General features: G+C 45.2%; 2 protein-coding genes across 2 annotated transcripts; one reads left to right on the top strand and one right to left on the bottom strand.

Moving 5' to 3' along the window:
* Positions 1 to 40,508: 40,508 nt before the first annotated feature.
* On the bottom strand, positions 40,509 to 47,988 carry LOC119450896 (60S ribosomal protein L27a). The gene is made up of 5 exons (XM_037714372.2): positions 47,903 to 47,988; positions 47,572 to 47,635; positions 47,427 to 47,502; positions 43,607 to 43,781; positions 40,509 to 40,671 (listed from the first exon to the last, which is right to left on the bottom strand). The coding sequence occupies exons 1-5, from the start codon at positions 47,903 to 47,905 to the stop codon at positions 40,543 to 40,545; spliced, it is 447 nt and encodes a 148-aa protein (XP_037570300.1). The 5' UTR covers positions 47,906 to 47,988; the 3' UTR covers positions 40,509 to 40,542.
* Positions 47,989 to 48,207: 219 nt separating this feature from the next.
* Positions 48,208 to 68,685, top strand: LOC119450894 (uncharacterized). The gene is made up of 5 exons (XM_037714370.2): positions 48,208 to 48,510; positions 49,844 to 50,090; positions 55,599 to 55,786; positions 64,943 to 65,028; positions 67,489 to 68,685. Exons 1-5 carry the CDS (start codon positions 48,328 to 48,330, stop codon positions 67,739 to 67,741), a joined length of 957 nt encoding a protein of 318 aa, XP_037570298.1. The 5' UTR covers positions 48,208 to 48,327; the 3' UTR covers positions 67,742 to 68,685.
* Positions 68,686 to 72,089: the final 3,404 nt, after the last annotated feature.

Below are 72,089 nucleotides of genomic sequence, written 5' to 3'. Positions count from 1 at the left end.
AGAGCATGCAAGATGCGGTGGGACGAAACATCTCACCGGATGTGAAGCGAATGTTGAGCAACTGAGCAGTTCCTTGGCACAGTTGTGGTCTGGCGAGCAACATAAAATACCTCCCTTTTTGCCGAACTGGCGGACCTCAGTGATCTGTCGATAGTGAGTTGACGCCTTCTCCAACTCCACCTGAATAGTCTTCGGGTTTTTCATGTTAATTATACCCCCGTCGGTAGGCACCATGGCCACGGGAACGTTGCCGGTTCCACTGCGGAGAAAAACTCAAGCGGTAGCTCCTGGGGAGCCACCGAGGCTGACCACGGGGAAGCCCCGAGGCCAGGTGATGAGACAGACATGAAGCAAGGCTGAATAACTCAAAAACACATAAGAATTCTTCAAACGGAAATAAAAATAGTAACGTAAGATCAAGGTGAACAAAGAAAATACCACCCGATACTTGACCCAAGCCCCCAAAGCAGGAGATGCAATTACAGGGATCAAATGCCAGAGGAGCAGTGACCTGACCGCACTGTCAGGAAGCAGCACTTCCTTGCTTCCGAACCACTTTGCGAACCACTTCCCACTTTGTGAGCGCCTGAGCCCAAGTTCACTTCATCTTCACAACATATATAATATATACATACAGGGTGTCCCAGCTATCACGCAGCACGATTTAAAAAAAAGGGGGAACGTCGTTACGCGAAGCCAACCTAGTGCGTATTGTTTGCAGTACAGTGGAGTAACAGCCAGTAATTTTTTCGTTACTGAGATTTATTTAATTAATTGTAATGAATTATCTAACTCGAGAAGTACTGTCCTAATTATCAAAGTATCAATGAGAAAGTTATAGAGCAACATGAAAAACTCCCGATACCAGTACCCAGGATCATTGCCAGGGGGGGGGGGGGGGGGGCAGTTTGCCAATACCATCTAAACAGCACTAATTTCGATTTCTTCACGGGAAATTGTCAAAAAATGCGCTCTTTGCAAGTGTGCAGACGATTGCACGTCTTACATCTTAGTTGCAGCACTCAAATGCGCAAGGAAAGAAAGGGGGTTAAACAAAAGGGGGGGTTAAGTCGGCCTCAGGAGGGGGTTACAACCCCCGAATCCCCCCCCCCCCCCCGTCGGTGCGCCACTGCCCGATACAGCTTTCTGTTGCTCAATACGTGCTACATAAATGTGTTTTTCCGAGTGTGAAAGAAGCCCGCGAATACACGCAGAATTGCCGCATGACTGGCCGCTCGAGGCACTTTGCACTGAAAGACAAGCAGGGTAACGTCATTTCGATGACATAGTGAAAGCAGCAGATGAATTATATACTGACCTGTACAGTTACCAGAGCAGCCAAGCTATTTTCATTTGAAGTAGTGAACAGGATACAGAGGCTCTTTCTATAACTAGCGATGAAGTTAGAAGGGCCTTGAAAGACATGAGCAGGGGAAAAGCTGCTGGAGAACATGGAATAACAGTCGATTTAATCAAAGATGGAGGAGACATCATGCTTGAAAAGCTTGCGGCCCTTTATACACAATGCCTCATGACCAAGTTTACGAGAGAGCCGGTAGAATGACATACTAATGCATAAGAGGGGAGACGTTAAGGAATTAAAGAATTATAAATCCATTAGCTTACTTTCAGCATTATATAAAATATTCACCAAGATATTTTGCAATAGAATCAGGGCAGCACTTCACTTCAGTCAATTAAGAGGAAAGGCTGGCTCCCGGAAGGGATATTCTACGATGGATCATATCCATCTCATCAATCAGGTAATCGAGAAATCTGCAGAGTACAATCAACCTATTTATATGGCTTTCATACATTTCATACATTATGAAGAGGTATTTTATTCAGTAGAGATACCAGCAGTCATAGAGGCATTGTGTAATCAAGGAGTGCAGGAGACATACGTGAATATATTGGTATCTACAAAGCTTCCACAGCTACATCGGTTCTCCACAAGAAAAGTAGAAAGTTACCTATCAAGAAAGGGGTCAGGCAAGGAAACACAATCTATCCAATGCTATTCACTGCATGCTTAGAAGAAGTATTCAAGCTCTTAGGCTGGGAAGGCTTCAATAACAATGGCGACTAATTACAACAAATGATTGAGGACCTTAACCGAGAAAATTTAAGAGTGGGGTTGAACATTAATATTCAGAAGACAAAGATAATGTTCAATAGCCTTGCAAGGGAACAAGAATTCAGAATCACCTGTTAGTCTCTAGAGTCTGTAAAGGAGTATGTTTATCTAGGTCAATTACTCACAGAAGACCCTGATCATGAGAAGGAAATTTACAGAATAAAATTCATATGGCAGGCATTGCCAAATCCTAACTGGGAGCTTACCACTGTCGTTGAAAAGAAAAGTGTACAGTCATTGCACTCTACCGGTGCAGAAACTTGGATGTTAACAAAGAAGCTCGGGAACAAGTTAAGGACCGCACAAAGAGCAATGAAACGAAAAACTTTAGACCTAACATTAAGAGACAGGAAGAGAGCGGTGTGAATCAGAGAGCAAAAGGGGATAGCCGATATTCTAATTGACATTAACAGAAAGAAATGGAGCTGGGCCGGCCACCAAACACGTAGGATGGATAACCGGTGGACCATTAGAGTTACAGAATGGATACCAAGAGCAGGGAAGTGCATTCGAGGACGGTAGAAAACTAGGTGGGGTGATGAAGTTAGGAAATTTGCAGGCGTAAGTTGTTCTTTCTGGGGGTTTATGTGCCAAAACCAGTTCTGATTATGAGGCACACTATATGAATTTTGACCACCTGGGGTTCTTTAACGTGCACTACAACGCAAGCACATGAGCGTTTTTGCATTTCGCCTTCATCTAAATGCAGAAAACTACAGGTGGGGTGATGAAGTTAGGAAATTTACAGGCACAAGTAAGAATCAGCTAGCGCAAGATGGGGGTAATTGTAGATTGCAGGCCTTCATCCTGCAGTGCACATAAATATAGGCTGGTGATATATACATACATACGTACGTACGTGTGTGTGTGTGTGTGTGTGTGTGTGTGTGTGTGTGTGTGTGTGTGTGTGTGTGTGTGTGTGTGTGTGTGTGTGTGTGTGTGTGATGCGAGCAGGAGGTTGCGGACGGAGACAAACATGGTCGCCCGAACACTGCCTTTAATCTTCGTCTTTCTTCACCACTATTGCACCACACCGTCCTTGTGCGGCCCGTCACACGCTTCCCCTCCCCCTAAGAGAGTTGCAGGTACAGGGGCGTATGATGCCGTCTTAATTTCCTCACATGAACGATGCCAGTCTCGGAGTCCGGTGACGTCCAGAAGAGCTCAGGTGGCCGAGGCTGGCTGTTGCACTCCGGACAACATATGCATGCCCTGATGAATAAAGGTTTGGACACACGGCAGCCGTGGGAACTCGGATGTCGTTGCGACTTGCAGACACACGGTGTCTCCTGCTCGACCATTCGGTGGACTGGGTCGTTGCAGCGATGTCTCTGTTGGTCCGTTATAAAGGGAAAGTGCCCGTGTCTCTTTCGTCGTCATGCACAGCGTTGTCTCAGTAATTCGTGGGGTGAGAGCAGTCCTGATAGGTGGTGCTTAAGGTGCGTTCGGCGACGTTCCTTTCTTGCAAAACACCGTATTCATTGAATTGGCCTTGGATTGAGTAGGCTTGGGTGTTGATGTCTTTCTTGTTGTCGCATCTGTGCAAATTTCGGTGACGGTCTGTCGCCTTCTGTTTCGAAGTCGTGGTTGTTGCCGTTGTTCTTGAAGTTGGTGGTGACTATGTTATTGCGACATTTGTTGAGGGAGCGCTTCTATCGAAATATGCCTTTGATTTCTTTCGCAAATTAAAGTGGGGATCAATTGGTAGCTGGTACACTGCTCCTTTTTGTGAGACTTGTCTGGTGGCGAGGCCAGTTTGTCAGGATTCTCAGTAGACTCTTCTGAGGCTGCTGGGACTTCATTCAGAATGGACGCTTCTGTAATTTGACAGTGTGCGTTGCTGCTTGGCGCGTGCGAAGCTTCTGAAGTGGCAGCGGCTTGCTGAAGTGTAGTATGCAGAAGAAGGCTTGAGAGTCGCGAAGCAGCTTGATCTCTAGATTTAAGTGACCCCAAATTGCTTTCGCCTTGAAAGGTACGTGCTTTGGTGCTGGTGCTTGTATTGTGATTTCATCTTGGCAGTAAGCAAGTTGGCTGCATTTCACCAGAAGAACTGATTTTCTGTATCTTGTCGATCCGTGTTGTTGATACAGAAGTTTGTGTCCATGCAGTTTCGAATTCCTGGTGATTGATCGCTGGAGGATGTCGCAGCAGATGTGGCTTGACCATGTTCTTCAAGAGAAGGGTCGTCTGTCTTAGATGTCTTGACATCGTGCTCAATCGTGTAAGGCAGTCGCTGCTGAGAAGAGTCAAGTGACTTGAAAGTGCACACTGGCTCGTGCACTCGAGACAAGTGATGGAATCCGTCAGAAGCTGCAACGACGACATCAGTGCTGCAGCGTGAGGAAAACGTGCATAGTGTTGACTGATGTACGGAGGTCAAACATGCGGTCGGAACAGCTTTGAGTGTCCCCACTAGTTGAAAACCTGTGGGGCGACTGCCCCCCAATACTGCCCCCCCCCCCCCGGTCCTGGAGTCCTTGGTTAGAGACCATTCCACACACAGGGAAGCGGCAACGAATATCCGCAGATGTTGTTCACAACACCGACGTCAACGGAACCGCAGCGTTCCCCGCGTAGAAAGATCGACGGCTCAAATCCAGCCTCCACTACTTCCTCGTCTGAGGAGTGATAAATAAACACGTGCCTCAAAGCCTTCATTTTCTGCAAAAGTGCAAGGTGACTCGTCAGCGGCCTTGAACAGATCGGAGGCTCAGTGGCCCTCGTTACCATCAAGGCCTGCAGAAACACCTTTATGGACCGCTCCTTCACGCAATGAAGAGAATTAAAAGACGGATGATACTGACGTCAAGAGTATCAACTGCAATATCGTGCTAACTTGGGCTAGTTGGTACATGTCTAAAGAAAATGAGTAACAACGCTGAACAACGGGATGTGACTGAGACAGACGAAGCGCTGATCTGTGCCAAACATGACTGACCGAACGTGACTAATCCAGCGCTTCGTCTGTTTCAGTCATGTCCTGTTATTCAGCGCTGTTATTTTTCTTCAGTCAAGAGTATGTTGCAAAATTTGATGGTCTCAATGCGCAGGATTCGTTTCGGCCTAAATACCCCGGCTAACTAAGGCTGCCACACAGCTACTTGAAGTGTCGGAACCGCTTCTGGTTATTCTTGACTAAGCAAGTATGGGATTATGTTTGAAGAATGGATAGCTAGGCCATTCGCTTGTTATGCAATGGAATGCTCGAGGTATGCGTGGTCATTTCTCGGATTTCCAACAGCGGGTATTTAAGTACCAATTTCGGATTTCCAGTTATTTTTATCTGTGAGCCAAATATGGATTCTTCTTATCGTATTTCTGGATATGTCCAGATATGGTCTCGTAACGACCAAGCCTCAAGCAAAGTATTAGTTTGTATACATCACGATCTGGTATACTAATTCAGACATGACGTCCCATCGCATATTACTAATGACTGCATATGCCTTCCCATAAAGCACAAATGGTGCACATTCAAAGTAATTCGAGGTTACATCTATCCAAAAGCGAGGATAGATTGCTCGCACCTGATGTCTGTGCTGCAAACATCACAAGGTCCGCATATTGTGATTGGTGACTTTAACGCACGCCATCCCCTGTGGGGTAGCACTATGATGAATTCTCGTGGCAAAGACATGGCCGACTTTATGTGTAGTCAGGGACTAAATGTGCTCAATGGTGGGTCTCCTATATTTATTTTAACGTTTGTATCCAGTAGCCTTCTGTCTTCAGCATGCAGGTCGATGGACGTAGAGACCAATGGAAGTGACCACCTCCTAACTTACGTTTAGTTTAGCGGGTTCCGCTACTCAGCCTCACGCTGTTTCCGTCAAATAGAGTGAATTTTATTTAAGATGTCTGTCGATACCGACTGTCAGCGCATAACATCTCCATCTGAAAAAGGGGACATCCATTGCTTCTACCCTGCAGGACAAAACCAGACATGTTATCGTACCAATCGAGGAACAGATCAGCGGTCGACACATAATATGAGGCCCTTCGTGCAATCCGTCGCCACGCGGAATGGTAGTACAGAAGAACAAAATCGCCGTACCTTTCGAACAGTCGCCGAGCTCAACAACATGTTCTTTGACATCTCGACAAGCTTGACAGATAGCGTTGGAGGAAATTCTTTGTATCCCTAGACCCAAGACAACCTCTATCTGGTCGGTCATACGAAGTCTCCAGGCAACTTCACAACAACGAAACGACACCCATTCAGTGCTGTGGCTCTACATCAAAGCCGGACCGAATTGGAGGTAGCAAAGGACTACTGTAAACTTATTGCGTACAAGTCTAATGCAGTGACTTCATCTCTTGCCACCATTGCGCCCCCATCACCTGGTGAGCGACCCGAAGTACCTTTTACGAAGCAAGAGCTTGATGCTGCAATTTCTGTTTCCCGACGCTCATTGGCACCAGGGCCTGACGGAATCACGTGTATGCTGCCCTCTGCCATCTTGGCACAGAAGCATGAGGTAACCTTTTATCTTCTTATAATATTACGTGGGAGTCAGGAAACGTTCCAGATAGTTGGAAATGCAACCGCACAGTAGCATTGCTTAAACCGGGGAAGTGCCCTAGCGAGCTTTCCTCCTACAAGGCTGATCACCTTAGCCAGTTGTGTAGGCAAAGTAATGGAAATAATGGTCTTGTCAAGAATGCAGTGGTTCCTAAAGAGCAATAATTGCTTTCCTGATTATATGAATGGATTCAGAAGAGGCCGTTTTCCCATTGCCTTTGTTGTCGACTTAGTCTCCACTGCTAAACAGGAAAGAAGCCGCCGGTTAGTTGGAGCTGTTTTCCTGGATATTAAGGATACTCGGGTTGTCTAATTACTAAGGGTGGTAATTAGACAAGCAAGCATAAAAGTCCGGCTAACTTAATTTTCCACCAACGAAGTCAGATGACTGATCCCTATCTTGAAGCCCATCATCTAAATAGTTCAGAGTGATCAAAGTTACGCTTATTTACCCAGATATTTACGTATGCCTCCTGTACTCCTTGATTACACAATGCCTCTACGACTGCTGGTGCATATCCCTACTGAATCAAATGCCTTTTCATAATCTATGAAAGCCACATTGACCCTTTTCGCGGAGCAGTTTGTTTTAGAGAAACGAGATGGCGCTCATGGCAGCGCGCCATACCTCTCCTCAGCGACCGCGCACGAATACGACACCATTACCGCTTCTACCTTGCTTCTGTGCGATCAGCTGTCGGTAATACGACTGAGTTATCGCTGACGCTCTGTGCTCCATTCACTCTGGTTTGAATCATGTGGATTGAAGACATGTGCAATAGTTGGCTGCAAAAATAGTGACTGACATGTTAAGGAATAGAATGAATCTGTGTGGCCAAGTTCATGGACCGCTGCTGCAACTGTCCGAACGTGTTACCGGCACTTATTGATGTATGGCTTTCCTTGAGGATACAGAAATTCGCTCATCCACCAGCCTTGTATCGCTAACCTTCAAAGAAAGGGCTTCATCCCCAGAACGTCGGAAAAAGTGAGTACCACTCGTTAAACAATGACAAAGGGAGTAGCACTGCTTCCTGTCATAGTAAGTTTCGCACACGTTATCTATACACATCTGTCCCAAATGGCAGGAAAACTTACGCCCACTATATCGCCGACGTATCAAGAATAAGTGAATGGGCGCACACTTGAATATATGCGCACTGTATACGCACAATAAATGACGGACTACATCTACGGCGCACGAATGGTCGAAGCTGAATGTTTTGTGACAGTTCACAAGAGTAAGCGAGTTACTAGCTGTAATATATATTTGCTACAAGGTATTACAATGTAAAAAACAGCTACGTTTCAAGCCTTGTGCGTTGCAAGAACAAATCTATCGGAACTGAGCACACCCGCGAGCGATTAGGCAGAAAATAATCAGATAGTGGCCGCACCGAGAAACTTCACCGAGTCAGAAAATGACAAGCTACTGCTTCAAAATATTTGCCGAATAAAGAACAAAGAGCAAAACACACTAATCCTGACTGAATTCATAAAGGGAAAGCTTGGAATAAATATTTAGCCCCACTTTTAGAACAAGCACCACATAGGCTGCTTGCGCCGTTTGGACATAGCTTAATCAGCTCCAAAAGCGCTTTTGCATGTTCTCTGAAGCTGTGATCAAAGCTTTGTGTCGTCCACCTAGTCACCGTCTACGATATCTCCGAAAACAGAGGTTTTCTAAGCCGCGCCATCGTCATACACTACCATTGTAAACAAAGAGGCAACGGAGGCAGTTGAGGCAAGCAATGGATGCATCACCACGTGATCAAACATGGCAGCGCCCACGGGATCGCCGCGAAAAGGGTCAATAGAGGGGTTTATCGTACTCCGCAGATTTCTCAATTACCTGATTGATGACATGGATGTGATCCATTGTAGAATATCCCTTCCCAAAGCCAGCCTGTTCTCTTGGTTGATTAAAGTCAAGTGTTACCCTGATTCTATTGCAAATTATCTAGGTGGGTATTTTATACAGTACTGAAAGCAGGCTAATGGGCCTATAATTTTTCATTTCTCTAAACGGCTCCCTTCTTATGGATTAGTATAATCGTGGCATTCTGCCAGTTCTCTGGTACACTTGAAGTCGTGAGGCATTGCATATAAAGGAATGTAGAAGTGTTAGGTAGGGTAAAGTGCAGTGGCCATAGGTTAGCGAGGTCTAGGATTTCTCTCAATTTGAAGAGAGAAAGAGTAAAAAACCTAGATGCAGTCAGGGTAAAAGCACACCAATTCATGCTGGTGCTCGCAAACAAATGTGCAGCTTTAGAACAGAAAGCTGAAGATAACATAGAGGCAATGAGTGAAGCTGTAAGTAGGCTGATCTCAGAAGCAGCAATTCAAGTGGGAGGTAAGGCACCAAGACAACCAGTAGGTAAGCTCTCCCCAAGTAACAAAGTACCTAATAAAGAAACGACAAAGCATGAAAGTGTCAAACTCAAGAGATCAGATAGAATTTGCAGAACTGTCAAAACCGATCAACAAGAAGAAAGCAAGGAATATTCGAAATTATAACGTGGGAAAGATTGAGGAAGCCGTAAAATATGAACGCAGCATCAAATCAGTGAGAAGAAAACTTGGCATAGGACAAGGCAAGATGTATGCACTGAAAGATAAGCAGGGTAATATCATCAGCGCTGAAAAAGGCCAATAACTGGAAGCACTTGTGGATGGATAATTGTCAGATTAAGGCCAGAAAGACAAATGAGAGCCGCGTTTGTCGCATTGCTGATGAGTCTGACCTATCTGTTTTCAACTAACTCTCTCTATCGGAACCCTTATATGTCATTACCATCCACCATGGATTCTTACCTGTCAACATCTGCACTGAATAAGTTCATGTCGCGAGACTACCACTCAATCATTCACTTCAATGCTAGAAGTCTCCGCAAGCACTTCGATGATTATCAGAACTTTTTTTCAACACTTACCAACACCTTTTCAATAATATGTGTGTCTGAAACCTGGCTAAGTAATGATGACAAGGACCTATTCTGTTTCAACTCATACGTTTCTGAGTATTCTCACAGAGAGACGAGTAACCACGGTGGTGCAGCTATATTTGTTTCATCTAACATTCCATACAAACGCCAGCATGACTTGGAGTTAAATATTACTAACTGTGAATCAGTATTTGTTGAATTTGACTCACCCGTCTTCGGTATAGACAACAGGAACTTAGTGTTTGGCTGCATTTATCGCTCACCCTGTTCTTTAGTTACTGATTTCTGTAGTGCCCTCGATCGAACCATGGAAAAGATATCGTGCGCTAACTGCAACGGTATAATCATGGGCGATATCAACATTAACCTCTTGGATACCACTTCATCTAATTCTTCTAGATATTCAAGCAACTTTCATAGTTTTGGGTATGAATGCTTAATTACTCTCCCTACTCGCTGTCCTAACAATGTCGATGGCACCTTGATTGACCACGCATTATCGAACTTAACAGACCCACCGGAAGCAGGCATCGTTAACACCGACTTTACCGATCACTACCCTATCGTTCTACGCTTTCGCAATCACTCAACCTTTGGAAACACTTCATATTACAGAATTGTACTTGACAAAGAAATCTTCCTTACTAGTCTAACTAAAACTGATTGGTCGGAAGTTGTATCAACTAATGACCCCCAAACAGCTTTTTCACAGTTTATGTCGACACTTTCATCGCTTTTCAACTCCCATTCTCATAAACAAAAATGCCGAAAAAAGGTAGCATCACCGCAAAACCCATGGCTTACAGATAGCCTTCTGAAAGCAATGCGGTCTCGTGAAAATTTGTACAAAAAAAACAAAAAAACAACCTTTTAATACTAAACTACTTGCCCGTTACAAAAAATTTTCTAACTCACTTTCAGCTCAGCTGAGAATTGCAAAGAGGAATTATAACGAACTTAAAATTGCAGAATGTGGTAATAACAGTAGGAAAAAGTGGGAAATAGTTAACACCTTTTTAAATCGTAACACCCAGAACGTCATTTCGAAAATCATTCACAATAACAGGGAATACAGTAACCCGCTTGATATTGCTAATGCCTTTTGTGATGCTTTTTTCAATACCACTTCTGATTCCGCTTCATGCTGTAACATGTCCTTTAACCGCCTACCTCATTCATTTTTCCTTTTCCCAACTACGCCTGATGAAGTAATCTCAATAATTAGGACCCTTAAAGCCACTAGCACTGGACTCGATAATATTAACGCTTACCATATTAAAATGATTGCACAACATATTGGTAACGTTCTCTCTGCTATCATTAACCTCATATTTAAAACCGGTGTCTTCCCACGTGAACTTAAACGCGGTCGAGTCATTCCTGTTTTCAAAAAAGGTGATCGCAGGCTCATGCAGAATTATAGACCTATTTGTGTTCTTCCATTTTTTAATAAGGTTATTGAAAAAATTATCGAAAAGCGTCTAACAAAGTATTTAAATAAATTTAGTATTCTTTCCCCCCATCAATTTGGCTTTCGTTCTGGTTTTTCAACTAATCTAGCACTCATAGCTCTTACTGATTACCTTAAAAAAGCAATTGATGAAGGTAAATTTGCAGCCTCCATATTTGTTGACCTATCTAAGGCCTTCGACACTATTGATCACACAATTCTTTGCACTAAGCTCGAAGCCATTGGAATAACAGGTCCGCCACTACTTCTAATCCGCAGTTACTTACAAGATAGAAAACAAGTCGTTAACATTTCTGGGTACTACTCTAAAGAAGCTACTACTAATATAGGTGTACCGCAGGGGTCCATATTAGGTCCCCTACTTTTTCTAATTTATATTAATGATCTGCCTAGTTGCCTCTCCTCTTCAAAGTTCATTCTGTACGCTGATGACACTACTATATTTTAATTCTAACAATTGTGTAAAAACACTAACAAGTAAACTAAACGAAGATCTTCTGTCAATCTCCGCGTGGTGTGAACATAATAAACTGGAGATTAACCATAATAAGACCAATTTTGTCGTCTTTACATCGCATCAGAGATCGCCTGAGCACCTTCAATCCATTTCCATCAACAATCACCTAATCACTGCAGTTCATCATTGCTCCTATTTAGGTGTGGAATTTGATCGCCACCTTAAATTTCACCTTCACATAGCTAACGTAAAAAAGAAAATGGCATATGGAATACGCGTTCTAATTAAAGCACGGCCATATTTCTCATTTTCTACTCTGATGTCGCTGTATTATCCTTTTGTTCATTCTCATATAAACTATAACATTAAATCATGGGGAAACACTTATAGCAGTCACCTAATGTCACTTCAAGTCATTCAAAATCGAGCTATTCGTCTAATAACATTTTCATCTCGTAGCATTAACGCTAGTGAGTTATTACACGCTCATAATATTTTGAATGTGACTGATCTTGTTAAATACAACCTGGCCATTTTCATTTTTATGGCAATAAACAATAATATTCCAGTAACCATCATACCACCGACGTCTCTTATGAATACAAATAATACTAGATTTGCAGAGAATATGAACTTTATTTTACCCAGCGTTCGCACCAACTACGGCAAGCAGTCATTACACTTTTCAGCTTTATCTCTCTGGAACACATTACCATTTCCTTTAAAATTGTTAAAATCTCACAGGTTTCATACAGAACTTAAGCGCTTTCTTTTAGCTTTATCCGACTCTCATTTTTTAGTGTAGTTTTTTTTTTCTTTTCTAACTTTTTTTTAAAACTTTAATCGTGTTTCTCTATTTCCTGCATTCTTTTCATCTTCTTGGAAATGGACCCTTTGTAGTTCTCCCTATTATTGTCTAAACTGCAGCCTTGTTCTTATGCATTAAACTGCTGCATTTATTATTATTTTTTTTTCATTTATGCCTTGTCTTTTAAAACCTGTATTATCGTAAACTTTACATGTTGCCATTGTTTGTATTAATAATTCTTGTCATCATGCATAGGAGGTCCCATTTCAGTTTTTAACTACGGGACCTCCTTCTGTATATACTTACCATGTAATTAAACCCGTTTTTGTATTGAATAAACTGATTCTGATTCGATGACATAGTAAAAGCAGCAGAAGAATTCTTTACTGACCCATACAGTACCCAGAGCAGCCAAGCTACTTTCATTCGAAGTGGTCGTGAACAGGATACCGAGGCTCCTTCTATAACTAGCGATGAAGTTAGAAGGGCCTTGCAAGACATGACCAGGGGAAAAGCTGCTGGAGAAGATGGAATAACAGTCAATTTAGTCAAAGATGTAGGATATACCATGCTTGAAAAGCTTGCGGGCAATGCCTCATGACTTCAAGTGTACCAGAGAGCTGGAAGAATGCCAACATTATACTAATTCAAAAGAATGGAGACATTAGACAATTGAAGAATTATAGACCATTAGCTTGCTTTCAGTATTGTTTAAAATATTCACCAAGAAAATTTCCAATAAAATCTGCTCAACACTTCACTTCAGTCCACCAAGAGATGGATTCAGGAAGGGATACTCTATCCATCCATCCATCCATATCCATGTCATCAATCAGGTAATCGAAAAATCTGCGGAGTACAATCAAACTCACTATAAGGCTTTCATAGATTAGGAAAAAACATTTGATTCAGTAGAGATAGCAGCAGTCATAAAGGCACTGCGTAATCAAGGAGTTCAGGAGGCATACATAAATATCTTGGGAAATATCTACAAAGATTCCACAGCTACCTTGCCTCTCCACAAGAAAAGTAGAAAGTTACCTATCAAGAAAGGGGTCAGGCAAGAAGACACAATTTCTCCAATGCTATTCACTGCATGCTTAGAAGTATTCAAGCTCTCAGACTGAGAAGGCTTAGGAGTGAAGATGAACAGTGAATATCTCGGCAACCTTCGATTTGCAGATGACATTGTCCTATTCAGCAACAATGGGGACGAATTACAACAAATGATTGAAAACCTTAACCAAGACAGTGTAAGAGTAGGGTTGAAGATTAATATGCAGAAGGCAAAGATAATGTTCAATAGCCTGGCAAGGGAACAAGAATTCAGGATCTCCATTCAGCCTCTAGAGTCTGTAAAGGAGTACGTTTATCTAGGTCAATTACTCACAGGGGATCATGATCATCAGAATAAAATTTACGGATGAATAAAATTGGGTTGGAGTGCATACAGCAGGCATTCCCAAATACTGACTCGGGGCTTACCACTGCCGTTGAAAAGAAAAGTGTGCAATCAGTGCATTCTACCGGCGCTAACATAAGGGGCAGAAACTTGGAGGTTAACAAAGAAGCTCGAGAACAAGTTACGGACTATACAGAGCAATGGAACAAAAAATGTTAGGCCTAACGTTAAGAGACAGGAAGGGGCGGTGTGGATCAGACAGCAAACGGAGATAGCCAATATTCTAATTGACATTAAGAGAAAAAACGGAGCTGGGCAGGCCAGGTAATGCATAGGATGGATAACTGGTCGACCATTAGAGTTACAGAATGGATGCCAAGAGAAGTGAAGCGCAGTTTAGGACGGCAGAAAACTAGACGGGGTGATGAAGTTAGGAAATTTGCAGGCACAAGTTGGAGTCAGCTAGCGCAAGACAGGGGTAACTAGACATCGCAGGCAGAGGCCTTTGCTTTGCAGTGGACATAAATATAGGCTGATGATGATCTGACGCCTTCAATAAATTTTTCGCTAGTGTCTTCACCACTAACGATGAAAAGCAGCCACAATTTGAGCTGCACCAGGAGCTCCCAGTTGCAGAGAAGCTGCGGTTGACATATGAAGGAACATTAAGCTTACTGCTTTACCTGAATACAAATAAATCAACAGGCCCAGATGAGATACCAAATTTGTTTTTAAAGAGGTACGCTGAATGGACTGCCAAGTGTCTTTTTATCATTTTCACAAAGTCACTCCGGACAGGTATACTTCCAGAAGAGTAGAAAATCAGTAAAGTTATACTAATATTTGAGGATGAAAACATTACCTCCACAGCCAATTAAAGGACTATTGCACTGACATCAGCTTGGTGCAAGGTGGTGGAACACATCAAATTTCTAAACACATTCGATATCTCAGAACAAAACTATCAGCAGCCATCAACATGATTGTGTGAGGATTTACCAATGGTAACACAATTATTAGAAAGTATGCACGAATTTTGTGATGTCGTCGATAGACCTGATATTTCTTGACTTCAAAAGGGCTTTCGACAAGGTAAATGATATGAAAACGTTAATTGAAGTCTATTCTGGGAAATACAAGTGTATTTAAGTGGTTGCAGGACTTTCTTAATGACTACAGACAATTTGTCAGTATTGATGAGAATAAGTCACAAGATTGTGATGTAAGGTCAGGGGTGCCACAGGGATCAGTCCTTGGGCCTGTGTTGTTCCTGGTATACATTAACGACCCTATTGAATAATCTTCTATTCAGGCAAGGTTATTCGCAGACTGCGTTATGTATACTGATGTGAAATTGATTAATGATCAAATACTGTTAAATAACTTCCTAGGAAATGTACACCAGTGGTACAATACCTGGCAGATGTCTCTCAACCCAGTAAAGACAGTATGTATGACGATCACACACTAGCATGAACCACTGACATTCACATTACAAGGTGAACCATTTCATTGAGTAACGGAGTAAAAGTACCTAGGAATTTTAATAACATCTGACCTTAGTTAGACACCACACATTAAAAAAGTAGTACGGACAGCCAACCAGAGATTAGGCTATTTTTACATGACCTTAAACGTGCTTGCCCAGCCACAAAATTAGCTGCCTACAACGTGCTCGTGTGCCCAATATTAGATTACGCATGTGAGGTGGGAGACCCGTATTCAAAATATTCAGACTCAAAACTGGGGCAAGAGCAAAGACGTGCATTACGGTTTCTTTTTTCCCCATATCAGCGGCAAGACACTTCAACTCCACTCTATGTGATGCAAATCTCCATCTACTTACTGCAAGGAGAAAAGAAAAACGGTTTAGCCTTTTCTACTCGATCATTAATGACCTACTACTTGTTAAGTCCCTCTATATATAAATCAACGACCCGTATTGTACAAAATAAACATAGCAGACACATTAAGAAGAACATTAACACAAAGGAATGTGCTGGTCTAGGCTGGTTGGAACATCATTAGGACGGGAACAAACAGCGCTTGGACGGGACGAGGTGAGTACGACAGACAAGCCACTGGACTAACAACTACTGGTTTATTGCGAGGAATGCAATAATGCTTAATGCACCGAGTGCACCGGCTCACTCAGGCTGGGTATCCTATTGCTCTGCTGACGGCTATTTCAGAAAGGCTTTTTTGGTGATCCTGACAAGGGAAAGGACAGGACGTCATGCACAGGACAAAGGACCTCATGCCTATGTCCATGAGGTCTCGCATAAGTTAAGGAAGGTCGCAGGTAAAATAAGCATACACTTTTTGTTCAGCGCAAGGGACAAGCTCTCGGCGCTATGCCACGAAGTCAACAAGGAAGGCCCCAGAAAAGTAATCTGTGAGAAAAAACACAGAACACCTTAAATTGACTGTGCATATGCAGTTGTTTATAGGATTCCGCTCAAGTGCGAACACTGCTACATTGGCCAAACAGGTCGATGTTTGAATGAAGCTGAGAGAGCATGCGTACTCACTGAAAGGGTCTGTACTCAGTCATTTAGCCCAGCAATGCAAAGAATGTGGCTGCCAACCTAGCTTTGATAAATGCCCGGTAGATATACAGAGCATGGAAACTCCTGCGTCAGTGTACCCTCTGTATCTCTGCATGGCTGTGAGATGAACTATATATTTGTTAAAAACGTGACATCCTGCTATAACGACACACGTGATGATTTCATTCCTATCCCGGCGCAGATACCATCATAGGCGCCGACTACAGGGGGGCTCCGGGGCTCGCCCCCCCCCCCCCCCCCCCCCGCGCCTCAGAAATGTCATTACCGGAGTTCTGTTACCCACATAATTTGAGGATTCTCTTGCGTTGCCTCCACATTTTCACTTTTGTTGTAGCTTAAAGCTTACGGCACTATTGTTGGCACGGACGTGCACGGCTTTTAATTTATACTTTCGCTTTATTTCTGCAAACCCTGACAATAGAAAGACAAGCGCATTAGAAGCACCGGCGGCAGCTACCTCACCCGTGTTTTCTCACTTTAACATTTGTTTTAAATTTTCGCTGAGAACACCACGCACAGACACAATATATTTAAATACATACAAAGGACAAAGTTTACTATATTTTTTAAAGAGAAGGAGCTAGTCAACTAAATGGATAGCCTATAGCTAGAGAATAAATATGTTGATGTATGTTCCCCTCACTTCAAATTACTTTGCGTGCTTTTTTGACCCTGAAAAAAACCTGCAGACTTCAGTGACCCCTTCGGCAGTCTTCTATCAATGGCGTGTGAAAAGCACATGAGTGATATGTGTCTCAATATTGATTCTCTTTCCAGTAGGCAATGCTAACTACTGGCTACAAAATAAGTAAAAAAAAAGCTCTTCTAATTATTTACAACATTTACATATTAGGGATGTAAACATCGCCTCTTGCATGCAGAGGCCATAAATACGGGGTGTTTCAACAAACACTTTCAAAAAAATTTAAAGGTTGCCTGTGGCAGATTGCACAATTCTAGTTCATGAGCTGGTCTACAGAGAAGAGGTGGACATTACTTGCACAAAAAATTTAAATGCATAATCGAATTAAAAAATCACGAATTAGGCTTTTAACATTAACTTATGGCCCATGTTGCAATTTACAAATTCTAGCCGTGGAATTCGCAAGGTGGATGCACTAGGAACTAATTCTCAGGATGGCACCAGTTTCGAGATATTAATTCCCGAACATTGCAGAGAAAGGCATTGGCGTTCCAGTTACTTTTGCGCTTACCTGCCATGGTTGTTTACTGGCTATGGCGTTGGACTGCTAAGCATGAGGTTGCAGGATCAAATCACGGCCACGGCGGCTGAATTTCGATGGGGCGAAATGCTAGAACACCCGTATACTTAGATTTAGTTGCACGTTAAAGAACCCCAGGTGATCTAAATTATTCCAGAGTCCTCCACTACAGCGTGCCTCATAATCAGATCGTGGTTTTGGCACGTAAAATCCCATAATTTGTTCTTTTCATACTTATGTGATTTGATGCATAAAACGACATTTTGTTGAGAGAGTGACTGGCACGCCAATGTATTTCTCCGCAAAGTTAGAGAATGATTATATCGACACTGGTGTCAGCCTGAGATTTATTTCAAAGCGGATCCGCACTCCACGGCTAGAATTTTTAAATTGCAACATGGGCCATAAGGTAATTAGTTAAAAGCCTAATTCGTTAATTTTGTTAATTAGTCAATTATGCATTTCAATTTTTTGTGCAAGTAATGCCCGCCTCTTCGAGTAGACGAGCTCATGAAGTAGAATTGTACTATCTGCCTCAGGCCACCTTTAAAAATTTTGGAAACTGTTCGCTGAAACACCTTGTATATAGAATTCACTCAGGAACCGAAATTATGCCAAGCCGGATTCACTCAAAATCAGAATAAATAGAAGTCTAGAAGTCATGCGCAGCAGCGCTTATACGTGGACTCAAAGTACTAAAAAAATTAAAAAAGAGTGTAGTTTGGCCGGGAAGGTGAAGCAGTATTAGTGACAGCGAAGTAGAAGACAATTACACGAAGGAAGATTCTTACCGTGTGAAACAATGTAAAGATCGCACCCGTGTAAGGACCGCACCCATAACTTGACAGCCAATATTAAAAAAAAAAAAACATCCTACCGAGAAGCAATCGTGTCCCGTGCGCTAATTCTGATGGGGCTCAACAGCGAATTGTCGGGCGCAGCATACTTTTGCGCGTCGCTACTGGATGTCGAGAGGAGGCAATTGTGGAGGTTTACGGCAGATTTCACACTCGTAGTTGGAAAAGGGAGGTCAAATGGTCCGGTCCCATGAAATGCTCGTCAAAATCGCGACAGAAAAGTGTGGCCCTTACACGAGTCTACTTTAGTTATAGTGGCCATATAAATTGTAGTAAACATTCACCTAAAATTGAAATAGTAAGCATAGTGGACATAGTAAGCACGGACCATGTAAATCTGTAAATACGTCACTGGATGACCTCGAGTACTCGCTTTCACAACACAAGCATTGTGAAGAATGCCGGCAGCGGAGGCCAACGGTTCGCAACTCTGAAAATTAGATTCATCATCATTATCTGCCTATTTTTATGTCCACTACTGACGGCCTCTGTGAGTGATCTGCGATGACCACTGTTTCTTAACTCTGCAACACTAGGGGCGCAGAAAGACAGACCGGCAAGGAAGACAGCGCGCATGAAGTTAGCAGCCATCCTTGGTTGCCCTTTATCATTGCACCCACCAATGATTACCAACAATTAGATATGGCAAGCGGGCCCCATAAGCGTCAGCCGTGCACAGTCATTCACAGTTACGGCAGGGCTAGAGGAGAAGATGCGTTCTCTCCTTCCAATTCGCGTTGGATTACGTGACCTACAACTAACCCGAATATTGAGCACGTGGGAAATAATGCCCATCAAGCCGCCATCCTTTTCGGCTTTGCCTGAAGTGTAGATATAAGTGCTTTCGCCATAAAGCTAGAAATCGAGAATTGTTAGCAGAGGTGTGTGTGTGGGGGGGGGGGGGGGCATGTTTCGGAAAGCTCGTCGAGTCCCAGCCCCCCCCCCCCCCCGGAAAAAGGAAAACTTTCCACCTATGGATAGTACCATGTTTATGTTGATCATCTGCTCTGAGCCTGTGCTTTGTATATGTATTGTATTCCCTGCAATAAACCAGGGGTTGTGTTAGTTCAGCGCCGTGTCTGTCGTACACAATTCGTCCCGTCCATGCACTGTTTGTTCCCATCCTGAAGTTTTCACAAAGATTGCTACAAATGCTCATTTTTGCCTTTCGACAGCACGTGACTGGAATTCATCATCATCATCAGCCTATTCATGTCCACTGTAGGATGAAGGCCTCTCCCTGTGATCTCCACCTAACCCTGTCTTGCACTAGATGATTCCAACTAGCGCCTGCAAATTCCCTAACTTCATCACCCCAACTAGCTTTCTGACATCCTCGACTGCGCTTCCCTTCTCTTGGTGACTGGAGTTGTCTTCCTGCAAACATTGTAAAAGAAAGAACACGTGAATAGTTTTCTGCACTTGTGTATTTTCAATTATAGGGCATATATTGTAGCCCTGCTGTATTTAGATCTTTCACTTCACTGTTTTATCAGTGAAAGCCCGCGTCATCTTCGGGCTGATTTATGCGCATCATTTCACACTGATCCGCAATGTTCACACGATGGCGTGTTAAAGACCTACACCCATCTTAGGCTCCAGTATTACTGGCCTGGCATGTACAAGTTCGTTCGCAAGTACGTCCGCTGCTGCCTCGACTGCCAGCGCCGAAAGTCGGTCCCTACTTCCACTGCCGCACCCTTGCAGCCGCTTCCTTGCCCATCCCGTCCTTTTGATCGGGTCGGAATCGACCTTTACGGCCTGCTTCCTTCTACTGGTGCTGGCAACCGCCGGATTATCGTTGCAGTGGATCACCTCACACGCTATGCAGAAACCGCTGCACTTCCATCTGCAACTGCCCAAGATGTTGCATCCTGCATACTGCGGAATTTTGTTCTTCGTCACGGAGCCCCTCGGGAACTTCTCAGTGATCGAGGCTGCGCATTTCTATCTAAAGTCGTGACGTCACTTCTGAGGAGTGTCACATCATCCACAGGACCACTAGCGCATACCATCCACAGACGAACGGGCTGACGGAGCGTTTCAACCGTACTCTTGGCGACATGCTCGCCATGTATGTCGCGTCCGACCATTCCAACTGGGACGCTGTGCTTCCGTTCGTCACATTCGCCTATAATACTGCCACTCAAGCTACCACTGGTTTTTCTCCGTTTTTCCTACTGTACGGCCGTGAACCTTCCTGCACCATCGATACCATGCTACCCTACCAGCCTAATTCATCAGAATGTGTTTGTGAATCTCAAGCTGTGCAGCATGCTGAAGAATGCAGACAACTCGCCCGTTGTCTTACCACCGCAGATCAGACACAACAGGAGCTTCGTCGTGGTGGCTCTGTTCCCCCAAGCTTCCCTTCCGATTCGTTGGTTTGGCTGTGGGTTCCACCTGTAGCTCCCGGCCTTTCTTCTAAGCTGCTCCCAAGATATCATGGACCTTACCGTGTAATTGCACAAACTTCCCCCATAAATTATGTCGTTGAGCCTGTGTCACCGTTTTCTGATCAGCGCCGTCGCGGTCGCAAAACTGTTCACGTAGATCGGCTCAAGCCCTTCTACGATCTCTCTATGTTACCGTATGCTTAGATCGCCAGGATGGCGTCTTTTTCTCCGGGGGACAAATGTAAGGAAGAAGAAGTGCCGGTTAGCCAGGTGCATCTCCGGTGTATGAAATACGACGAAGAAGTGCCGGTCAGTCAGGCGCATCACCAGCGCTTTTACGCACGGGGCTTGTCCTGACTGCTCGCAGGGTTCTGACTGTCGCACCGAGTTCGACCTCTCAATCCTGTCAATAAACACCCTGACAACTGTATGTTATTGTACCTTTGTTTCCACTCCTGTCTCGCTGCTGAGGTGGACTGACAGTATCTGTAAATAAAATAAAATAATACAGCTGAGCAGACTCTTGTAGATAACTTCTGGGGCACAGCAGGACAAAGGACCTCATGCGAGCACAACCGTTATACCCTATGTCCATGAGGTCTAGCATAAATTAAAGAAGGTCACAGGTAAAATAGACGTACGCAATTATGTGTAACGCTGCTAGCGAACGAAGGAAGCAGTGACCCGAGTTGGTGTGAAAGAAGCTCATTAAAGAGCGGTACATACCAAGTGTCGCATACCCAGTGAGCCAAGTTGGTGCAACAGTTGGTTTCAAATCTGGTACCCACAGCACAGAAACTCAATGTTCTACCCACTGGACTACCCAGTGAATTAATGTGTGTGGTTTAGTGGTGCAAGAGCCAGCACCAAAGAGTGCCATGCCAGTGTTTGTTCACAGTGAAGTGATGAATTCTGAGAAGTAGATGTGCCGGGGCTGTAAAGGGGCCTAAAATAGTCACTGTAAAGTGCGTAAAATCAACATTTAGTAAGATAATGGCAATGACTAGTGACGTGTACTATGAACATAAAAATGCATTGCTAAAGAATTATATATAAAAAATATGTAAGATATAAAAATTGGCAAGAAGCACTTATACCTGAACAGAGCCCTTGAAACACAAGGACCTGGAGGTATGTGCTATACAGAACTACTATCACAGCGGCATCCTCTGGAGAGAGGATGCGCTACGACCTTATTGGGCTAATAACATGTAAAACAACTTCGTTCAAGAAACCTAGGACTGCTTTAGTGTTAAACAGTGGTTCTTCATCAAGAAACATAATGGGATGAAGAGGGACATGATATCGGTACGCTTGCAGAAAATATTTCTTTCTCTCTGTTTCGGCTTTCCGACACTCCAGAAGGGCGTGGAGGACGGTTAGCCTCTCACCACGTTTACCACACGTTGGTGGTTCATTGCCAGTCAGCAAAAAACTGTGGGTGCCATATCTATGTCCTATTCTGAGCCGACAGAATAAGACATCAGTTCGCCGTGTTTTCATTGCGGAGGGCCAGAAACCTATCTGTGGCTTTATCAAGTGAAGCTTATTATTTCTTTCAGCGTCCCACAAGCATGGGACGTTGAGTTTCTTTCGCAGGAAAGGCTTCAAATCTGTTGCAGGAACAGCAGTTGTAGGATTAATAGCCTGAGATGTAACTGATGTGGCCATTTGATCTACTCGAACATTACCCTCAATGCCTCTACGGCCCGGCACCCAGCATATAATTACATGCTGGTTAGATATATACGCTTTGCATAGAGTGGAATAGAGCTCAATGAGTACAGGATTTCTGTTTACTGAGTGACTTCAAGACTTTCACGACACTTTGGGAGTCTGTAAATATGATAGTCCTTTGAAGTTTCGATTTCTTTATATGCTTTTTACAGCTGACAAAAGTGCACAGGCCTCAGCCGTAAAGATACTTGTTTCCGGGTGGAGTACAATGGATTCCGAGAAGGATGGGCCGACGGCTGCATAAGACACCCCGGCATGTGATTTAGAGGCGTCTGTGTAATCTGCGCACGAGTACTTGGACTGAAGTTCTAGGAAATGCATTTTAATATGTGCCTCTGGCACGTGTTTCGTGACCTCTATAAATGGTGTGTCACAATCTATGAGCTGCCACAGCCACAGAGGTAACAGTTCCGCTGGAGCCATAGGGCACTGTTCAAGAACTGGAACACCCATTTCCTCACTGAGGTTCCTCACACGCAAAGAGAACGGCTTTCTCGCTGCCGGTCGGTTATGGAAGAGTGTGGCAGCAGTCACGTCATTTATTGTTGAATAAGAAGGATGTTCAGTGTTCACTGTACGCTCAGAAAATGTGAAACTAGTATATGAACGCTGCAGATGGAGTGACCACTGATTCAATTCTACATAGAGGCTCTGGATCGGACTTGTTTGGAAAGCACCGGTCGCAAGGCGGATACCCAGATGGTGAACAGGGTCTAGTATTTTTAATCCACTTGGCATTGTGGAATTATAAATTATAGCTCCGTAATCAAGGCCCGAGCGAAGAAGGCTTTTATACAAGTTAAGCAGACACTTTCGATCGCTACCCCAAGTCGTACGCGACAGAAGCTTTAAAAGGTTCATTGTCTTCAGGCATTTTGCCCCGAGATACTTAATATGAGGAATAAATGTCAGCTTGGAATCTAAAATGATTCCTAGAAACTTAGGCTCACAGAGAGCACATCTCCTTTGATTTGTATACTTGGGACAGGCGTTATGCCTCTCTTGTTTGTAAAGAGCACGCAAGTGCTCTTCTGGGCATTTACTTTAAAACCATTTTTATCTGCCCATTCGGACAATTTGTTTATTCCCAGCTGCACTTGTCATTCACAGATGGCATTACTGCATGACTTGAAGGCTATCTGCACATCGTCGACATAAACAGAATAAAACATCGTGCGTGGCATGACTGTGTGCAGGGAATTCAATTTTACAATAAATAGTGTGCAACTAAGCACGCCTCCCTGTGGCACACCGGTCTCTTGGGTGAATGACTTAGACAAAGCGTTACCTACTCTTACGCGGAATGTGCAATTAGATAGGTAACTTTCGATTGTGTTTAACATGTTTCCACGGACACACATCACCGAAAGATCTCGGAGGATTCCATAGCGCCATGTCGTATCGTAAGGCTTTTCTAGGTCGAGAAATACTGAGAGGTAGAATTGCTTATGTATAAAGGCATCTCTAATATAAGACTCAATACGAACAAGGTGGTCTGTTGTGGACATACCTTCCCTGAAACCACATTAAAAGGGGTCTAGGATTTTGCCACTTTCAAGCACACAGATCAAGCGCCGGTTTATCATTTTTTTCAAATAATTTGCAAATACAGCTTGTCAATGCTATTGGCCTATAACAACTGGCTAATGATGGGTCCTTGCCTTGTTTATGTATAGGGATGATCACACTTTCCTTCCACGAAGATGGAATGTAGCCAGCCGCCCACATGGCATTGAAAAGACTTAATAGTGTTTTTAGAGTTTCAGGGTGTAGGTGCTTAATCATTTCGTACTACAGTCCCTATATAAGAAAAGTACCGCCATCCTTTGATAAACGCCGCTTCTCTCTCTCCTGTATCTCCGATTGGACGATGATAGCGCGCGCTTTTCACTTCTTTATATTTTCTTTTTTTCTGCCTCAGAGCCATGTTGAAAGTCCTCTGCGCAGCCGCAGTCGCAAGCGGCGGCGGCGGCGGCGCGCGCCCGGCCTGAAAGCGTCAACGTGGACTTTCTAGGTGCGCCACCGTCGACTAGGCTTTCGCAAGCAAAAAGTAAAGAAAAAAGCAAGCACTTTAGGAGAGGAGGCGGCGGAGGAAAGAGTAGATAGCGGTACTTTTCTTATATAGGGACTTTAATTTCGTACAAGATATGATCGCCACCTGGTGCGGAGTTGAGAACACACAACACCTTTGGATTATATTTATGTGGGAGTTCTTTAAAGTCATCGAGATTGTGGAGGAGACCTGCGACATTCCATTGTAATAATTGCGTATCCATGTTGAATGTGGTTTTTTTGCTGTGTGTTTGAGAAAGATGAGTTAATTCACAGGGCCCTTTACGGGCGCCGTGATGCGGTGTTTTTCATGTCTGGAGTGGTCGAGAGATTTTCGCCGCTCCTTAGGCGCTGGCGGCATCGTCTGGCCGCTTGTGTCCATTGCCTCTTGTGGGGCGCTGGACACGTGCTCTTGCGAGCAGTTCGTTTGACGCGAGTGCATTGTCTCGAGGGACGAGGACCTGGAAGCCACCAGCCCGGAGGTTGATGGCCCCTTGTTCTGAGATGGAGGAGCAGCGCTAGCTGCAGCCACCGAGGGGGCAGCTGGCGTTGCTGGTGGCTTACTGCGTGTGGGCCGAACAGCCACCGGAAACCGTTGTGTCGCTGCCCCCTGACACGCCACATCGGCAAAGGTGTTCTTGGGCAGATATGAAACACACCTACAAGCCTCCTTGAATGATATATTCTTTTACCTTGATTGTAACAATTTCTTTTTCCCTTTTTCATGATGAACAGGACCGCGAGTAAGTATGCGGCGTGCTCCCCATCACAGTTCACACAGTGCAGAGAGTTTACATGATTCAGAGAGATGCTCGGTCGCACTGCATTTCGCAGAAGTCTGACAGCCTCGGCAGTTCTGAGAACTGTGGCCGAATCTTTGGCACTTGAAGCATCGGAGAGGGTTTGGCACGTATGGCTTGACACGTATTTTAATGTACCCGGCCTCAATGGTCTCGGGTAGAACACGAGAACCAAAAGTAAGAATTATGTGTTTGTCTTTAGCTCCTTACCTCATCTTGATTCGTTTTACAGTCAAAACATTTTGTTTTTTGAATCCTTCCAAAAGTTAATCTTTGGTGAGCTCCAACGGGTCGTCATTAGAAATAACACCGCGGGTGGTGTTCATGGTGCGGTGTGGGGTCACAGTCACAGGAAGGTCTCCAAACGACACTAGATTCTGTAGTTCATCATGCTGTTTCTGATCGCGGAGTTCCAGAAGGAGGTCACCGCTGGCCATCTTCGTCGCCTTGTAACCTGGTCCTAGAGTCTCTGTCACAGTCTTTGCAACAATAAAGGGTGAGACCACTGTCATGGTCTTTTCAGTTTTCTCACTATGTACCACGTGGTAGCATGGAAAGTTCGCAATTTTTTGGCCATAAATTGAAATACTTCGATGCGCCCTCGTTTCGGGCGGCGATCAGCAAGTGCAGGAAAGGAGCTATCCATATATGTGGAATGTGTTTCGGCGGTGGCGCCAACCACCCACTATGGAGCCCAACAAGGGGACGCTGCAGAAACTGTAAAGGACAGGTCCTGCAAACGCCAACTATATGCCACTCCTATAACTATAACTGCCTTGATGCTCATGTTGTTGCTTGTGTCCAGTGACACAGAACAGAACCCTGGGCCGAAGGTTAACGAAATGTTGCAGGTCATTATTGATACACAGGAAGAAAGCGACTGCATGATAGGACACATATGAGAGGAAATTGCTGCTGTAATACTAAAACTCATAAGTTACAAGGTATTCTGACAGTGTTTGAGGAAATGAGCAACAGAATTGAAAAATTGGAATCGGTTGTCCAGCAGCAAGCATTGAAGTTAATTGAGTACAAAAACAGAAGTAAGCGCGACAACCTCCTAGTACTTGGAATCAGCAAAAGTGCTAATGAAACAGAAACTAAACTTAGCGAACAGGTCCTGTATGGTATTTTTGACAATACTTTGGGGGTCCCCGTCAGGAAAGTTGAGAGAATTCACCGTATTGGAAAAGCGAAACCGGATAGGCCAAGACCAATTGTTATGAAGTTCCTTGATTCCAGGGAAAAGGACAGTGTTCTAAAGAACTGTTTTAAACTGAAGGGCACTAATGTTCGTGTTAGCCAAGCCTATGCTAAAGAAACAGCGGAAATAAGAAGAAAGCTATGTGAAAGTGCAGCATTGGATAGGTCAGAAGGCATGAAAGTCAAGCTTATCTATGATAAACTTAAAATAAATGACAAAATGTACACTTGGGACCTCACCCAAGATAAGCGCACACCATGTGGACATGAAGAAAGTAGATTCGGTAAAGAAAAGCAGAAAAAGGGTCATGCGGCAAGCCGCCCGCCTGACTTGGACAATTCGGCAAGTTCAATGGCGACACCAACTTCGTCACCTACGTCATAACTATGTCTTCTTGTTTTAAACACACGCAGCATCGTTAACAAAACAACTGATCTGGAATTACTGCTGCTTTCACACAGCCCTCATATGGTTTTGATAACAGAAACTTAGCTGCACTGTGGCATACAAAATGATGTAATTATTCCCTCTGGATACAAAATGTTTAGGAAGGACCACGATTCATGTGGAAAAGGAGTGTGTATTGTAATAAAGAATTCTGTCCATGCGGTCCTAATTGATAGTGACATCTCTAAAAAAGTTTGGTGCGGGATTTCTTTTCAAAGTGTTGCTTATCTAGTCGGTGCAATATATAAGCCACCTTCGACTTCCCTGGACATGCTAAACCAATTGAGCACATTCTTGTGCAACAATGTACGCAAGAACAAACAGTTAATTAAGGCTGGAGACTTCAATTTACCACACATTACCTGGCGGGAACTAGTCTGCAGCGGCGTTGAAGCATCCAGCGCTGATAAACTACTAGATATGTTTTCTTTTAATTTAAATCAAATTGTTCAAGAGGATACAAGAATAACTTCTAGGTCGCGGTCATTGTTGGACCTAGTGTTCCTATCCAATAATATAGAAAATCCTTTGTTGACAATTGAAGGCATTTCAGATAACAAAATGATTGTAGTGAATGTGACTGCTAGCAATATGCCCCATAAGAAATGCTCTACAGTAATTACGATAAAAGACTACAAACGTGCTGACGATAATTCATTTTAGATTTCTTGGAATTCTCGTTTGGCCAATTTGAGCCCCACGCCAAGGAAAAAACTGTAGATGAGCTAAGGAATGAATTTAAGGTTATAGTAAACCATTGTGTGGACTGATTGTGCCAACTCGAAAAAAAAAAGTCTAAACAAAGCGGACCTTGGATTAACCCTGGTATTATTCACATGAAAAGAAAGCTAAAGGGACTGCGTAAAAAGAAAAAGGGTTCAGACGAAATTGTGAGACATCGTGCAGAATTGAGACGTACTTTGACACTGTCCAAAAAGCAGTTCCTTGAAAAAACACTGACAGGGTTCCTAAAAAGTTCTCCACAAAAATTCTGGAGATATCTCAGCAGCAAGAAAGATAAAATTGAAGAAATCATAAAAGGCACTGGAACGTTAAGAAAGACTGCGGACATTGCCGAACACTTTAATTATTTCTTTCAATCTGTGTTTACTAATAATATAAATGCGAATACAGACAAGCATTTACAGTATATTACATGTTATCCAATGAAAATCTGGTAATCAAACAAGAGGCAGTGTTCGAATTGCTGCTGAATTTAGATGGAAAAAAATCTAGTGGACCTGACAGGGTTTGTCCTGATTTCCTGAAACGCTATGCTGAGTGGATGTCCTACTACTTAAAGGTAATTCTCGAGAAATCATTACATATGCATTCATTACCCACGGAACTGGGGCAGAGCCGTAGTTATACCAGTGTACAAAGGCGGTGATCGCACACTTGTAAATAATTACTGTCCCATTGCACTCACATGTATCAGTTATAAACTTCTAGAGCACATCGTCGCAAAACACATTTTACAATTTCTACAAGAGAATAGATTATTACTTTACTCATCCCAGCATGTCTTCCATGCTGGACTATCCACCATTACACAATTAATTGAAGTGGTTCATAATCTCACTGCAGCCTTAGACGAGAAGTACCCGATTGACGTCATTTGTATAGATTTTACAAAAGCCTTTGATATAGTGCCACATGATAAGCTGACTTTTAAACTGAGAGGAATAGGTATCGATGAAAGACTAGTGATTTGGATAAAAGAATACTAAAGTGACAGACAGTTTAGGTGTCAGTTTGTCGAGTCCACTCCAAGTGCTCTCAGGTGTTCCTCAGGGGTCGGTATTGGGTCCAGTGTTATTTCTTATATCAACGATATCTCCTCTGTTGTTCAACAACTGGCGAGACTGAAGCTTTTCGCAGATGACTGCCTAATTTATTCTACCGTAACCAATGTTCAGGATCAACTCAGAATTAGTCGTTTAGAAAATTTCAGCCAATGGTGTAATTTATCGGCTATGACAATAAACTACTCTAAATCAGCATAAACACACATGACTAAAAAGTAAATGTTATGCCTTTTAACTATTACATCAATGGTAATTTGTTAGTCCGTGCTAACCATTTTAAATATTTAGGTGTTAGCCACGCATAACCTGACATGGCATACGCACATGAAAAATGCGAGCTCGAAAGCTAACCAGAGACTAGGTTTCTTAAGGCAAAAACTAGATCAAGCTTCACGAGATGTAAAGCTGATAGCTTATAAAACTTTCGTTAGGTCTTTACTTTAATATGCCTCAGTCATCTGGAGCCCTCACCAGAACGCAATGACAAGGTTAGAAAAAATTCTACGTCGTGCGTGCGCTTCATATGCGCAAAGTACCGCCGATTAGATTCCACCGCACAGATGTTGCAGTCCTGTGAACTGGAAACACTAGAACCACGAAGGCAAAAGAATCGGCTCAAAGTGTTATTCAGGATACCCCATGGACAGTTAAAAATTAACAAAGTTGAGTACGTGCAACTTCCAGTGAAACGAAGCAGTCGTGTTAATCACCAATATGTTTTACGACCATGCTTTTCTCAAGGTGATGTGTTCCGCTATTCTTTTTTCCCTGCCATGATTGAACTCTGGAACGCGTTACCAAGCTTTGTGGCAAATGCCAGTGATGTTTGTGAATTTGACAAATCATTAAACACATATTTCTGTGATTCCGCTACTGCTTGATGTACCTGTACATATGGTTTATCTGTATTTAATACCCTCCCTGTAAGAACCCTCAGCAGAGAGTTGACAGTAATAATTAAATAAAAAATAAATAAAATGTATCTAACCGTTTTCCTGCCTGCCTGGGTCACTGGGCTGCTGTGTTGCGGTAACAGGCTTCGAAACCAACCATCGGGCCAACAATGTGTACATATGTTCCGCTCTTCCAACGAACCTCTTTCACGTCGACATGGGTCTCTAGGTGCGGGTATTTGCCCTCTGTTCAAAAAAACTCTTTGCCACTAACTTGAATTACTGGATGTGTGCCACTCGGCCAGCGCTGGTCCCCGATGAACCTCTTTGATGCCAACTTGGGTATGCGCCAGTAGATGTTTCTCTTCAATGAGCATGGTTGGCATCAACTTGGGTAACTAGGTATGTGCCACGAGGAATGTGGTGCTCTACAATGATGAAAAAAAGATCACTTAAATTTCTCCGATGCTGAACCAACTCGAACCCATGTCACAAGGGTTCATCAAGCACAACAACCCGACACATTAGCAGGCTGCACCACAAATGCACTGGGTTATGTGCTGCTTTCGAATAAATGCCTTTCATGCCAACACTTTAGCGAGCTGTACCATCAATGCACTGGCAATGTGCCGTTCTTCAATGAACCTTTCACCAACTTGGGTCACCGAGTATTTGCCTCCGATTGTGTGGCAAACAAGGGACCAATTCTCAGCATTTGCAGGCACCGGCACGCCATACTTCTCATCTTAGAGGCCACGCATGGAAATACCTTTTGGCATTGCCACTAGATGGTGCAGCGTGTCCATGAAGAAGCACGAGAGAGGAGCCCTGATTGGTGCACGACACATTTCTCGGCATTCACTCGCACCGGCGTTCCATGCTTTTCCAAGACCATGCGCAGGCTTCCCGCCAGCAGCCCCATATTGTGCCAAATGTTTTTAGCGAAGCGCGAAAGGGAGTCTTGCTGCAGTACGTGCTCCATACGCAACTTATTTCGACGGTGGCAATGCATTGTCACTATAATGATTCAATGCTAACGCATTGCCGTCGACAGAAATCGTGAGATGGCTACCGCCGCAAATTTTCCCATTAACAATAACGAAACTAGTGTCTTACAAAGCAACCTGGATGCTGCATCTAACTGGTTTAACACATGGCCTTACGAAATTAAACCCAAACAAATGCAAAGCTCTGACCAAAACACGAACTGCCACCACCTCTCCCCGTTGTCTTCTCCAATAACAGTTCTAGAATGCGTTTCTTCTAATTACCTTATTTCAAGTCTTAATGAACATAGCCTATTATCAGTATAATTAATATTGCGACTGCTTGCTAGACTATGTTCATCGTAACTTCTCTTATGCTCCTACAATTCTTATGTTCTTGCAAGATTAAACTTGAACACACGGCTTCTACGTGTCATCCATTTTCTAACACTTTTTAGAATTGTTCACAATAATTTTGGACAGATTTATATAAGCTAAGAACTATAACAGTGCACAGCTATAACAGTGCGTCACATTCATTCAAGACGTCCAAGAACTGCCTTGACCTACCACGAACCATTGTAAGTCATCTTTATTTCCAACACCACTCCCTTTGATCCACTTTCCCCATATTCTTCCATTTCATCATGGATTGATCACAGTAGCAAGGTCAGCACTAACATGTTGCACAAAGGCTACCCAGTTCTTAGTGCAGACTTTGGAGGACTGAAATCACTTTCCTGGATCAGCCTCCTCCATGCAAGACATTGTTCACTTTTGCACATTATTAGTCATCATTGTACAACCAGGAATTTTCTCTCATTACTGTACTTCCGAGTTGTGCCACTTGCCCCCAGCAATGCCTTCAAGCTTGAGGGCACTAATAAATGAGTTAAAAATCAGATTGATTACAATGAAAGCAGATCTCAGGTGCAAATTCAGGAACTTGATACACCATTATTATTGAGTGAGAAAAAGATTCAGTAGAATTGAAGAGTTAAAATATTAGCAAAGCACTGGACGAAGCCAACATGGAAGCCAAGGAACACTTTGGAGAAAGTAACATCATTTTTTGTTTAATGACACGGTTTACTAATAGTACAGGAATATTAAACTTGTGCCTCTTCATATTGATGACAGCAAAAATAACAAATGAAAAACATAACATGATGCTGGTGGCAAGTGAACCCACACTGTTTTAGAGATTGGCAATAATCAAGCACAGTGTGGAAAGGACACAGAAAGACGCACACGGTGCTGTGTGCATCTTTGCTTTTCTGTCTTTCTGTGTTCATGTCTGCTGTGCTTGTTACCGCTTCTTCTTACCACCACCTTTCTTTTTGGGTTTGCAATTTTCAGGAGGAGGTGCGAGCTCATTGTAGCCCGCTTGCAAAGCTGCAGCTAGCTGAGCCAGCACGCCCAAGAATGCTTCTTCCTGGTCACATGGCGCAGCCTTGGCACTTGCCCCGTTTTTGGAGCTACTGGCTCCACTGCTAGATGCAACAGGGGCAAACTGTCCAGGTGTCGAAGGCCCAGTCTTCGATCCGGCACAGCTCTTCTTTTTAGACTGGTCTCTGCCACCAGATGCACGGCTGTCCACAGGCGGAGGAATGGAAGTACCGCAACATTTACTTGTCGCAGGAGCACGCTCAGGGCGGTGCGCCCTGCTCGCTGCACCGTGCACGACTTCGTGAGGAGTGGATGACCACTGGCTAAGTGCCGCCGCAGTAGACTGCTTGCCAGACGGTCGGCTGCTTGGCATTGTGGTGGAACGTTGCATCGACATAGCTTTTCCAGAAGCCGGGGCGCTGGCGAAGCAGAGCTGTCCTTTTGGCCTAACTTTCGTGGTGTCTACACCGTGTTGCGCAGTTGTCTTTTTCTGGCATGTTGGCCCCTTGCCAGGTTGAGCCTTTCCGTGATGAGGCAAGTTGCTGCACAGCGATGGAAGCGACTTTGCTTCTGATGAAGCTTTATGCTTTCCTTTGTTGGCTTTTTTCTTGTTTTCCAGGGCTTGTTTTGCAGGACATTGCACCGATGCAAGTGGTGACATTGTCTTTAAAGCTGCTGGTGCAGCTTGCAGATTTGCTTTGTTGTGTTCAGATGATGAAGGGGCCAGGAATACCGATGGCACAAGCGCCACTTGCACCTTCTCTTTCTTCTTCGATGAAGACTGTTCTGTGCGGCGACGTCGCACTTTCTTGGCACGGGGCCACAGATCAGTGTACTCTGCGCGTACCGACTGCCTCGCAAGGGGGCGGGACGTCACGTTCGGCGCCGTGAGTGCCGCCTCCACCCGACGTTCCTGCTTCCAGATGCGACAGCGCCGGTCCGTCATGGCGTGCGGCCGGCCACAGTTTCCGCACTTGGGTTCCGAAGTGCAGGAGTCCAGCGAGTGGTCGCCGCTCTTGGCGCAGCGCATGCACCGCGACGGGTGCAGGCACGAGGCTGTCGCGTGGTTGAAGCGACCGCAGTTGCTGCACTGCAGAGGCCGTGGACGGTTCGGCTTGACGTCCATTTCCACGCCCCAAAAACCCTTTTTCACGACGACGTCCGGCGGCGGAGACGGCGCATCAAAGCGCAGTAGCAAGCTGCAGCCCAGCTCCGTCGGGTGCGAACTGATCACGGGCACACAGGACACGATCTCAGTCTCGGCCATCTCTTCGGCCGTGAAGCTACCCTTGACGTCGTAATGATCGTAGATGACGCCGGAACTGGTGCCCGGACGAGCGGCGAGTTCGCGGCCGACAACGTCGAGACCGCAGATGCTATCGGTAGCCAAGAGGGCCAGGACCGCAGAGTGCTCGACGCCGTCGACGGCCACCACGTTGCGTTGGAAGTTGACTCGCACCGCCGCGACACCACCGACGTCTTCCAACTCTTTCACAATAGTCGGGCGAGGAAGAACGCGGAAAGACACGGAGCGGTCTTTGGGCCGAAACAGGACGGTGCCAGCGATGTTGGCAGGCGCCGCACCGTCACCGTGGCCTTTCGACCGTCGTTTGCGCGCTTCGCTTCTGCGCTTCAGGTGGTCCTGGCGTATCGCTTCACGCTTCTCGGCAGCCCGACGCCGGGCACTGGCTCTGTCGGCGCCGCTCTGAATGACGCCGTCAGCTCTACCACTCACACGGCCTTCGCCTGTAGTGTGCCCCCTGGGGCAGCCGTTCGTGGCCCCTTTGTCATTGACAGACAACGACGTGTCAAGCGGGCTCGCCTTCGTACACTCAGTAGACTCCAACACTTCTGTACTGTGGTCCTCGTGAACGGCATGCTGCTGGCCTTTAGCGTCGCTGTCAAGGGGCAACTGTTGTTTCTCCGTCTGTACCATGGCCTTGCGGAAATTTATTTTCCGCGGCGCAGGAGTGGGCGGCTGACACGTTGAAGCACACGCTTTTGAATGCGACACTACAGTCTCACCACGACGCTCTAGTAGTGGCCCGAAATCGTGGCTCATACCGACAAGGGGGTCTGGAGCGGACACGACGCAAGCGGTCGCTTTTTTCTTTTTCGAAAGCTCGGACGATGGAGCTAAGTCCTTCCCTCTAGTCTTGGCTTTGGGTATGTTCAGCGGTCCCAACTCCGGCTCCCAAATCGAATCGGCATCTCGGGCACTGCGGCAGCACTGCTGCGGAGGCCTTTCCACTTCAATTTCGAAGTCCGTCGGCGGCATAATTCTGTTCGCAGTACCAACCGTCACTCACCTAGCGGAGTTTCTCTGTTCTGCTGTTTCCTGTTGAGGCACCTGGCAACTACTGACCAAGAAATGCACACACACGTTATTTTCTGCAGCGAAACGCGCACAGAATGACACCATGGAGGTTTTTTACCTCCATCCATGAATGACACAAAACCACGCTGCCTAATGATGGCTACTGGCTACCACACACAACGGCTGCGTTTGACTACTGGAGGAGGTGATGATGATGGTGGCAAACGTTGGTGTTTGGTACAGTTGCAGTGTACTAGAAGGGGGCAGTGGGCTTACTCAGCCGCTCCCCTGACGCAGTCAGCGTCGCATCCAAGAGGTGGCGCCACTGGCAACTTCAATAACCAAACAGAGGTTATCTGATTGGTGGATAAAATTAAGGCAGGGGTGAAATTTCACCCACCACAAAGTACAAATTATGTTAATAGCCATGGCTAGGTGGCGTATGCCACCGCCCGATTTAAAGGGTTCAGCCTCATCCATCCATCCATCCATCCATGGAACCTTTGCTTGCAGAAGCTTTGATTTTCCTTGCGCTTCTGTCGGTTTCAGTTCGAAGCAGTTAACACTCTTATTGGTTTTTAATTTTGGCATACTTGACAGCCTTTACATATCTTTAGCAAGCACTATATATTTGTTTAGGCCACATGATATTTGCCATAATAGTACCTTGTGGAAAAGGAAGACAGCAACTCTTGGGCAATTTGCTGCCTATCCTAACTCAGAGCTTTTGTGCAAAGAGTTCGTCGCTGACGGATGTTGCTTATGCGGAAGGGGCCTTCGAATTTTCCGAATTATCGGGCAATCGTAAAAAAAATTTGAAAATGGTTTCATGGAGTGTCGACCTAATGTAAAATTTTGTCAGACAAAACAGTGCGTGCATACTTCCCAGCTGGGCTCAAAAAAAAAAAAAAAAAAAAAAAAAAATCAGGCATGCTAATCAGGTTTGTGGCTTTGCTTAGCCAAAATCCATATGTACATATGGCTTAAATATTTCATTGTTCCACTTTAGTTGTTCCATGCTTCACAGAAGCCTTCTGCGTTTATTATTAACCATCATTACGCCGGCACACATTTGTTAAATCAAATCAGGTTTGTTTGTTTTTTTCATAAAGAAATGGAGGGAGGCCTGAACAAAAAGTGAAAACTAGTTCACTTGACAAAGGCTCCGGCCTATGCTTATGTACAGTTATATAAGGGTAAGCAAAGTGAACTTAACAGGGCTGTTGCTGACACAAAGCTTTTATTTGCAAGTACCAGCAAGCCATTGTTTCATGCACTTCAACTCATGTGCAACGGCTCAACTTCAGCTGCTTGGCCCTCTGCCGCTTTCCTGCCTTGTCACATGCAGTTAATTCCTTTCACATAAAAATGCAGACGTGTGACAATGTAAAAACTAATTATTTTAGCTGTGAGGCTAAGAGCGTGCACATTGCATGCAGCCAACTTCGAGGGAAAGCTTACTCTCAGCAACTTCCAGCATATCCATAACGCTGTCAGTGTGTAGCTCACTCTGAGAGAAGCATTCTGTGAAAAGATGCTCTGAAATTTTCACAAAGCCGTACAGCTGACTGGAGGGATAAAGGAGGCCTCCTCGGCCCAGAAGTTTGTTAGCCGGGCAAGTTGAAAACTTTCGCCTGGTGGCGTCATAGTGAGCAGCTTTATGCATTCTTGGCATTTTGTGTTGGAATTGACAATACACTTCCGCGCAACATAGCCCACAATGTGGTAAGTGAGCCTCGAGTCGCTTCTGGCCACGTGCTGGTTATGGTCGTTTGAAAACCGCAGGCCCGTGCAATGGTGGGGTACCACGTTTGTGTGGCCTCTGTGGCAGTAGCGCTAGCAGCAGTTTGACGGCACTCATTTCTGTCACCTGATGCTTCGAGAGAGTCAACTTCCAGTAAGGAGGCCAGTGTACATTCCTCGCAGTTTCCTTCGCTAACTGACCTAACTAGGCCATAAAAAGAAAAACAATTCACAGTGATCAGGAACTGCGTTCGAGTTGAGCACAAAACGTGGCTCGAAATGGAGCTCGCATACTGCGCTCGTGTCGTCCAGGGGAGGTTCTATGGAGGTTCTTTTCCCACTCTTTCCGTCTATTTTTATCCTTCGGGACGCCAAACAAGGAGAATTTCGGCCCATCCTTCACATAAACATAGCCTGTATGGCACCCAGGCGCCTAACAGTGGTTTTGTCGATGCCGCGGCAGGGCTCAGTTACTGCAAGGCATACTAATCTCTTGCAGACTATAAGGAAAAAAAAACACTGAAGGAAAAAAAAAAACCATGCGACGACGTCCACAGAAAAAACAACGCAGCTCAGCAACTCCAACTAATATGATCGGGCACTGGGCGGGCACTGGGCAGCTGCGCCGTCGCACCTACGTTCCATGGATGGATGGATGAGGCTGAACCCTTTAAATCGGGCGGTGACATACACCACCTAGCCATGACTATTAAGATAATTTGTACTTTGTGGTGGGTGAAATTTCACCCCTGCCTTAATTTTATCCACCAATCAGATAACCTCTGTTTGGTTATTTCTACCCGCTTAAAGTCTATTTTGCCTTCACTGTCCCTAAACCCCAATGCTTTGAAAAAATCAGCCCCGTTGCCTTGCACTGTAGGGTTAAGCCCCTTACAGAAAAGTGTGAGGTGTTCAGCCGTTTCCTCTTCTTCTCCACACGCACAGCACAACGTGTCTATACCTTGGTACTTGACTCGGTACATCTTAGTCCGCAATACTCCCGTCCTGGCTTCAAACAACAAAGAGCTTCCCCTAGAATTATCGTAGATATTTTCTTTGGCAATTTCTTGCTTGAAAGTTCAGTATGTGCCCAGTGCTGATTTCGTCTGCATCCCTGCTTTCCACAGACCCCTCTCTGTTTCCTTAACCTTTTTCTTAACCGCTGTTTCCTGGTTTGCACCCCTCCTGCAGTCCAAATATTTGATTGACAGTTTTCTGGTCAGCTTCCTCCATTTTGTATCAACATTCCTCATGTACAAATAACTGAAAACTCTCCTTGCCCACCGCTTTTCTGCCATCTCTCTCAATCGCTCCTCAAATTCTATCTTGCTAGCTGCTGGCTTCCCTGCCCTCGAATGACGTCCATCCCATGTCACCCTGTACCCCCTGATTTGGTGTATTTCCGTGTGCTCCCAGAGCCAGTCTACCTACCCCTCGCTGCTTAACTTCCAACCTTGCTCGAACCTCTGATCTCATGCACAGGACCGCATTGCCGAAAGTCAAACTAGGGACCATCACCCCTTTCCAAATCCCTCTCACCACTTCGTACCTATTGTAATTCCACAGTGCCCTATTTTTCATCACAGCTGCATTTCTGCTACCTTTAGCCGTCACATATTTTTCATGTTCCGTTAGGTACTCAGCCCCATTGTTTATCCACACTCCAAGATATTTGTACTTATCCACCACCTTGAAACCGACGCCAGCGCCGCCGCTCGGCCTATCGGAGAAGCTCATATTTGCGACATTCGTGGAGCCGCCGCATCGCATAGTCTCCGCCGGAGAGTAAGCCCACTGCCCCCTTCTAGTACACTGTAGTACAGTACAGTTAGAGTGTACTAGAATACTTGGGTATTCTAGTACACTGTAGTACAGTGTAGCCATGGAGTTAAGTGTAGCCTGATAACTCTCAACTTGCGCCCAAGTTGGAATACGCTAGCGCAAGACAGGGGTAATTGGAGATCGCAGGGAGAGGCCTTGGTCCTGCAGTGGACATAAAATATAGGCTGATGATGATGATAACTCTCATATAGGAGTACTCCAGATGGCAGAAAGCAAATCACTGGTCTGTGGTTCTTCGTCATATTTTTGACGGCTAGCGAATGAAAGGGCGAAGGATAGATAATATAAGCATCCCGCTACACAGGCATCTTCGATCTTCAACTTCTCAAGCTCAACGAAAGCCAGAGGCGTGAAGTCAAGCGCGCTTGAAAATACCGAGCAGCAGTTGTATCAGTTGGTCTTTATTAAATGGTTGTATAAGTGCGCTCGAAAGTTACTGTCACAATCCATGTGAAAGCTTTGCAATATCGGTGCAGCGCACAATCGTAACCCGACGCAAGTTCCCGGTGTAAGAATGCTTTATCAGTGCCAACTATCTCAGATTTACCCCGACTACATACAGGCTGCGAAAAAATTCTGACTTGCGTGCTTGCAATGTGGTCGTGAAATGGACCCACGACCTCATGCCCAGAACGCCAGACAGCCACGCGTGCACCTCTGCGCAGCAGCACGTGCCGGGCAGCATCCTCAGCTGTTACCTCAAACAGCATTTCCATATGCGGCAGCAAGGCGATATGTAGGATATTATAATAATTGCTATTAATGCGATTAGCATTCTTTGATCACTTTTCAACCTATCTGGCCTCTTAAGGCGACCCAGTGGCCCAAGTTGTCTCTCTGTTGGGCTTATTCCAGCTTCGTGCTAGACTGTCGCCATGCCGTCATTGTCACGATGCTGTTGTAGTTCCATTCGTTACGAGACTTTGTCATCATACATGCTTCGGGATAAAGTCTCATCCCATTATAATTCCATCGTAGTTTCATTGTCGTCATTCCAAATTCTTTATCCGACTCTAGTCCTGCCATTGTCATACTGCTTTCGTTGATCCATAGACGTTCTTTCATCATTCTATTGTGATCATCAAAATGTGATTATACCATCACTGAAGTCTCTATTAAGCATTCATTGTTATGCCATCGTCGTTTGACCTTATAGTAATATGAAACTCTATGACTGCAGGTATTATTGAAACTGACATCGAAGCGTATCACACGTCCTAAATTTAACAATGCAAAATAAGTTCATGGAGCTTTGTTCGGTTCTCTGCTCAGATGCAAGTGCGCTACTTTAAAGAACAAACGTTGAGATCTTTGAAAATGTGCAAAGATAGTAAAGAGGATTAGATGGTTGTGTCCAGTTTTGCCAGGTCTTCCTTCTACCGCAGTCTTTGACATCCACAACACACCAAAAGACCGAGGTCCAATATGCTTAAAGTTAATGCCATAGGTACACATTGAAGACTTGCAGATTATGCTGCCACTGTTAACCCTTTGCGGTCCGAAACTTTTACCCACTTTCGGGCTGTCCTGGTCCGAAACTATTTTGCCAGTTTGTGGCCACCGCAAAGAAAACCACAAACTGTGGACGAAAAACTCACAGGATATTTTTTCTCTCGCATTCTGCAGGCAACTCCTCTACCGTTATTTGAGCAGCGTATGATACCGCTCGAAGCATTCTCCTGGGTGCAGGCCAGCGTTGTTACCGCAGGTTTTGCTTAGAAAGACAGTTTCCCTCCTGCCTCCGTTTGTTTTTCGATCGCTTCAAACAGCACAGTCCTTGCTGCTTCGACCTGGGAGCTTGTAGATGAAATGGCTCCTCCCATCTAGCCTTTCCTCGCAGATGGACCCCGCTTTTTCGCTCTAGCCATCACGTCACCCACCAGCTGTTGGATGAGGTTGCGGCAGTACTGCAGGTGTCGCTGTTTATCACCATGACTGCAGCTGTGTGCGCCTCAAAATGAAGCTATTGACAATGGAAACCTCTAGAAGCTTTCACTAAATGCACCACGGTAAAATGCACGCGGTGACAAAATGGTCATGCTTCTCAGCGAACCACGCGAACGTGAGGTTCGCAAGTGAGAATGCTCTGGTATCCTGAAGCCGTGCTGAACATTGTGCCGCACCCTAGTGCAAAAAGAAGTAAACTTCAACAAAGTTTGTTTATCCCTCAAGAGATCGCGCATCATCTATACAAAGAACACGCATCAATAGCAGTGAGAAAAAACGCGAAATTGAACCCCCGAATACCCTTGTCGGGCCCCGCCTGACAACAGACCACAAAAGGTTAAAGGTAACACCAAACCAGTAATTAACTCAATGTAACTGGAACTTTCACTTACTGGAAAGTGGCTGAAATGTTCCGCCACTGGATACATTGATAAGTATCCTTTATGTCACATTGCAGCGATGACCAGAATGCTATGCGATGTATTCTGATGCATGGAAGACATTGTACATACTGCAGTATTAACACGTTAACAAACCCACCAGAACGAGGCTCAGTAGTGTGGCAATGTACATTTTATTGGCGAGCAACTTATGCGGTGAGGATGCAGGCGCCACCGACACTCTTCACTTTCTCCTCGGCTTGCCGGCTGAACCACTTGGCCTTGACAATGACCGGCTGCTTGGGGAGAACGCCCTTGCCCAGAAGCTTGTAGTAGCCCTGCAGGAAACAGTTGCTGACATGTCATGTCTTGAAAATGACTCGCAATAATAATAATAAAAAAAAAGCAGTTGGAAAGCACCCATGCACCAAGTATAAAATTACATCTGCCAACCTTAAATTTCACATATGTAGAGTCTTCATAGAAAAATTCTGACTGTTTTGTAGATACGATGTCAAGACACATGTTCCATATTTGCAGAAAGCATTATCTGCACCACGTTACGCATGAAATATTCTTGTAACAGCAGCTGAAGTCAATTTCACGTGTGGGTGGCTCAACATAATCGAGTGCATCAAAAAACATCACCGATTATGTAGGCACTCTTTGGAAGCGAATCAATATATATTTTAAACTTTTCTATAATCAACACTTCATCTTGAGTGTCCTTGCATACAAACGACACTCAGAGGAAAATATGGTGTCTCAACCCCTTTAAAGTTAGAACATGCTATTGTAAACAGGTCTCGAACCATGCTGCTTTCATAAATCATATTGAGTCACCTTGAAGTGTTCATGCCATCCCTACAAGGCAACTGGGACTTGTTCTCGAGATGCCAGCAGAGTACACAAAACGCAATTATCTCGAATGTAGCTGCTGAAAAATGTCGACCAACAGAATAAGGTCGGCCAACACCTGAAGACAGCTGCTGTGTCTTAATGTCCCCACCAACTGCCACCGCAGTCGCAATGGATTGCTGCAGACACGGCCGGCTTAACAGTGGTGGGGGTTCTTGAACACCCCAACAAGGCATCTGAAGGTGCATTATAGCTAATTAGAGCCAATTAGAATTATTCCATAGCTGCAGAAAGAATTATCTGCACCATGAACAGAAATGATGCTGAACGTTATGCATGAATTATTTTTGCAACAGCAGCTGAAGTTGATGTTACATGTGGGTGACACACAGCGGGGTGGCTCAACATAATCGAGTGGATCAAAAAACATCACCGATTATGTTGTACCCTTTGACATTCATCCTCCCTAAACTGGACCCAAATTAAAAATAATAAAATTATTGGTGTAATTTAACACTAAAGCTATAAAAATCTGGCATTTTAAGATGAAATCATCAACCAACCCCCAGAAAATTAAAAAAAAAAAATAATTGTGCCTATTAATATATTCAGGCAAACGCTTCAACAAAACTATCATAAATTGGTGCCATTTTTATCTGCCACAACAGAAAAGCAGGCAAGGAATTGTCTGAAGTAGTACAATAGTTTCCGTAGTCTGCCCTTGCAAAACACCAATTCTTGAGGATTAATGAAAAAAAAAAAATCAATATCCTACTTTACAATATCTATGTATGGCTTTTAACAATTTCTCTTACCTTCAAAACGGGACACCAATATTGTTATTAATTTCACTTGGAACATGAAGGCAGAATACTAGGTATGGTTTCATTATCTTGCCACAAGTACAGTGGACGTGACTTTTACTGCTGGAACAGAATTTTTTCTCCTTCAAAGGACACTAAAGAAACGCTAAATCGATTTAGACTGCTAAAGGAATACTTCAGAACTATTCTCATTAATTTTCCCTTTTTCTGTATTTATTTTTAACATATAATCGAAGAGAAAATTCGAAGTTCCTTTTTTTTTACATTTCACACCGAGACCTCGGTGCTGGTACATCAGCATGACCCAGCACTGGTCACAGATTTCACAGTACTTCAGGTACTTGAGCCGACGTGGCTCACTGGAAATTTATGAAAATTGCAAAGTTCAGCCTTTGACTCCTTCAGGATACAATGCGGACCCTTTACAGATAAAGGTTTAACTAGGCTCAAGCAGACGCCATCAAAATCCAGGATGACAACGACCTGGTCCGGAAACTTGCAAGGCAACGACGCCACCTGTATTTAGTAGGCCTTTTCAGGCTTACCGTGTTTACACGATTGTAGGTCAACCCATTTTTTCAAATTTGGCAATCCAATGTTGTGGGGTCGACTTAGAATCGAAACCGAACCGTGTACCGCTACTAACGACAAGAGATATGAGAAATCAGGGGCGCTACGGCGTGGTTACAACTTTGCACCTACGTTTTTATGGTTACGGTAGAAGCGTAGCGTAATAATTTACTGTATTGAATACATTTTGATTGCGCGCACCACGAGCGCACGGCTCTTGTGGGAGCATCGATCATGGAAGAGCCACCGTTTAGGGGGTATTGGTAGATGGCGGAAGAGCCGCTGTTTGGGGGGTATTAGCAGTTGGCGGAAGACCTTTTCTTTGAGATACGATTGTTTTCGACGGCCGCGCGCATCTGTCACTTATGCTGTTGTGCTGAATCGTCGTGCGTGTCATGAGTGCCAAGAACTTTTGGCGCTCGTTCTCAGCAGCGTTCAAACAGGCTGCTATCCTCCATGTTGAGGAAACTAACAACTGCACAGCGGGACGCAAGTCTGGAGTCAGTGAACGTGTGGTGCGGCAGTGGTGGCTTCAGCGTGAGAAAATTTGGCCTCTCTGGCTACTGTGTGCGGGTGGGTCCTCTCTGCGTGGGGGGCTGTACCGCGCGATGTCGTGGTGCGGTCATTCGCGAAGTGTGGACTCACTTTTGATGACGACGAGCTGTGGGACCGCAGCAGCTATAACGGCAGCAGTACCAAAGAGGTCAACTCTAGTGACGATGAGTAGTTTTAGCAACCCCATCAATAAATTTCCCTTTTGTGAAATGCACTCGCGTGGTTTCTCTCCCCCCCCCCCAATCTTTTTTTTGAGACATGCAATTTTGAGGGGGTCGACCTACATTCGAGTCGACTTACAATCGTGTAAATACGGTATGTTTCCTATCACAGTAAATAGCGGCCTTTTGGCATTGCAGAAGGAATTTACTAATAAATGCAAATTATTTATTTAGTGTCCTTTTAAAACACTTCTATACCGCTAACCTCGCAACAGGCACGCATTGTCACAAGACGGGCCACTCACGTGCTTGACAATGTCGATGACTGGCGCCTTGCCGTTTCCGTCGCTCTTGAGCTTCTGGCGCGTCTGCTCCGAGACCAGGGACCACAGCTTGTCCACGTTCAGGCACGGCTTCCAGTAGTGGTTCTTGCGCAAGTGGTAGTTGCGCATACCCACCTTGCCAAAGTAGCCCGGGTGGCTGTCGAAGGAAGCGAGCCACATACAATCAGCACAGCAGAGTGCAACAAATTTAAACAACAAGCATGCAATACGAATAATTATAAAAAGAAATGGCTTTAGGTAACTCAAGACCAAAAAACACTCATGGTGAATTGCACTGGCAGATCTGGAGCAGTTGAGCAAATCCTCGAGCAAGCACACAGATTTTGCAAATTTATACCTTAGAGGGGTAAGCAGTGTGATCCGATGCAATTATGAGCGAGTGTTTTGACGTCGTAAGTTGTGGCTAACATGCGGTCAACTTCAGTGTTGAATCCGCATGGATGCCACCGTGGAGGTGACACTGAGCAACATTTATACCTACAGTGTGCTGCCACCGCTACTGCCAAAACCAAACTCCTGCTTCTCCACGGAGCTTTTCTCAATAGGCGGAAGTGGCGTGCAATAAGCCCTTAAATATCAGACCAAATCCGTTACCCGACGGCGCAACTCAAAACAATATAACCAGAGGAACCAGCTCCAGATCTACCAGTTGAATTCAGCATTGGCAATATGATGCCAATTACAACGAAACAGCAAATTCATGTCAAAACCCAGGACAAAAAATATGTAGCATTCCGGGCAGAGCCTAAGGTACTGCAGCATCACAGGCCAGTAACGTGCCTGGTTTACAGCACATCTTTCGTAAATTGTAAATAAGCCAGTGAAAGAACTTCCAGCCAACTCTAACATGCCTCCGCTCTGAGGGTGTGTGCATCGATTACACTCGGCTGCGCTGCACTTTCACATCCCAATAAGCACCCCAAATGACCTCAAATATCTACAATACTGCAAGGACGAAACTGCAGCGAAAATGATAAGCGAGACATCATAAGCATTTCCAAATAATTTGTTTCGAAAAGCAGGTGATAAAACGCAAACTGCTGAATGCTAGTAAGGCTGCATTTCAACCGCAGCTTTCGCTTGGGGTCGATTTCGTTGCCTATTCTAATACATGTAAAATGCAGAAATGCTTTTACAAGACAGCTGGAATTATTCGAATGAAATACGTTGCACTCGAGAGGGAAACTGAAATTTGGCAGCAGAATTTTGATTTAGCCTAAGGGCCTCGAACCTCAAGAACATTGGCAAGCATTGCAGTTCGCTGCCTCTGTAACCCCATCTAAAACCGGACAAATTTGGTATATGAATTGACAGCTTAGGCACAGTGTTTACGAGGGTTTTAAGGAAGTCCTACTCACAAATCAGTAGCACATTTCGGAGCGGTGTGCATTACACCAATTTTGTCCATTTTAGATGTGTTAATAATGCAGGTTACATAATTACGAAGTTGAAAAGTCAGCAAATAAGCTCTAGGGAAGATTTCTAGGTGGAGGACGGTTCATGAACGGAAACATTGTCACGCACCTATCTGTAGTACAAAACCACAAAGAAAACACACAGTGGTTTTACAGAATGAAAGTTTAGCATTACAAGAAACATTTGTCCCGATCCAGTAATCAAACCAGGGACTAACACCTTTCCAGAACTTGGTACTGAAGTTCTTTTCCATTTTGCACCATTCAAAAGGTTTTACAAAAAAGAAAATTTATATCTTTTTTCTTCAAGTGCAGTGATTGCAGAGAGAAACGACTTCTCCTTTTCCATGTATTTAAGGAACCCCAAGAGCTAAAGTTTCCTCTTAATTTACCTCCTCCTGATGCACCACATTTTTCACTGCTGTTGTGCTGTTAAAAAGAGCTGGTGCACAAAGAACTACCTGCTTTCCACTTCACCACAAATGACTGATTAATGTTTATTGACACAAGAGCCAAACATGGCCAAAGAGTGCCATCCAAGATAGTCATGAGATAGCAATGCATTTTTTCATTCATAACGGTAGATGTAACATGCCTATAAAGTGCATAAAATATACAGGTACCAAAATACTGACAATTAATAGTGATGGATGCTACGACAATCTTCTCAAATGAACTTCTTTAGAAATCGAAATTTACAGGAGCAACAATTTTTCTACCAAAATTTTAACTTCAGAAGGAGAAATATGGCAAGTACACATATTCAGTAACAGGAAGGGATATATTGCATTGAAAGGTCAGAAGATGTGTTAAAAAATTTCATAAGCATAAAGTACCTCCTCTAAATTTCATATGTGGTAAACAGTAAAGGCCACATACTTTAAGCACAGCATACTGATTTCCACACTTCGCAAAATCTTTTAACCATCCAAGTACAAGCGCTTAATGTTTAGAGATTTGTAGAAAAGTTACGCTGCACGTTCAATGCTCCTCTATGGGCAGTGTTATCGCAGTTTGACAATTATGCTGCACTGACCAATTATCAATGTTTCAAAAGCACCATGTCACTACCATTATTTACAAAACTAGCAAAGAGCATGCCGCGTAAAGACGCCGGTTAATGGGTTACTGCGAGCACACGTGCTAGCCCTCGAAAGCACAGCAAAGCAGGCAGACACCTGTTGACACTACAATAAGTGCATCGCTGATGCTACAGGGAAGTTTAGCATAAAAGGGTTTGTGACATCAAATTTGCAGCTAGCACGTTCGTTGTTTCAAACATTTCTTATTGCTCCAGGAAGCACAATACACTCTCAGAAGATTAATATATTTTCTGTAAATAATTTAATATCGCATTATTTATGTGAACAATTTTCGGTTTCGAGTTGGACAGTGACATCACTGTCAAGGAAGCTTGGTCATGTGGGCCCACAAAGCTGTGACACACACTGCTGCATCGTCTGCTCTCACACACGTTCTGTACCAGCGCAGGCAAATAAAACCACACCGACAGTTGTCATGGCTAGCTGCGGCAGCTCCGACTTCAGGTCTGCGCTCATTGTACGTCACTAATAGGGTATGGCGTCACTAAAACTTTCGTTACGCTTCCAACTCAATGGTGTATGTGTCAATTGCGGTAGCGATGGATCTCGATCACAAGCATTTCTGCACTCTTTGGAAGCGAATCAATATATATTTTAAACTTTTCTATATCCAACACTTCATCTTGAGTGTCCTTGCATACAGAGGACACTCAGAGGAAAATATGGTGTCTCAACCCCTTTAAAGTTAGAACATGCAATTGTAAACAGGTCTCAAACCATGCTGCTTTCATAGATCATATTGAATCACCTTGAAGTGTTCATGCCATCCCTACAAGGCAACTGGGACTTGTTCTCGAGATGCCAGCAGAGTACACAAAACGCAATTACCTCGAATGTAGCTGCTGAAAAATGTCGACCAACAGAATAAGGTCGGCCAACACCTGAAGACAGCTGTCTTAATGTCCCCACCAACTGCCACCGCAGTCGCAATGGATTGCTGCAGACACGGCCGGCTTAACAGTGGTGGGGGTTCGTGAACACCTCAACAAGTTCACGGTTTTCACCTTGCTGCTCGAAAGCACCCTCGGGCGTTACGACACAGGAGAAAGCCGCAACGTCGACAAGGCATCTGAAGCTGCATCGTAGCACGATAGCTAGCGGGTTAACACGTGAGTGGTCGTTTTCGAACATCAACTTCGGCGGCACTGTGTCGCATTCTTTCTATGCAGCGTGTGGTCTCAGTGCGCCGCTCAAGTTTGTAACAACACGCGATGCCCGACGATGCGCGTGACATGCCAGAAACCAGCGAGCTTCGTCACTTACTATTTGTCGAAGTTTATCCTGTGGTGGTGCTGGCCACCAGCGTTACCCCGACCGCCAGGATGCTTGCGGTGCTTCCCTGCGAAAGGCAGAGGGTTACGATCGATGCATGTGCCACCGCTAACGGCGCATAGCTCGGCCAACTTACCCACACGACCGTGGCCGTGGCTCACGTGTCCTCTTAACTTCCTGGTCTTCTTTTTGTTGGTAGACTGCACAAGAACGAGCACACAAGTAGGCAACAACCATCAGTCGGAAAGCACTCCGTACAAAAGATTAGTGGCATGGGAACACTCCAACGCCGACGCACGAAACAAGTTTGACTGATCAATATAAACGCATCAATCGTGACAACTATTCAGTTTAAACATTTCCTTGGGCCTTTAGGTGATCGTATTGCTGAATTTGAGGGAATTTAAACGCGTGATATGTGAAGATTACACGGATTTCGCGAAGGAACTCGAAAACACATCACCTACCATTTTGACCGTGCTATCCCAAAAGAGGAAGCGAGCGCGATGCTAGCGCCGCATATCTCAGCGGTGAACAACTGCGTTGGCTGCTATTTGTACTACAGGCTTCGACCGCGTACGCTATTGTTGGCTTAATAAACGTTCTCTAAGCGACAACAAGCGCACTAAATAAAAATTATACATTAAATTATAATTCTACATTTTAAATTGTATAAAAATGTTGCATTGACGTTTACTGTGAAATACTTTCTTTTTACTTTTAATTTAACGTTCTCGTTAAGTTCATTGGCAACGCTGTGTGACATGGCGGCGTTCATGAGAAAGCTCGCTTTTTAAACTTCTCAATGCTTTCGTCTTTGTCGTGCTTCATTGGAGTCTGCTCTGGTGAAGGCAGTACTTGTTTTAGTTCATAGCTCGCTCGTCAGGACACTATGGACGCGAAAGAAGAGCTAGATGGGCTAACTTTCAAGGAGATGAGGTTCAAGATGTGCCGCTTCCTCGAAGAGCAAGGCGTCGTTAATGACCTTCGCGCGCGACTGCGCTACAAATTTGTGGAAGCGCTCAAGATAACCACGCAAAGCGCCAAGTGTTCTTCGCAAACTCTTCTCCATCAGGTTAGCGCTTTTCACTCTAATTTTTCAGATGACACGCGTACTTTGTCTTTTTTCCAGGGACCGCTTCTCAACGGGTAAAATGTCGGGCGTTATCGGTCGGCCAATGTATGCCCCTCTTGCCTATGTTGTCACCGAACCTTGTGTGATTGTATGCGCGACGCGAATTCTGTTGTACTTCATGGAACAAAAGTATGCGAACACAAGCGATTACGCTGGAACTTAGGACGATTCATGCATAAAAGCCGACGCGCTTGACCCGCTGATCAGATTTTAAAAGACTGAGCTCGCGCTGTCCTTGTGCCGAGCGTTACTTGTCTTGCTGGGCGCATATTCGTCCAATACACAGTTATTTTCGTGACTTGCTTTGTGCCACTGTGGTTGCTTACCGTCACCACAGCGGGGCCCAAATGTCGCTGTAACTTTGGGACGATAGAAAGAAAGTGCCCGGTAGCGTTCGCTGGTTGCTGAGTTCACTTACGAGCGAACTAAACCACTTTGCAATGAGCGGAGCTGCGAATATTGCTAGTTAAGCTGGTCGACATGCGCCGACTAACGTACCAACGGAAGACGTCTTTCCTTGTCCATGGACCGGTTTGAGTCCTACGCGCATTACCAACGCATTTGATTCCCTTCTTTGTGCTAAAACCACGGTAATAGATCACCGCACTCAGCTCGCCCAAACATTTACTTTAATCGGGCACCTAGAACTCGCGCTTCCCTGGCATGAGTGTCGAGCAGGTTGGCCCCTAACCGCAAAGGGAAGCTATGGGCACTGCCGACACGCGTTGCTGAGTGGCAGCTTTTTATTTATTATTTCAATATACTGCAGGCCAGCATTTTGGCCTGCAATACAAACAGAGGCAATGTAAAGGCAGAAAACATATACATCTATACATCAAGGTAACGAATGGGGAAAAAAAAAATATGTATCGCGCCATCAACCAAATGGATATTGATGTAGGGCCTGGTCGAAGTTTGATGATGTAACTAAGCTTTTTGGAAGGCAACCCGCCGTGGTTGCTCAGTGGCTATGGTGTTGGGCTGCTGAGCACGAGGTCGCGGGATCGAATCCCGGCCACGGCGGCCGCATTTCGATGGGGGCGAAATGCGAAAACACCCGTGTACTTAGATTTAGGTGCACGTTAAAGAACCCCAGGTGGTCCAAATTTCCGGAGTCCCCCACTACGGCGTGCCTCATAATCAGAACTGGTTTTGGCACGTAAAACCCCATAATTTAATTTAATTAAATTTTTTTTGGAAGGCAATTCCAGCCAGAAATTGACCTCGGACAAAAACTGTGCATTAAAAGCTTCCCGGAACACTCTTGGCCCAGGTGATCCTGTGGCTGATCCAGGATTACCTGTCGAGCCAGGGCTACGAGTACGCGCTGTGCACGCTCGCCTGCGAGTCTGGCGTCGGCCGGGAGCCCTTCTCGGCACGCGACGTCGAGGAATTGCTGCGCGTGCCCTCACTGCAGCAGCAGCGTGACGGGCCTTGCGTGCTGCAGCGCATAGTGTCACGCATGATGAGCCGGCCGGAGACCACCTCGGCGCAGACGTCGGTGGCAGTGCCTGCGCAGGGTGAGCGCCGCACTCCTTATACATTTTCAATGTGATTAGCATTATTAGCCCACTTACGCAGCTTTGTGTCTATCTGTCTATCTAACCTCTTTATGCTGTGCTTCTCAGTGACCCTGGTTGTCCACTAGCCTGAGCCTGAGCCACTAAGCTGCTATCTTGCCGAGCAAGATAGCGGCTGTAGTACCGGTTAATATTTTCCTGGAATACGCAATCTTTCGGCACCAACGTTCAGTACATCACCAAACTATGATTGCATGATATGTTTTCCGGCCGCTAGATCCCATGTAAACAAGAAAAGGTGCGAGGCGCATGCAATCGAGAGCAGTAGGCGCCTGCCGTGGCAGCTTCCCTGCAGTTAAAGCCCCTCCATCCACGTGCCACCGCCGCTTTTGCTAAGTAGCGCCAACCTTTCATGTGCGCCGCGGTTCCCTGATTCGTCGCTCAAACCAGTTCTGCTTTCGGGGTTTCCTGTTCCGGTTTTGCCACTTCCGAGATTTCCAGTTCCGGAAGTTTTGCGTGTTTCACGCTCGGGGGGGGGGGGGGGGGGCACCTCCGCACAGCAGTGACATCGCTTCCGCTTAAAACCAGACGCTGGGCTACGTAAGTTCCGCTTGACGCCGGAAACTGAGGGGTTGAGCGAGGGAGGAGTGAGAGAGAGGCACGGAGGAGGAGGGTAGGTTGGCGGTACTTAACCTGGTCGGCGAAAATGTGTATGGAGGGGCTTTACCTGCGGTACTCACCCGCCCGTGTCACGCGAGAATGCGGGCACGCACCGAGTTTCCTCTTGCGAATCCAGCAAATTTCCTTGTGAGTCGTCGCATTCACAGCTATCACCGCCAATCGTATTGCGATAAGCATCTTCACCTATCCTTCACAGCCTGTGTGGTGTAGTGCCGTTAGAAGTGTACTGCGTGCTTTTAATAGGCAATAGCCCAAACGTTCCGTTGTTCCCTGCAGCAGGCAGCGTGATGTGAGTATCATGTTTTGCTCTGGCAGCATCGGTATTCCCGTGTCGCCTGCCAGCTCAATTTTGTTTCAGTTTCCCGTCGCTGTCTTAAAACACTACGCAATAGGAGAAGGACAATGCGTGTCTCGAGTAGCCCGGGCCCCACCAGTTCGAGACATGTCTCATGCCACAGTGATTCTCGCCATGCGGGTGTGTCAAAACTTCCTGCCAAAATTTCCTGCTCGAGAAACAGTGGCCCAGGCTGAATCCGAGGGGCACCAATGTAAGCTTTCTGAAGCTGCAGAAGCGATAACTGCGTCTCGTATCCCTCGGGCCCTGCCAGCTCGGCTTGCGTCGGTGTTTCGTGCTGTAACAATTTGCCCAAAATTTCTATTACATAGATCCAATTGCAGTTGAGTCTACCACATTTTTTAGTGACTTCAGATCGTACATCTTCCCAGTTGATATGTTGTTTCTTGCGTTCTTTCCCAAAACGTTTGAATGAAATTCCACTGTATTTATGGCATATTCGGGTTATTTGGGTGGCCGTTTGAGAGCTCTGTAGTCGTGACAGCTATAAAGCTCTATTACGAGAATAACCGTGTATGGAAGTGCTGATCCTGCTTCCTTATCATCAGTGGAGCCCACTTATGCTAGCATTAACTAACGCTTAGTTGCTCTTTTGCAACGCCTTTATGGCTCTGCAATTACGCTCTGAAATGAACACCCAAATGTGCCATTAGTTTGCCCTCAACGCCAAATGCATCAGTAGTTGTTGAGGGATACAAAAAATAAAGAGGGCAAAAGTGCAGGGCGCAATTTAAACAAACGAAATCTTCATCTTCATTAGTTGCCATGTCAGCAGGGAGGTCGGTTTCACTATACGCGCGGTAGAAGACAACCAGAAAAGACATTCGTATTGCACATTTGAATACTACCAACTCTTGGATGCAGTAGTTTTATTTTGGGCCTAAATTTCTGCAAGGTTCCAGAAAATGTGCAACCATCAAATAAAATTTATTTGAAGCTCAAAGGTTTGCAGTTGTCTGATTCTGCATCAAAAATTGTAATGGCAAGTTTGTTTACGGTCTGTTAGATCGCCTAAAGCACACAAATGTGATGTATTCAAGAACAATTTGAGTGTTCGACTAGTTGGTCTTGCATTTTTCTTCTTTCTGGGGTTTTACGTGCCAAAACCAGTTCTGACTATGAGGCACACCGTAGTGGAGGCCTCCAGATTAATTTTGACCACTTGTGGTTCTTTAACGTGCATTACAACGTAAGCACACGGGCGTTTTTGCATTTGGCCTCCATCGAAATGCGGCCGCCGCGGCCGGGATTCGATCCTGCGACCTCGTGCTCAGCAGCACCGGAGCAGGTTGGTCTTGCATTGCTGATCAAGAAAGTTAGCTCAACAAAGACAACGCTTGTCTTAGTCTTCTCCCTCTGTGTGCATTGTCTTTCTATTGCGCTAGTTTTCCCCATCAGATGTAGTAGTTTACGGCGTATGTCAAATGGTTACGTTCTTCACATGAGTACTGATAAAAGGCTACTCGCAAATCAACATTCCTTGAACAGGGGTTGTTCACAGTTGATGATTCAATCCTCCAGCGTCATGTGATGTTCTATCTTCTTTGGCTTACTCTCAAATCAGTGGTATATTTCAGAGTGGTGTGTATGATTTATAAATTTACTCCATCTTGGATGTCCCAATAAAGGTAGTTTGCACAAGTGGAATACCATGCCTTTATTTTACTTTATTTCTTTAATTGCAGAGCTGCAAAGTTGCAAACTTCATGTCAATTTGTTTCTATAGATTTCCTGGCAGTTTTTTGTAAAAAGAAAGAAAAAAGGCAGCATAAGTGCCAAATCTGCTCCGAGCAGTTGATAGACTTGAATTTTTTTAATGTGAAATGTGTTACGGCTGCTGTCGGATTGCTTGGTCAAATCTTTTAGACGTTTATAAACTGTGCGAAAAAAAACGAGGACACAAAGAAACACACACGACACCACGAGCGCAGACTGCCAACTGTTTAATTCTGGAAAAGCAAGCAGCATATATTTCATTCATGATCCTGAACACGTGCCCACATTGTCATTGTCACATGTGCCGATAAACACAAAAAGAACACAAAAAATATCTGCTGGATAACAATGTAAAACAGGATTGCGACAGGCGATCACCAAACTAACCAAGAGCCGTTCTTACTATATCATCAAACGAGGGAGAGAAAACCGTGAGCATGTGAACGAAACGAAAATGGCAGATGTCACTTTACAAATAACCATAGTAAAGGCGTAGGATGAGGCGATAAATACGTTTGAATAAAAAAAGCAAATAGAATCAACAAATAATACACCAAACAACAAATGTAGAGGCGCTGATGTCATAAAAAGGCATGAAGGATAAAGATAATATGGCTTAATGAAAAAAACACCAGAAGTAAAGATGAAGTCGACGAAAACTATAAACGTGGCTATGAAAGAGTAAAACCCGGGGAAAAACTAATGCTTAGGCTTTTTTGGCATTTTTTTTTTCTTTCTTCTCCCTTTTTTCTTTTCTTTGGTTTTTTCTGTCCTCTGTTTTCTTCACGCAGTTTGTGGTCTAGGCCATGGTTTCAGTATAAAATCAACGATCAAACAAAAACCAAAAACTAGCAAAAAATTTGAACGCCAAGAAGGATTTTACAAGCCACATTCCAGAAAATTAACTTCTTCTGGTAACAATGAGAGAGACAGCGTGCTGATGCACTTGTCGCCATTTTTTATTATGTAAAAAGCTTCAATCTCCCTTTCGGTCTGGTCCCTCGATTTCAACAAGAACATTGTGTTTTTAAGAATTGGTTTCCAAGGGTTATTTCTTCCGCCCTCATCTTTTCCTCTGCATCTGTTACAGTGTTGGGCCAAAGTGCCTCCTGCATTGTTCTTTACATGCCACTGGTGTTCCCGTGCCCTTTCATTAAAACACCTGCCCGTTTGACCAATATAAATGCTGTCACAAGTCAAGGGAATTGAGTACACTACCCCACAAACACACTCGGTGTTGTTCGTTTCGTGCATGGTTGAGCACTGGGGCCTAATCTTTTTCTCACCTGTCACCATAGGGCACACTCTACTAAGCTTACACGAAGCCGAAAATACGACCTTGACCCCGTAGCGGCTTGCCACTTTTTTGATGTGCGAAACTCGATGAATGTTGGGCATGACTTGCAGTTTATCTTTCTTAATATCCTCTTTCTGTTGCTTTCTACCTTTCAGTTTTTGCAAGAGACTTTCACAGGCGCCTGTGATTAAACTCTGAGGGTAACCAGCCGAAAGGAAGCGCCTAACTTGCTGGTTGAAACTGAGTTCTAATTTGTGCTTGCAGGATTTTTCCAGGGCGGACTTACAAGCTAGGGTTATGTTGGCCCTCTTAACTAGTTTGGAATGAGCACTTTCGAACAGCAGTGGGGCCTTCTTTGTCCTCGGATTGTAATACCAACAGATGTGTTCAGCGTCAAAATGGAGGCTGAGGTCCAGAAACTGAAGGACATTATCCCTGGCTAGCTCGTGGGTGAAGGTGAGCCTTTCCGAAGCTGATTGAAATATATTCAATACGCGAACTATGGCATCATTAAGGTTATAATTTTCGGACACGTGGAGTATGACTAAGTAATCATCGACATAACGGAAAATACGCATATGTTCCCCGGAAATTAGTTGCTGAACTCGGGTTGATCAAACACCGACAGATAGATATCGCAAAGAACAGGTGCAACTGCAGAACCAATACAAATTCCAGCCTTCTGCACATAGTATTTTCCATCAAACTCAATTACCGTGGAACTCAAATAAAAGCTTAACAGTTCAAGGAAATGCTCGGTGCTCACCCCTGCCGTGTTCTGAAAGGCTACTTCTCCAGACTCTTGAATGTGTTGCCTAATGGCGGCGAACAAACCGTCATGTGGGATTGAGTAGAACAGGTCCTCGATGTCAATCGAGAACCCTGTGGTAGCCATGGGAAGACCTTCTTTCAGGTGTCTGACGACTTCCGTCGAAGATCGGACCAAAAAGGGGGTCCTTGCCAACTATCTTTTGTAGGTTCAATTGAAGAAAGTTCCCAATATTGTCTTTTGCCAAGTGTCTTTCTCTGATACGATGGCTCGCAGGGGGCAGTCCGGTTTATGTGTCTTACCGGTGAAGATCTCGAGGTGGCTCGTTACTTTGCTCTCAACAACCTTCCTTAACGAATCCAGGTTCATGCTTTTTAGTAGCTTGACGGCAAGACATTCTTGTTTCTTCGGAAGGAAGTCAGCTTGCTTGAAATTCTTTTTTACACCTTCAGTTGCCTTTCTGTCAAAAGTGGCGGCAGGCATAACGATGAAACCGCCTTCTTTATCTGCCTGTAAGACGGCGAGATCGTTTTCCTTGAGGTGGCTCACCACTTTCCTTAAGGGCTTTTTTTTCCCTGGCTGTTCACTAACAGTGCGTTGCAGACTCGGAGCAGCATCTCGGGTACTCGTGGTCAGTCCAGGATGACAAATCCAAGAGTCCTTACATTCTCCTTGCTCCTTGAATCTCAGTGCCTGAAGCCAACCAGGTGCAGGCCGAGCTGGAGAAGCTGAAGTGCTCCGTGGCCGAAGCGGAGCAGAGGTTGCTTGCCCTCCAGCAGCAGCTGCAGAATGCGCAGCCTCCGAGCGAGGATGCTGTGCCACTACTGGGGCAACGATGTCGTCCCACCTGCGTTGCTGGGGCAACGACCCACCTGCAGGTGGGTGACCGGGCATTCTCCTGTACCACTGTGCTGAACTGAAGTAGCACTGTACTTACGCCTAGGCTAAACACTTTGATTTCACTTCTAAATGCGAGCATTTCATCTATTACATTTTTTTTTTTCATTTTGCTTGAAGGTGCTAACGTAAAAATCTTGTGCCTCATTAGTATTTTCCCTTTGTTGTATAGTTGCAAACTCCGTAATCAAGGTATGACACCCGAATTCCTTGTGTGTGCGAAATATAAATAATAATGTCACCTTCCAGTGCAACCATTCAACAATGCGAATTTAGCCCAATGGCAGGCTTGAAGCAGGCTCACTAGATAGGTCACGGACATTAGAGGTGATGGCCACAGCTGCCTGCATAAATCGGCTCAGTGCAGTGGTGACAGAGGCCACACTGTGACCGTGTTGTCAAAATTTGACCACCATCAAAGCAGCCATTCTCTCCTGCTCCTTCACTGTGGCCATTCAGCACAGCACCATTCAGCACAGCCTTGGCTCTCGCATATCTAGCATACTGCCTCTGGCTTTCTCCTCCCTGTTATTTCAACGAGTGAGGTCAGCTTTCAGTGACACGGTCGCAGTGTGGCCTACAACCATTGGCAAAGTGGGTTACGATAGCACGTGACCTGCACCTCTAAATTCTCTTATGTGACTAGTCGGCCTGCTTTGAGACGAAGGACCTGACTCGGTGGGTGTGTAGGTATAGCGTGCGCAGGGACAGGGACACACGAAGGCATGAAATAACATGCACAATGCTTGATAGCCTTGTTGGTAGTCAATTCTTTGAAGAACAAGACATATAAATACCCGAAAAACCTGCTTTTCAGTCTAAACATGCGAAATACACAGAGGATAAGTATAATTGCCAAAAAGAAAAAAAAATCTTTTTGAGCAGTAGGGGCGCAACACCAGGCATGACACTGGAAGTGGGCTTCATCTCAAACCACCTCTGGCTTTGTTTGGAACTTGTACAGACAGGTCTCGTCAATTGTGGATCATAGATGTAGACAGCATTAGCTTTACATTGCGTGTGTGATACCATGCATAAATGTCAATCATGGGAGTGTGGGGGGCAGCAAGGGTGCTTTCGCCCAACCTCCCCCCTAGGCTGGAAACCTTAGACAGCCTCAATTACCTGCTGCATTTTGTTGTGGACAGGTATATTGCAATGTGTTATATTGTCGCATAGTAGAATTCAGGGCGCTTCCCCGAGTTTGTAATTATTAGATAACCTACATACAGCCATCAGCAGGTCTTTGTGAAGTTTTCAAGAACCTGTTTAAAAAACAGCACAGCCTTTTTACATTGTTTGTTTGCTTTGGATCACTACCGACTGCATTCTTTGGCTAACAATTCCCAAGAACAGTGAGTCCGAAACCTCCCTTCAGCAGTTTACTCGCTCCCATCTGTTAACTTCGATTTGGCCAGGCAGTCAACTACTTCACTTATCTTCATTTCCCCGAAGAGATGACGCATCAGCGACTGTCTCTTCGTGCAAAACACGCGAGAACGCTTAGTCGGATATCCCGACATCACCAAGCACTACCAGTTAGGCAGGAGGATATTCCCCCCAACTCACCCCAAACTGAAACGTCGCCAGGCAGTCGTCTGGCAACACTGCAGACACACACCTTCCCCAGTCCGGTGTGATTGCAGCACATTTTCCCTGCGCAACACCCGAGTGCTCTTTGCAAGTTATGTCAGACAACTAGAGCGACACTCTCGCACATGTTGTGGGAGTGTCCTGTTATAGCAGTGAAAATGGCAGTAGCTCCGGAGGCTCTTGCGTCGAAGTGGGCCGCCGCTCTGCGCAGTCCGGCCGGGCAGGCGGCGATGAGGCAATGCCTCGATGTGCTCTCTTGGGAGACCTGATCCCAGGTCGTTAAACTTCGCAGGATTTTTAATAAAGTTGTTTCCATACATCCATCCAGCAGCTGTCACCTGACTCCGGGAGGCACAATTGCAATGGCCAGAGGGTGAAGCCCATTCTGTCAGCCTTACGTTACCTCCTCCCCCCCCCCCCTTCCCGTCCCCTCCAAGGCGACGTGTGGGTAGCCCCCTACCCCGCCCCAGGAAAAAGGGGTTGCTACGGCTCTGATACCATGACAACCATATTTATGCTCTGACCATGCTTTTCTCTTTAAAAAAAAATGTCACGTTCTAAAATTGTTCCTCGTCCTGTGTTCCTACTCTGATCCAACAAATGATGCTTGCTGCCTGCCATTCAATGTTGGCCAAAAACAGTTATAGCTAGAAACTCCATACGCGATACCATAACTAGGCAACAGGAAAAATGTTTTTTTGGAGCACCCGTCTATAAAGGGTTAAAGATGGTCCATATGTATTCATGTGCCTCTGTTGCTGCCTGCGCTATACCTATAGACTATTACAAACCACCTACAAGCCCATCTCATCACACTACATTAATTCAAACTCGAAGGGGACCATAAAATTTTTCGAATTAAGCGGAGTTCGAATTAGCGTACGGGCGCTAGAATGAACGGCTATCACACCACGCTGCGCGGGTAGAAACCAAAGAAGCCACCTTTGGACTCGTTATCGCAAATTAGGCGCTACTATACGTTTGTGGCAGGTGATTTCGTAAATTAAGTTCATGGAGCTCAAAACGAACGAAATTAATTGATCAGTCAGTTATACGCCAGAAATAAGTACCGACATGCATTCATGTGAGCAGCGAGCCTTAATGTCGAAATATATGGTGCTATTTATGCTCCAAAACACGTTTATGTACAGGGCAGGGTTAATGCAATCAAAATTAAAGTAATCGGTAATACGCATTTGCTTGCACAAGAGTTCCAGCACAGCGTCTGAATTCTCATCTGCTGAGAAATAACGTGCTACAACATTCAGCGCCGACGCTGCTTCGCGTGCACTTGGAGGCGGCACTGACTTGTTGCCTTCGTCGGACTCGTCACCGCTGTCAGCCGTGTTCGGCGCACGTGAGCCCTGTGACGTCTGCTCACAGCACGCAGCCTCTATTACGTCAGTGTCACTCAAAAGCCCCGACGTCTCCACACCGCTTTCCACGTCCACATAACTCTTACAATCAACGCCCTCTGACAGAGCAATGTAGCCAGGGTTGAGCATGACGGAGTCATCTTCACACGATGCCTCCAAGTTACAGGCTTTGGAGCTTCGCCGAAGCCACACTTGCAGAAACAATTTGCAACAGTCTCCTGCTTGATGGAATTCCACGATGTTGCCAGCATATGAATAGCCCGGAGCAGATAGACATCGTAAGACTTGCCACTGTCCAAAGAAAGAAGAATTCTTCCTAGGAGGTGGCACCTGTGCAGAGTCTTCAGGTTTTAGATTACTTCAAGATCCATAGGCTGGAGCACAGCAGTCGTATTTTTCAGCAAAAATTCCAAGCGGGTTGCCTTCAGCCCGCTGACATCGCAGTGCACTGAACAGTTGTCTACGAACATGAGAAAATTCCTGTTCTCTGCTGCGAATTTCCTGTCAAGTGCGCACAACCAGTCAGTGAAGATCTGCCACGTCATCCACAATTTCTTGTTTGAAGTATAATCGACAGGGAGCGTCTTGATGCCTTTAAAGCAGCGAGGCTTCGCTGCCTTGCCAAATACGAGCAAGCGGCACCATTCACTGCCCGTCGCATTTGCGCACATCATCATGGTGATCGTTTCTTTACTCTCACTGCCTGCACAACCATCGCCTTTGTAAGTTAGGATCTTGTTCGGAAGCAGCTTGAAGTAAAGCATCGACTCGTCGGCATTAAACACATTGTTGAGCAAGTAACCAGCGAGGTGCTCCTTAAGTTTGCCGAACACCCACTGTTCATACATTTCTTGGTTGACTGCGGCAGCTTCCCGACACACATTTCTGAACGTTAGCTCGTGACAAGCCCTGAATCGCGACAGCCAGCCTTCCAATGCACCGAAGTCGCTGATGCCCATTTGGCTGGCGAAGTGTGCTGCCTTTGCAGCAATTATGGGCCTGCTTAACGGAATGTTACGGCTTCGAGCTTCTTTAATCCACATTACTACAGTCGAAAACTGCCGAGTAGTCAAATTAGATTGTATATCCGTATGTCGCGATCGTATGTCCGCTTGAATGAGGTTTTCGCGAACGAAATCAAATTCAAAGTACCGATTTACGCCACTGCAATTCAGAGCCACGCGTGGTGACTGCACGGGATCACCACAATCGCTGCCGTTTTCTGTGGTGTGGGTCCGGTCGAAATGGCCATGCCAATGAAGAAGCATAAATTTCTCTCTTGAGGAGAAGGCACATATGATCACCGAGGCAGAAAGCGTAAGGAAACAATTTTGCAGTTTCCCCCGAAAGGCGAAGCATCGATTGCGATAGCAGACAGCTATGTGAACTAAGGATAGTAGTTTTATCGGCCGTATAAACTTGTAAACATTCACTTACTAACTAAATTAGTAAGCACAGTGTCACGCGTGCACAGGTAAACATGAACACATCTCGCTCGATGACCGCGGAAACTCGGTGTCAACACACTGGAGTGAGAAGGCGCGGCAATAGCAGCGAGCGAATTGACCTTTGTGTCGTCTCTTCTTCAACGCGAACTAAATGTTGAAAACACAGCGCGCACGACTCTACCGGCACTAGTTGCACTTTGCCCACATCGCAGATCGCTTTGAAGATAAGGCCCGCGCGGGCGCAGACTTTGTGCACGGTGGCCGAAAAATCTTCATCTACGGTGGCCGCACCACAGCCTCTGTTGTCAACATGATGTCAACGTCTCGTCGTCTGGGTAAAATGACAACCCACTAGACCCACAGACTCCGGCGACTGGTTTGAAAATAGTGGATCCTTTTGACCTCATCTTAAATGTTATCAGAGCCACGACAATGACATTGCGATGGCTCTTTTAACGGACTGTGAGACTCCCGTAAAGCCTTTGCTTGCCGTGAAGCGTAACAAATCCAGGCTGACCGACTTCTGGAAATAAAGCTTCGAGTAAGCGCAAGCTTGCCGACTTTTTCATAAATATGCAATGAAATTGTGATAATTCAAACCACTTCATTGTGACAGTGCATGTGTTGCAAAATGAGTGTTTTACGATCGGCCAGGCACACGTGTTGAGCTAGGCGTCGGCCGCAATGTACGAAAAATGCTGTAACAGCAGCGCGAAATGCATTCTCTCGTAAAGTTGACATTTTATTGACCGCCTTCGGTGCGTATCAACCTTTGCCCCCACACCATGGCAAAAATTTCCCAGATGATGGTTTCAGTTTCATTCGTGGCTTTGCTGTTTAGCGTAGGTATATTCATACTAATTTCGCATCAACGAAGTTCCGCCACAACGAAATTTTTCGCGTGTCCCGTGAATTTCGTTGTGGCGAGACTCGACTGTACAGCATTTCGCAACCCTGGATGGGTCGATGTCCGTAGCCTTTTACTTGAGGGCTCCATATTCTCCTTTTGAAACGCTTCAACGATTGATTCTTTGTTCTTCAGGTAGGTCGACAGCATGTTCTTGATGTTGTACTTCTTTGCGATTGCATTCTTGGGTATGAGACCACGTTCCACTTCCTCCAAAATCATCTTCGTTTTTAAGTCCTTTGCTGAGTATTTTCTCCGACTTGCCATGACTGGCACAGTAGATGAGGCATCGCTGACGAAGTGCCGAGGCAACTAAAGAGGTGACAAAAAACTGGCTACCTGCCACGGCACAACCAAAAGCAGGGCTACGACGACCAACGCACGCTACAACTGAGCTCGACGACTGCAGTGCTTTGTCTCCTCGGTTACCTTGGTCGCTTTTGTGCGTGCCACGTGATCGCAGGCCTATCCCAGCGACCACGGCACAATGAAAACCTGCGACAGCTTGTGCCGGAGCACTAGTGCCGGCGGCGCCCGCTGCGGTGGCGAAATAGCTGTCGCAGCAGCGTGCGCGCGCACTACCCACATGGCGTGGGCACATGCAAGACAGAGAGCGCGCATAGTGGTGCCAGCGCGCCGGCTTCGCCTTGTGCGCGCTGGCTTGTTTTTCTGTTTCGTTGTTTCGCATCTCTAGTAAAATTGGTTTGGTTTTGCAACGCATTGTAATCACTCTGGGCCGACTTCTTCTGCAAGGAGCGATGTAAACCAGGGGCTCCCAGTTCGAATTAACCATTGTGGATACTGACACGTTCAAATGATTGAGTTTTCCCCCATTTAAATACACAAGGGCTGTGCCGGGACCAGGGCGGCAGTTCGAATTAACTGTAAGTTTGAATTAACGAGCTTTTACTGTAGTTGAATCGGTCAAATTATGTCATCATTCATCATCTAATTATATGTTGCACTGTCGTGGAATAGATGCTTGCATAAGAGACTTCATTTATTTCTGCAACCTGCTGCTGCCCCTCAGAAAATGTACAGTTCAACCTCGATATAATTAGCTTTGATATAATGAAGTTGTCATAATAATTAAGTAATTAACTTTTTGTGACTTGTTTGTGAACGCCTTGTACTTTGAACATCAGTATAACAAAGTGTGTTTATACACGATTTTAATATAACGAAATTTCGGTGCCACCGCGAAGCAATGCTGAGAAAATGAGTGAAAACGTCCGTGGACACAGATGTTCGAATGCTTCAATTACAAGCGGCTGCTTACGAATGCACCTCACGAATTGCACGCCCCACGGCCAAGAGCGACCACCGAAGCGGAGCAGCGTCCTGTTCTGTATAAAGTCCAAGTGCGATAAGATCACCGTGCGCATGCTGTGATGGGCTGGTTGTCTCCTTTTCTAGCGTGGCCACGGGGGCGCATGGCTGTCAGCGTGAGTTAGCCCTGTTTTAGAAGTAGCTTGGCATATTTGCAAATACTCGGCGAGCTGAGATTGTGTGGCATTGTGAGCCGGTCTTCCCGACTGTTTTAGGGCCGGAGGTTGCGTAATGTGAAGTTTTTGGAGACTCGTTGAAGTGAGAGGAAGAGAAAGCATTCGCTCCCTGCTGCTGGGAAGCGTCTTTCGTCGCCAGCTCTTACATTCAACAATGCCTTTTTTTTTCACGTTCAATTTTTTTTTTTTTTTTGCAATTGTCCGATAATCTGGAAAATTTCGCGACCCCTTTCGTGTAAGAAAAATCTATCAGCGACAGTACTTATTTGGATAAAAGTTCGAATTTCAATACAACGAAATTTCAATATACAGAAGCAGAATTGCTTATTTTTAACGACTTCATTATATCAAGATTTAACTGTATTCCACATGAGAAGGAAAAAAATATTCTGGGGTTTTACGTGTCAAAACCACAGTATGATTGTGAGGGATGTCGAATGGGGGACTCCGGAATAATTTAGACCACCTGGGGTTCTCTAACGTGCACCTAATGCATGATACACAGGGGTTTTTTCATTCTGTATCCATTGAAATGTGGCCACTGTGACTGGGATTTGATACTGCAATCTTGGTTCTGCTATTGTGATAAAATGTATCTGGCCAGTTGGTACATACCGGCTTCAGGTAATAAACTGAGCAGTGAAACATATACAGAAGAAAGGGTTGGACTTGCAGCTTTGTTGAAGAAACCTCACTAAGCATATTTATCGGAATCAGCTATCACAGAAAAGAAATAATATTTTTTCTTTATTCCACTTGCGACTTCTAATTATAAAAGGCACAACCAAACAAAAAGCAATTGTTATCACACAGCTTCACATTTATTTAGTGTCGCTTGAAGAGGATGTGCTTTCTGAACAGCCAGGCGGCACTGGGGCAGTTGCAATTCAATTCAGCTGCAACAACGTCGATAGAAACCCGTCGTGGTTGCATAATGGCTATGGTGTTGGGCTGCTAAGCACGAGGCTACGTTCGGCCACGGCGGCCGCATTTCGATGCCGGTGAAATGCGGGAACATCCATGTACTTAGTTGTAAGTGCACGTTAAAGAAGCACAGGCGGTCCAATTTATTCCAGAGTCCCTGATTACGGCTTTCCTCATAATCACATCATGGTTTTGGCACGTTAAACCCCTCTAATTTTTAATTTCAACAGCATGAATAGAGTGAATTGTGCCCTGTGCCAAGTTACCAGAATTCTGTGAAGATTTTCAGCATAAAGCACTGGCAATTAACATTAGTGTAAACTCCCAGAGACCTCAGATTGTTGTTTCAAGTCAGCCGAAGTTATATAAAGCAAGGTCCCAAATTGTTTTATGGTTTATATATGAACAGGTATGTGTACAAAACAATTTTATTCTTCCTCCTGCCCAACCATAAATGGAATTGTTTGCAAAAGAGAGTACTTCCAGTACTATTACAAAAGAGCTGCCCATTTCATTTCCCATTCTTATCACATGGCCGATCCCAGTGATAACACTTGTGCGGCCATGTCCGAGCCAATGATTAATGGCAAAAAGAATGGTCAAGTCAACAGCGACCCGCACGTAGCTTCCAGCCATGTAGCCACTTCCTGCAGCTGATGCGTGTCCATGAGCATTTTACAGCTAACAATAAAGTGGCAATGAAGAGGTGATTGTCTCGCAGTCTTGTTGCTGCTCTGTCTCTCAAAGCCTCATCCTGCATCAAACGAAAGGACAGTGAGCAAACCAACATGGTCAGGTCTGTTTCATTCAACAAGAATTTTGAATTCTTCTTTTAAACTATTGCAACTGTATAAATTTATCAGTGAAAAAACCGCCATATAGTAGTATGCATAAATCTGAACATGAGTTGGTTTGGAATATAGGTAATCTTTTATAAACTGAAATGCTACAAAAACACATTTAAATCGAGCTTGCTGCATGCCATTCAGTGTTAGCTGAGCACATTTCGCTATGAACTTCACACTCAATACCGAAACTTGGCAAGAATTCGTTAATCCACAAAGGGTAAAAAAAGCCCCCCCCCCCCCCCATTGTCAGCACTGCATTCTGTGGATTACGTTTAGTAATTGTGGGGCAGTAATTACTTTTGTGGGGCAGTAATTACTCACTGTAATTGACGTTTTGTTAAAGTACTAATTGTGATATTTTTTTTCTGTAACGTGTACAAGTCTGATAGTAAGCCATTCATGATCTCTTCATTGACAGCACTGGTAGTTGAAATTTAGGTTAGGTTAAACAACTGTTATAGTGACCCCCTGTGTAGTTTCAGGTCATCAAACCCACTTGAGCGGTGCCTTAATTATTGCACTGCCTCCTTTTCCAGGCCGTGCGTCGCATGTCTGTACTGACTGAGTTGAGCAGCATGGGCAGCGACCCCATCCCTGAAGGCAGCACACTGTCTACCTCAAGGTAAGGAGCTGTGCCAGCAGTGTGCTGCTATCCAGGCTGCTTATACAGTTAAACCTCAATATAATCAACTTCAATATGACGAAATTTTCAATATAGCGAAGTATATAACTCCTTATAACTGCTTTTACATATAACACCCTGTATTTTGAATCTCAGTACATCGAAGTGTGGTTATACACTATTTCAATATAATTAAATTTTAATGCTGTCACAAAGGAATACCGAGGCAGTAAATGAAAACTGCCACGGACGCAAATGGTCAAATGGTTGATTTGCATGCGGCTGCATGCGAACGTACCGGTAAAATTGCACGCTTCACAACTGAGAGCGGCCAATAAAGCGGCAAGACCCTATTGCTGTCATGTTCCATATCAAGTCCAAGTGCGATAAGATCCTATCGTACACTGCACGCCTGTTCTGTGCTTGCAAGGGAAAGCGTGCGAGGGTGAGCTGCAAAGGACTTCCTGTACTAGCAAAAGGAAGGGGGCGGGGTCAAGCACATGGTAATGTGATCATGTGTACCCTGTGGGGGAGTTGGGAATGGAGGGCAGGTGAGTGTGCATCTCCTCTAGCCCGACTGTGACTGCATTGCTGTGAGCAAGGCTCAGGGCATATGTGGCTCGCGCGCCCTATCTTAATGGTAACCTGTCGCGGGTGCAAAGTTGGAGTGAGCCGAGATGGCCGTTGCTTCGTGTGTGCTTTCTTCCTGCACATTTAGTTCTGGAGGTTGCGTAATGTCACGTTTTGGAGGCACGTTGAAGCAAAAGGCAGATGATGCGTTCGCTTCCCTCTGCCTGCGCTCCTTATGATAGCATTTTCCCATTGTGGGTGACACTATCAGTCGCGACGGCGTGGAGGACATGAATTCCGTTTTCATACCTGCATCCAGAGACATTGTGTAGGGCACTTGTATGCTGCATTAAAGAGACACGTTGGAGGAATTTTTATGGTATTGCATATTTATTTGATTCAAGAAAAATATTTTATTAATTCAAGAAGCTAAGTACTGCACAGTAAGCTATGGAAGGTAAAATAGGCATAATGTTTAGAGGCAGGAAGACAGTGGCATGGATTAGAGAGCAAGCAGAGGTAGCTAATATTCTAATTGAGATTAAGAGGAAGAAATAGTTTTCGAGTTTACGTGATATGCAGAGCAAGTAGCCTGTGGTCTTTTATGAAAATGAGAGCGTCGCAGCAGCGGAACTGCAGTTGAGGACAGTAGAGGATTAGGTGTTGTGATGAAGCCGGGAAGTTTATAGGCATAGCATGGAATCGGCTGCTGCAAGACAGGTGTACTAATCACCCTATTTTATGTCCTGCAATTGACATAAATTAGAGTGATGGTAATTTATTCAGTCGCAGGTCGGCCACAGATGTAGGTTGAACTTTCATGTTCAGAGCCACATGCCAGTAAAAAGGTTATTCGAATGTAGTCCTTTACTAGAAGGAATGAAAGTCCGAAATAAATAAACAGAAGGTAGTGGAGAGAAAGAAACCTGTCACCGTGTCTTGCATGGCTTGGCACACCAATTTAACGTGCGTGTCCCTAAAGTTTCAAATCAAGTAAATTTCATTTGCCAGCGTACTTGCTAGATGGCCATTTTGGGCCAATGGCTACACTAAGTAGCTTGATGTGTTCCAAAAGACCTTACAAGGAAAAAGCAGTCAAACAGTGTAAACAGCTGTAACAGTACAGAATAACAATAAACAAAAGCAAATGCAAACATACGCTGGAATCGCTGTAAATAATTTAGCATTGTTCTCCGTCACATAGAATGCAACAATGTAAGAGGAAGTTGGAACACTGATGAAAACACACAGCTATAGAAGTAGGTTCGATATATTTATTGACACGTGTACTTGTTTATCTTTCTTCGGTGACCGCTTTCACCGGCTAACAAACGTTCAACGTTATCGCGCAGCGCAAGATGCGCATGCATGATTTAGAACTTATGCGAATGTTATCGTTGATTCTGTGTGCTGTGTATGTCCTTGCCGAACCTTGTATAATCAGATTGCATGCACGACACGAATTTTGTAGTAGGTAGTTTAATGAAACCACGTGGGCACCAGAAATTACACTGGAACCTTCGACGAGTGATCTATAAAAGCTGACCCGCTGATCATATTTTGACGATCGCAGATTGTGCTCGCCACTATCATTGTGCTTTTAGTGTCACTTGCTTTTGTGGGCACAAGTTCGCCCAATAAAAAATTAGCTTCATCATTAACAGTTTTGCTGCTGTGTTGTTTGCTGTCACTACTATGTGACAAGAACCACAGAGGACCATCATTGATAAGCAAAGGGAAGTTGGCTACTGAGCATACATTCATAGTGTTATAACAATACATGACGAGCAGAGCAGAAAACCTCAACAAAAATAACGAAGTACCACTGTAACTGCTTTCAATTGAAGTGTTCGACATCTCTGAGTAGTGTGTTCCCCTGGGCTCTTGCAGCAGTTCGAGGCAGGCGCAGAGCCGCAGAGCCAACAAATCCAGCAGCGTGAGCAGCCTGTCCAGCCTACCCCTGGATCGCGCAAGGCGTCGTCTGCAGCGACTGGCACGGCAGACGGACTACCTGGACGACAGACTCCGTGCTATGGGCTCCATTGGGGACAGTGTATCTACGATCTTGCTGAGCATGTCCGGTGACGTCAGCGTGGCATCATGCGAGAAGAGCTCAGAGGCACATTCTTTCGATGCAGGCTGAGGAATCCTTCTCGTGTAACGAGGGAACCCGATACGAACTGGCAATGCCTCGAGGTCCTCTAAGCGTGAGGTCTATCGTACAGTTTCGTACACAACTCAGCCTCAACTTGATGTTTTTGGAAGAATGAACGCTCCTGTTAATTTGAATTTCAAGTGAGGTATGTGCATGAACGATAAAGATGTACTACAGATGCACGACACTTATCGAAAATAATTTGCATTTAGAACAGTCAACCAATTTTACATTGAAGCCAGATAGACAAGTTTCATAAGGTTTTTGTGTGGCAGTGTCAACGTGCGATGGTGCGGCCCGTATCAAACATCAGCCAGAGAATACCCACCAGAGCCTGCGTCGCAGCAGCTGTTGTGTGATCAGGGCATTGGAATGTGTAGCCAGAAGGCAGCATTGGTAAAGCTGGCACAGTATACAAGACCATGCGTCAGACAGAGCAGAGGGTATAAAAGATAATTGCTAAGCAGGTGAAGTATTTCAAAAGACTATGGCAGTAATTGCAGTGGATATATAGTGAAGCGTTTGCAACGTCTTCGGTAGATCTTGGGCAGTGGCAAACCAGGCCCCCAGGACTTTCCAAAGGTGTTCGAATCCTCTTACACAGCGTCGCTGTCTTTCATGCATGAGTTCCGCAGATTTTCATACATCTGCCTTGTCTTTCTTTTTTGCCATTTTTCTTGCCATTTTTGTGAGTGACAAAACTGTTTAGCAGTGTCTCCATGCTTGTGCAACTTGTATAGTGTATACTAGCTGAGCACCTAAAATAGTTGAGTCTTTTGCAGCTATTCTTTCTGTCAGGCTCATTAGCATGTTTCCCTCACATGGTCCTTGGATCATCACTTACATTCTGCTTGTCCGTCTCTTGTCACGAGGATTCGTGAGTCCTTGTAAAGGAAATTCTGCAGAATCATACCCTTAAGTATTGCTGTGTGTCAGTTGTGGGGTCTCACCCCGTACGGGCTCTTGGGACAAAGGAACGACAACACAGTAGTGCAAACAATCACAAGGGCATTTATTGCGCCTTTCATACACCAATGCACACTAGCCGAATTACTACCAATAGAACATTCACACGGGCGCGCGACAAATCAAGGAAGTCCGACTCACCGCGACCCGATAGTGAGCGAATACGTTCGCCCCATGCTGTGACACCATCGCCTAGTCGTTCACGTGTACGGTCACGCGAACGGTGGCGTGCTCGAACGATCCGTGTTCGTCCATACCGGTGTCCTGCTCTTAGCCTCGCGCGACGGTCGTGCGAAGCGGGCCGGCGCACGCGCGAAGCGTTCGTGCGTGTTCGTCGCCGATCCCAAGCCAAAGAGAGAGCGCCTCCGACCTTTTTCGCCCAAGTCACCCTGCCGTTCGGTGGCGTTAGCATCGCGACACTCGCGCTATCTCTCGCAATGCGCCGCAACCACCACGACCGCCGCTGGCACTTAGCCACGCGGTGAAGCCGGATTACAGGAGACGCGTGAGAGTCGCGCATCCCCACACAGTTTCCATTCTCTTGTACTCTCTCATTTTCCCAGAACACCTGTTTTGGTAATGCAGTCATCATGCTTGCCACCTTGCTAGCATCCTCGTCACGATACCTAAAAAAGGTGCACATATTAGCCAGCTGGGGTGTAATTGAACGTCCCACAAAAAAAATATTTGTGTCTGTATGAGCGTAGATTATTATAAATCAGTCACTGATTTATTTATCATACACAGTGACTGCTGCCAAAAGGCCCAAGTAAGCAGGCAGTCTGAAAAAATAAAAATTCAGGAAATGTTTTTCTTTTGTACAGTGCGAGGAGTACAGAAAACTCATTTAGACTTTTTCCCAGTGCTGTACTTCAGTGAAGTAATGTCTGTCTGAAATTTCGTGATGGTCAAGCTCACAGCTGCACTTTGCATTGGTCCATCACAAAGCTTGATGGGCAACGTGTGTCATTCTCGAAGAAAGTGTGTTGGGAGGTGTGGGGCTCTGCGTGAGGCTAGGGCTGAAGGTGAGCTCCGGATCTAGCCACACACAGTTGTTCCGACGTACTGCCCAACCTGTAGCGCGTGCAATCACAGCTACGTAGGGTTCGGGCGAATAAGAGGGAAAGCACGAATAAGGCAACGAGCGAGTCAACTCAACAACATTTATTGCTGCGGGCAATAAGGCACACTTGCAGAGGGAAGTCCACTTTGTAATAAGGAATAAATAGGCTTGCCTCGTTGCGTGTGGTAGTCACGCAAGCGAGGTCTCTCACGAGTTGCAGCAGGTATACTCGTTTCGGCAGGTTAGAGGTAGGGACGCCAGAGAGAGCGGGTCTCTCCCGGTCGTGCTCTTTTATGCCTTTTTACCTTTTCGCGAGAATGTCCACCTCGCCCGTCGGATACCTTCCGTCTTCCCGCGAGGCTACGCATGTCGCGAGAGGCGAGCTAGAGACAGGAGAGGGCAAAGTGCCTCTCGTGTCTGCGTGTGCAACGTGCCGATGAGAGTACGCAGGAGAAGATGGGTGCATGTGCTCCCCACAGAGGTTAGTTGGTAGGACATTATTCGGGAACTTAAACTGTGCTAGGGGACAAGACACTGAGGTACAAGAAGACAGTACGAATGCAGACTAAAAACTGATTTATTGAAACCACACAATCCAGCCTCTTTGAACAATGCACAAGCATAATCATGGCTGCGTGGCTGTAGAACACTCCCCCGCCAAGCCCCTGTCTACACCAAAAAATCAACCTCTTTCTTGAAAAGATACACTGAAGATTCGTTGACGCACCTATCTGGGCCATGTCTTGCTATCGCGGAAGCATCCAAGATTTCACGTGCCCTTTGGTCGTTAGCTTGCCCTGACACCTTCATTTTATCAAGTATCGGCTTGCACTTCACACATGACCTACAATCAACTGGCAGGTGCTTCCCGCTGCCATCTTCTCGTGAGTTGGAGTGCTCCATCAAACGCTTATAAATACATATTCCGGTTTGCCCCACATAGAACATTCCACAGGTCAACGGAAACTTGTACACCACCTCTGTTCTACGTGGTACATACGTGCTTCTGTGTTTTATGCCACATCCATCACTCTTGGGTTGGGACCGAAAAGCATCCTATCCATGATGTGCCTGCGGTAGCAGGTCTTCAGGTTCTGGATGTCACCCGTATCCATAGGCACAGCTGTTGTGTTCTTTGGCAGGAACACCGGCGAATCGCACGTAGGCCTTGGACATCACAGTGAAAAGAAAATTTTCTATCTAGTGCAACCTCAACTGTGAGGAACCTGTTTATTTATGCCTGAACTTCATTCACAGTCGCTCTCGGATAGCTCCCTCTCACTTTCAAACCACAACATCTCGTCTTCTGTGCCGGCCATTGCGTTTGAAATGCCACATTTTTTTAATGACTGTATGGCGATAGTCGATCGGATTCAAATACAAGCTTCCGTCACCCACCATGCCATTTCCTCTATCAAGGCACCAGTTAACTTTTCTTCTCCCAGTCTTCCAAGCAGACCATCTTTTGAGGTGTCTTCATCCTGGTCCAAGAACACTTTGCAGTCAGGGAGGCCAACTTAGGAATACACAGGTTTATTAACCCTTTATCAGGCACGAAAAATCTAATGATGGTTTGTGCACTACTGTTTCTCAAAGAAATTGTACCACATATAGGAACGACAAAAAAAATTTAATATTGCTCGCAAAAGAATATTATTATCGGAAAAATGGGCGGGACAACACCAGTCCCCCTGATAACTTGGCGCCATGTGGGACACACGTTGTCCCTCTGCAAACCTTGGCGGTCATTCTTTGTCAATGAACTTTATCGCGGGTTATGAAAAGGCGCAAAGCATGTAATGCAAAGAGGCACTTGGCAGGCTACACATACAATTTTAGTGCGTTTTTCCTGCGACGTCGTCGAGCACCATCGGCACCTTTTGCGTGTAGTGGTGGTGCACGGGTAGTGCCCTTGTCCATTGAACTGAACATCTCCTGGCACCCCTGTCATAATTGAGCCGTTCTTGCTTCCTCTCTTGTGATACACTAGGCTTCGCCGGCCCTTGCGAATGCTCCTCCCACTGATGAGTTGTCTTCCCAGCATGACCCGAAAGAACAGGTATGCGATACTGTTTCTGTAGCCATACTGGATGTAAGCATTGACAATCGCCGCATCAAGGATGAAATAAATAATGCGACTCCACGACCTCTTTGAGCGCCTGTCTAGTGGATATGCATTTCTTTTTTGGTCGAAGCGATCCACCCCTCTCATCCAGAGGTTGTAGTTGCGCACTGCTGCGGGGCACCTCACGGCTTTCTTATGCCCTTTTGGTGTAGTCCTGTCAACTTCAACGTCTTCACAGGGGT

Source organism: Dermacentor silvarum, chromosome 4 (assembly GCF_013339745.2).
Source record: "Dermacentor silvarum isolate Dsil-2018 chromosome 4, BIME_Dsil_1.4, whole genome shotgun sequence".
In the NCBI taxonomy this organism is placed as follows: Eukaryota; Metazoa; Arthropoda; class Arachnida; order Ixodida; family Ixodidae; genus Dermacentor; species Dermacentor silvarum.
The sequence above is the reverse complement of the archived record's forward strand: the minus strand, read 5'-3'. Positions and strand labels throughout refer to the sequence as shown.

Coding starts and splice junctions, on each gene's coding strand:
- LOC119450896 (XM_037714372.2), bottom strand. Junction 47,503..47,571: donor CCACGGCCACGGTCGTGTGG/GTAAGTTGGCCG, acceptor TGCCTTTCGCAG/GGAAGCACCGCAAGCATCCT. Junction 40,672..43,606: donor TCATCGACATTGTCAAGCAC/GTGAGTGGCCCG, acceptor TGTTTCCTGCAG/GGCTACTACAAGCTTCTGGG.
- LOC119450894 (XM_037714370.2), top strand. CDS start 48,328: ATGGACGCGAAAGAAGAGCTAGATGGGCTAACTTTCAAGGAGATGAGG. Junction 48,511..49,843: donor CGCAAACTCTTCTCCATCAG/GTTAGCGCTTTT, acceptor CTCTTGGCCCAG/GTGATCCTGTGGCTGATCCA. Junction 65,029..67,488: donor AGCACACTGTCTACCTCAAG/GTAAGGAGCTGT, acceptor GGGCTCTTGCAG/CAGTTCGAGGCAGGCGCAGA.